The sequence below is a fragment of the Glandiceps talaboti genome, chromosome 14, assembly GCF_964340395.1.
Source record: "Glandiceps talaboti chromosome 14, keGlaTala1.1, whole genome shotgun sequence".
Lineage (NCBI taxonomy): Eukaryota > Metazoa > Hemichordata > Enteropneusta > Spengelidae > Glandiceps > Glandiceps talaboti.
In genome coordinates, this window is record NC_135562.1 from 4,146,358 (window position 1) to 4,218,446 (window position 72,089).

At 33.7% G+C, this 72,089-nt stretch overlaps 1 long non-coding RNA gene across 1 annotated transcript; it reads left to right on the forward strand.

Annotated features, from left to right (window-relative positions):
- Positions 1 to 13,128: 13,128 nt before the first annotated feature.
- Positions 13,129 to 36,323, forward strand: LOC144445839 (uncharacterized). Its single transcript, XR_013481929.1, has 4 exons — positions 13,129 to 13,145; positions 23,096 to 23,124; positions 23,352 to 23,464; positions 36,241 to 36,323. It is a non-coding gene; the product is annotated as an uncharacterized LOC144445839 (long non-coding RNA).
- Positions 36,324 to 72,089: the final 35,766 nt, after the last annotated feature.

The following is a 72,089-nucleotide window of genomic DNA, read 5'->3' on the forward strand; positions in this document are numbered from 1 at the left end:
ATCACGCAACCAGGAGTACAGCAAAAACCGTGTTTACCGAACCGTGCCAGATGTTGTTTGCTATTCTATACCAAGGATAGAAACAAACGCCTTTCTTTGCTGCAAAGATGCAGGTGGCTCTATTCAAATGAGTTTATTGATTAGCCGATAGGTCGACGTTCGCCCTCTTACGTATATATTGTGTATCACCTTTGTTTCGGCTCAAAGTGCCTATCATATTGGTTGTCATGTATTCAAGCTAATGTGAATTAAGTTAATGCACTGTATTGAATTCACACAGAGAACAGACAGACCTTTGAATAACTCCACTCGTTCTATTTGTCGTTACTAGTGATATAGATATACCCGATGAAAATGAATAATTTGACCCTTGATGTGTGTTATCGAAACGATTTTTTTTTAGTTATTTTATTTAAATTTTCAAAGTGTGCTAGATGGTCTTTCGAACAATATGATAATGCACAGATGAGGGAAACGCTTTTAGCCTTGTAATGCTCTAATGGGGCCATTTTATCAACGCCTAAAACGTCGATGTGACGTCACTGTAGCCTTGTTTGATGATAGTGACCAAACACTCGCATGTATCAATGAATGAATACTGGTACATGTCTGCAACATAACCATGCGTATTATGTACTACTGCAGCTGTTACCCATGCTTTCATGTGTATTGCTAGGATTAACTATTAACTGTGACTTGTTTACTGCAACTGTTGTAGCTTCTATTGCTAGTATTAACTAGCTGCTACCCCACTTTTCATAACCGTGCCATGTACAAGTGCAGCTATTACTCCCAAAATTATGTCTATTGCTAGATTTAACTAATTATAACAGTTTCTTGTTTACTAATCCAACAGCAACCCCCAAGTCCATGTCTGTTGCTAGTAATAATTTGATATAACAGATATAATCATATTGCCTTGTTTTACAGGTGTAGTTTTGTTCCAACGACCATGTTTATATCTAGTATGAACTAAATATAACCATGCATTGTTTACTTCATCTGTTGCAGCTACGCCATGCCTATTCATAGTACTAAGTGTATATAACAGTGCCTATTAACAAGTACAGCTATTAACCCCATGATTATGTCTATACCTAGTATGAAATAAAACTGTAACCTATAAACTAGAACTAGAACTTTACCTTGTTTACTGCATCTATTGTAGCTTCGTTCGTGACTATTCAAAGCGTTAACTAGAAAGAACCGTGCTCTGCTTGCCAGTCAGCACCTACCCCACTTTCATGTTTATTGATATTATTAACTAATATGAGGAATCCTTGTCTACAAGTCCAGTTGTCACCTACAAGTCCATTTCCATTGCTAGTTAATTAACTAGATGTAAGCGTGCTTTGTTTACTAGACTAGCTGTTACCCACTCATCTATGACTGTTTGTAGTATTAATTCGATTGAACTTGTCACTTGTCAACGTCTATGATTGAACCATGCCTTCTCTACTTGACTTCGAACGGTTGTCCACACGTTAATATACCTGGAATCTAGCTAGGCTTCAATAGATACATTTGTATATTTATTGATGAGTACTTTTACTGACCTATTTGACTTTCCAACGATGAAGCTATATCAATAACGCTGCAAGTATATATTACAGTAACAGCTGATAAGTTTTTGTATCATGCTATAAATACAAAGCTAGAGAAACAGAGACCAAGGGTCAAAATTACGTGGATTCTCTTTTCACATATTACATCAGGATATATAAATCAAAAACAGCTGCTATACTGCCTAGAAATGTCATTAATTTTGGATTGAAGTTATCTAGCGACATTATTAATAAAACGTTATGTTTCGCGATTGGCAGGCAAACAGACAGCTGAGGAGACAGCCACTCACAAAGACACGCAAGCACGCACGCAGGCACGCAGGCACGCACGCATGCACGCGGTAGGTCGGCAGCCGTGTGCGCTGGCTCGAAGGCTTAAGTTTAATAGTTTCTCTCATTCCGTATTAACCATGTTTTCAACGACATAGGACATAAATTGAGAGGAATGAAGTGGTATCTGGTAAATGGCTTGTTAGAACAACTAGCAAAACAAGTTTTTCTCCGTTCTAGACAGACATATATGTTACAGTGTGTCAAATAATAAAAAGGGAGTAATTATTCATGTAGAAATGATGACTATGGTAAATTGTAAGTCCACATGTATTGTAGGTCTAAGCTATTAAAGTGCTTCTCATTGAAAAAAAAAGCAGTCCTATTTTTATTTGATGTGACAGTTAGTCCGACAACCAAAAGAGGGCGCCAATTGTAGTGGTTGGAGTGAGGTCATGTAATGTACTTACAGAAGTATCATACTACTATTCACGTCAGACTATCGTGAACGTATATATATTTATAATGTCTTCTGTCAGTTTATTTGTCGAAACTACAGACTTTTTTATGTACAACTCCTAAACAGTTAGCCAAATATACACTTAGCGGCATGTGTTATTGTTTAACAGTAGCAAAGTACACATAGTTTTAATTAGTAAAGATATGTAAATGCTATACTAAGTTCAACTGACTAATTCCCATAAATTCAGCAACCCCCCCCCCCCATTTCCTCTGAAACTAGAACGGGTAAGGGTGGTTCATGTCATAAATACCGCAAATAATGACCGCCCCCATTTAGTCGTTATAATTTTTGTGCGAAGTAAGAAAATTTCATCTGCCAGGTCTACATCCCCAATTTCGATTCTCATCAAATGCCAAAATAATTCTTTTCGTATGTAGTTGTATATGACGTGTCAAGGAGTTTGCATCGAGTGTGAACGCGAGATCTACATCTTTGTTTGAGAATTCACATTATGTATTCAATCTGCTACGTTGGTTATATATAAATAGTATACAGCCGGTTTACAGATTCTTTTCACACAGTTTAGATGGAAATTTTAGTACTTGAAAGTTTTGTGGTCGTATCTATATTGATTATATTCGATGGAAAAATAAAATCGATAGGTGAGTACATATTTGTTCTAGTTTCCACCATCTCTCTGCCTGCCTGCCTGCCTGAAGTCTGTCTGTCTGTCTGTCTGTCTGTCTGTTTGTCTGTCTGTATGGGCGTCTGTATGGGCGTCTGTATGGGCGTCTGTCTGTCTGTCTGTCTGTCTGTCTGTCTCTCTCTCTCTCTCTCTGTCTCTCTCTCTCTCTCTCTCTCTCTCTCTCTCTCTCTCTCTCTCTCTCTCTCTCTCTCTCTCTCTCTCTCTCTCTCTCTCTCTCTCTCTCTCTCTCTCTCTCTCTCTCTCTCTCTCTCTCTCTCTCATTTGAATAGAGCCACCTGCATCTTTGCAGCAAAGAAAGGCGTTTGTTTCTATCCTTGGTATAGAATAGCAAACAACATCTGGCACGGTTCGGTAAACACGGTTTTGCTGTACTCCTGGTTGCGTGATACTTCAACTTCAAGGTAGGACGTAAAATTGCATTGAATGTATACGTCACACATTTTATGTTAACGTTTGCCTGATTTTTACCTTGCATACATGACGAGAGAGAGAGAGAGAGAGAGAGAGAGAGAGAGAGAGAGAGAGAGAGAGAGAGAGAGAGAGAGAGAGAGAGAGAGTGTGTGTGTGTGTGTGTGTGTGTGTGTGTGTGTGTGTGTGTGTGGTTGTACCAAACAGCGACGGCGAAAGTTAACGTGAAATGCGCTGTATCAGGGCACATACTCTCGCTGACAGACTTGTGACTATCGTCTTGAAGTACAAGTGCGCCCCGAGCGGTCAGATGTTTAGTGGACACTGTTACCTAATATTGATAAGTTGTAGTCACTGGAGATTTATCGCCTGTGTTGTAAGCATCTCGGCTTAAGTAACATGACGCGAACTGGTCATGTGCGATTTATAAAAGTCCTTTAAGTTTGTTTAACGTCAAATATTCAATGATGTGACTGTTGCTTGAGTTGTCTACAACGTCGACCACACCAGGACGTGTTTCCTTGTCTCACGAGATGTGACCGACGAGCGACTCTTCGCGAAAGAGACATTTGGCATGTACCATTATATAAGACGGGTATGCGCGGCTTATTTTTTGTACTCTTAGGGTGATGTGAGTGGTATAAAAGGGACACCCTGTACTTGTGCAGAGTCTGGAAGACGAAATGAATATAAGTAAAATGATTATAGTTCTATTATATGAATATGATATATTAGAAAGAAACAATGGTTCAATTATTACGTTAAATTATATTAATGATGTAAAAATGGTGCAGGCCAACTTGTGACGCAATGTTATCATTGGTGGAATTTTAAATATTTCTAAGAGTATATATCAAGGTGGGACAGCAGAGAGGTACATCAAGACACACTAATAGCCGGGATAATGGAAGGGAAAAAGAAACAACCAAAACGTTTTACACTTATTGTGCTCTTGGTCATGACGACTCCTTCTGGTAAGAAATGATCCTAAGCCAAGTGATTTAAACCTTTATTGAATACATGTATACCAGTCTATCATTCTTATATTTGCAGTATGTTGTATTGGAATGCATTTATTGTGTTGACTTGTGTTGACTACTTTTATTTTCACGGATGTGTCGGATATCAAATTGTACAGTACAGCACAGCACAGCACAGCATAGCACGGTACAATAGAGTGCAATGATTAAAAGTGCAGTATGGTACGGCACGGTATGGTACAGTACAGTATAGTGCAGTATAGTGCATTACAGTACAGTGCAGTACAGTACAGTACAATATGGTACAGTCCAGTATGGTACAGTACAATACAGTACAGTTACAATACAGCACTGCTCAATTCCCAAGTACAATACAGTACAGTACAGCGCAGTACAGTGCAGAGCAATGCAATGCAGTACAGTGCAGCACAGTATAACATAGCACAGTACAGTACAACAGGTACAAGATGTACCATGGTGCAGACATTGCAAATGACTCTGAGTTGATTAGAGTACAAAATTATACTTGTAAGAATGGGCGATCTCACTCATACTTTTAGTTTCGGCATGTTGAGAGAGAAGCTATTGAAATATCGTAATTATATACAATAAAAGGATTTAAGAAAAAAACCAACAGCATCAACTAGATCTTGAGTAGTATACAGGAAGTAAAAATGTATATATATTTATGAGATTCGGATTTATTTATAGCCATGGAGTATAGTTATTGTGCGGATTGAAGATTGTTTTTGAATTCATACATTAAAAGGGCTGATGCTGATGATAGTGATTTTGATTAACACTTTCACATCTGCATACTTGAAGTGAACTGGCCTGTAAGTTGAACCTCGGTCAATATAATATCAAAATCGGACAACTTGTTTCTTTTACGATCTCCCTTTATTATAGGTGACGATGCCAAACTTGTAGTTCACGATTTCAAGATGTCACACGAAAATGCCACTCTCTCATGTGAGAAACATGGAATGGTATTAGTGAAAGACACTGATCAACAAAAACATCAAGAGATAAGAGCAGTCATGATAGCCATTGGCTGTAGAATCAGCTGGATAGAAGCAGAGGTGCAATTTCAAGCTGGGAGTAACGGGCCTTACGATGTGTATACCACAGAGGGACAAGAACTGACTTTTCATCCTTTCGCAGACGGACAACCAATTCTTGATGATAGGAAATTGTGTCTCTCGTTAAGGCAAGTATTTTCAAAATGAAATAACATGACCCGTATCAACACCTTATTATCTTATGCACGAGTAGATGTGCTGTACATTTATATATTATAATAGACTGTACCTCTATATTGAGTACTAACATACACATTTAGCGAGTTAACACGTTACCTTTTGCTCCCGCTGTTTGAACAGACCAGAAACTACACATGATGCACTTCAAGATAGCAAGACCGCAACCTTTGCTACATGTAACCCCAATAAAATAAACCAACTAGACACAAACATGCGGGAGTCAATGTTTGATGTCTTATTTTATGCCTAGGTGGTGACACGTTACTTGACATAAAGCTCAAAAACTCTTCGAAATTGGAGTTTAACATCATTATATTGCTTATTCTCACGGCATACTGGATTGTAACAAAAATAAACATTGAAGGCAAACAACAGATAGTCTGTTCTCAACTTCACCTTCCCCAACAGTGTCCTCTTTATACCAATACAACCGTCAGGACCTTGTACTTACTTAACCTCTGCCTTGGTTTCATATTATGTAATAGGTGTTGATTGCATTCAACGAGAGAGAGAAAATAGCATGGGAACAGGACCAATTTCTGGAGATTGATTATCTGGATATTCAAAGAAAGAAGAAACAACAAATTAGTGGAATGGAAACTGAACCTGGTGAAGCGAACAGTCCTCGTCAGGTATGGCTATTATTTCCTTATATCATTTGTTGTCATGTATCATGCATGAGTGAACAAGACTGATTCCTTGCAGTCGAAAGTTCTCAGCTTATCAGGAGTATATGTTATGTGTACTGGTTAAAATTTTAGTACTACTTTACCATCATTTGTATTTATTGAAAAGAAATTGGGGAGTCGAATTATGCATACATAATTAAGATTACAACTGTTACATTCTGTTATAATACAGTGCATTGCATATTACACTTCACTGGCTCAGTTAGATATAACAGCTCAGGAACCAATATGAAACTGTAAATTCTACACTGTAAGATAGCCAGATCGAAATTTCGTGCTACATTTAGTCTGAATGAAACTAGACGCTGCAAGTGGTAGCAGACAGACAGGCGTCAACTTCATGTTTTTATGTCCGTATTTGATGTCTGCATGGTGGTAAGTTAGTTCCATCCATGTAGAAAAAATGTAGCAATAAACTGTATTCAATATTGTTATCTTAAAATGTAGCATGTGCAGTTTCTTAATGATTCCTGCGAGGTTGTATCAAACAGGGCCAGTGAACAGTAAGCTGCAACGTGCTGCAACTACAACTGCAAAATGTGCTTTATCTTTATAGGCCAGTCAACAAGATGTTACTGCATCACACCAGGAAGCGGACACTGAAGTTATTGTGACAGAATTTTAAGTTGTAAATTTCAAGCCCGATCTCGTCGACGGGAGTGTTCTTGGAAGTGTTTTTGAGCGCCAATAATTTATATGGGAAAATATAGACATCAAAGATACCTGCACATTGTCAAAGGAAGTGAAGTTTAGATTTGAAGCAGATATTGTTCAACTTCTTTGTATGGATATCAAACATTAATATGTAAAGTCAATGTAGTATTCAACAAGCTATGCAAAAAATCGCGTTTGTAGCTATTGATATACGATTATACATGTTTGCAGTATTTATTGCATCGTTTCATGTTTACTTCGTGTCTACAGCGCGTTGTGGGTTACAGCTGTTCACTGAGCCTGTTTGATAAGACCATGAAGACACCAATTACGAAGTAAACTGTATTCCTTTGATCTTGTAATCTTAAAGTGTAGAATGTGCAGTTTCTTATTGGTGTCGGCCTGATTTTATCAAACAGGGCCAGTGAACAGTAACATGTATTTCGCAGTAAGTGTTTTTACACTTATTTGTCACTTAGGATGTAAAAGATAGAAGCAAGTCATTTAAGCAGAACTTTCAGATTATTGGTGTTCAATGACGTCACAGATAGCAAAAGCTAATTTTAATAATTATAGGCAGTATCTTGTCAACACTTGCAATTTGTCATCATTGGAAATAGTCAGAAAGATCCAGTTTTTCACCCACTTGCGTAACCACGCGCTACCAAAGCTAGCCTCTCTCTCACAGCTCCGGCAACGTCGCTAGCAGAAAGTTGCTGGTTTGTATGTACCGATATCTACCGCGTACTATATATCTAATATCGTTGTACTGTATGCCCTCGTCGACTATATAGGACAAACTATTGGTAGACGTGTTATTGCGACGCCCCGCCCGAGGAGCAGTAAGCGTTGCATGCAATAACACGTCAACGAACTGTTAGACTTATGTAGTCGATGAGGGCGCACACTTCAAGGATATTAGATAGAGTACAAGTGTGTGGTAGATGTCTGTACATACAGAACAGCAACTTACTGCTAGCGACGCTCTCAATGCTGTGAGAGAGTCTATACCCAAGCGTATTATGTAAGTGGAAACGACTACTGAATCTTTCAAAAAGTGTGAACACAGAGTTTCATGAGATTATCTAATTAATTGAGTGAGGTAAATATGCCAAACGACTACAAGAAATGATGAAATCATCGTTTTAATTGATATGCACCCGTTTTAATGAATACTATCTCTTGTTTTATTATTATTCGATAACTCCTTGAGTCATTATTTTCTTAAATATTTCTTAGCATTACAATTCGAGTTTAAAATTTTCGGATATTCTTTGATGTTACAGTCTGTAATGCTGTTGCACGTGTCTATTTATCCAAGTTCAACAAGTAACAAGATGTTAATTTATTTAAAGTTTGTTGAGCACGTTTCCGTGTGATGTAATAAAGACAGTACGAGTACAAGTATGCGATGGTTTGATTTATGTATGATTTTGTGAAAGCCATTTGTGATAAAGAAAAAAATGGTCAGTATCGAATAATCTATTTTTGCATGATAATGAAGCCTTCAACAGGTTTAAATATAATTCCTATCATAGGAGTGAACAAAAGTATGCACTTCTACTTTTACACGCTGATGGCGCCCTTTAGATTTCACTGGTATTCAAGTGAGCACATGTGCGTCCTATCAATCAATCAATCAATCAATCAATCAATCAATCAATCAATCAATCAATCAATCAATCAATCAATCAATCAATCAAATTTCTATAGCACCAATCTCCAGAGCAATGTTTTGTTCAGTAGCGCTGAATGGCTAAAGCACACCATAGGCTTTGGTGAACAAATAAGTCTTCATATCGATGTTGGCGAGGGTACATGTGAAACTGTCATCAGCCTTTCCTATTTTGATGGACATTGGTAGAATATTCCGAATTGTCCGTTGAGAGGGAATATATGAGCAATTTTCGGTTGATTGTTATGACCAAATTACCGGTAAACCGTTGCTACTTTCTGTGTTCTGTGATTCGGCGTTGATGGCGTAATTCTACTTAAAAGTATAGCATACAAATGCGGCAAACGAAAGTACACAATTAAGTGCATGAACTCTCTAAATGTAACGGGTGCAAGAGAGAAAACATTTACGGCATTAAACTACGTCAAAGATTACTTACTTTTCAGCAACATTTGCGTCATGTAGGACATTGCAACTAACTGCAGGTCATTGCAGGTCATTGCAGGTCATTGTTCGTAGCTAGCTAGTCTTCTATATCAAATGAATACCATTCAGATGATCGCAGATGACGTAAAACTACGGAACATTTATTTCCCTATCAATTTCATGTAGATATGGTAAATTAAACATCCTCAACAGTACCAACTGACGTCATCTGTTTCAGTGCTGACGTCTCACATCACACAAGGCTTCTCAGTCAAGTGCAGATGATAATGCGATGTTGTGACTATGATGAAGTGCTTTAGTCACACTAGTTCAACGTTTTGTCATTGGTGGCATCCGGTTCAAAGCCGCATGGCTGATTTGTTTCGTCGTAGATAACCGTTGGAGTATATTCCCAGGCGTTTGAAGAAAATTCTTCTTTGCTACATACATAAATTACGTTTGAAAGTTGTCTTCTATGTAATAATCTCCTGTCCTTAAGCTTGTTTTTCATTTTCCTACGTCACAAAGTACTCGTGAATATGCAGCTATTTTGAGTCTAATGAGCATATTTCGGGAAGTTTTAGAAATAGTTTTCACACACCCTTTAATGAATAGTGATGGCATCTAATTCCTTGATTACTGTACGTAGATATTGCATGTGAACTTACTGAGCAAAACCGAACGATAAACAAAAGAATCTAAGGTTCTTATCGCTGGGGCAAATTAGTTCGTGGAACCGGAGAAACATGCTTGATTACTTTGCCTTTAACAGAGGCGTCCCTAATTATCAATTCTAGGGTATTATAGAAAACGAATTGCCCCAAATATTCATGTCATATTCATCAATGTCTTAGCTTCCTTGGAAAGAAGTACTGGCTATTTAAGGAGATACCGAGGATAAAAAAGGTTAATGAATTATTAAATTATAAATAAAGTAAATAAATTAATAAATCATAAATGACTTGCATTCGCCACTACCTTATATAAGATTACTATGCCTTCACTACATGAATGTAAAGGGGCTACATAATAGAAACAGTTCCAGCAGTACAAAAGGAAACAGTGGAGATTCCCTGCCTTTTAGTAAGTTAAACGCGTTTGCCTAGCACTGCTTTACACGACACGACCACTTCGATCACTTCAATGTCTGAGCAGCAATCTTCGTATAACAACACATAACTGGAAAAATAAACATGAAGACAAGACTCTAAATTATGTAAGTATCATGAAACTTTAATTTCTGTAATTGAGTGTTTCAGATTAGTTTAGTTTCAGGACTCTTTGTAATGAAACTAGCTGTAGGTTTAACGAGAAGATAATAACAGTCCGTCTGAGAGCGATAAACCCCGAGAGACTCAAACAGGGGTAAGATTCTCCCTTAATTTTTTATCACCTACAATGCATTTGCAGTGTTTGTTTTTTCATCTTTATACGTTCTCCAACTCTCCCTCCTCTCAAGTACTTTCATTGTCCTTTCATTTCTATTTTGCTGAAAAGGCGATCCCGCGAACCTCAGAAACGTTACAGTTAACATTATAGCTAAATACAGAAATGAAAGTATTGTGTCGAATTGTTCAATATTGATGTTACATGTGACATGAGTTGAGCTTCTAGGAACATTGCTAACGTCGAGAACGCTAAATATTGTTGATTGAAATTTCTGATATTGCATCGTACAGCGATTACGCTTCATTGAAGTCGTTATTGATGCGTCGCTTGCGTCAAAGAAGTGATGTCGTGGTTTGCAGATGTTTTGCTAAACTCATGGTGTAATATTAGCTGAGAGTCTACAGCTTGTGACTATGAGTACTTTACACGACTACTTACGCAAAGTGGACTTAGTCTACTTATTATCAGCGAAATCTTAATATGTTTTGACCTTTACAATTGTAATGCCGTGATCAATGAAGTCCAGCACACAGCTAATCCAGGACCTGATTAAAAAGACCCATTTACTTTGATTTATCAGATAAAGTACTTACCAAATCCGATCTTCAGGTCAATATTCAATATATTAATATTTTCCATCAACTTGTCAGCTTCATTATATATTACAGTTTATTAATTCTGCAGAGCTGCTAGTGGAGAAAGAGAGAGAGGGAGAGAGGGAGAGCGAGAGCGAGAGAGAGAGAGAGAGAGAGAGAGAGAGAGAGAGAGAGAGAGAGAGAGAGAGAGAGAGAGAGAGAGAGAGAGCGAGAGAGAGAGAGGGGGGAGACAGACAGCCATACAGACAGAGAGACGGAGACAAACTCAGAGACAGAGACAGAGACAGAGACAGAGACAGAGACAGAAATGGATCGAGAGACAGACAAACGATGATATTCAAAAATGTGTATTCAAAACGTTATCAGCGGCAGTTCTATAATTTAATATGTCCACAAAATGTTTTCACACTATCCTGTACATTGGTGAGATTTGTCTGAATAAAATAGCCAATGTCCGGGTATACCATTCAGAGCGAATTATAGGGGGGGGGGTAAAGGTAAATATTGGCAGAGGGTAAACACTCCATGGTATTGGATATGGTATAATTTAAAAATCTAATGGGAGACGATAATGTACCAGGTATATAGAAAGGGAAGATTTCGAAATCACTTAACAAAGATATAAAATCATTCTACATATAGTCAGTGCAATGCATACTTCAGTTACCAACTAGCATGTCTTCCATATTCAACAGTTCTATCAGCCTCGGTTAATACCGTAAGTCTGTTTTTACATTATCTACTTTGTTTGAAGTCGTCTAAATAAGAATTCGCATCAACACATGAACTGCATTAAAGTCTTGTAGTTATCTAGATTAGGTGAAATATCTCGTCTCGTCCATGTTTCGTTTTTATTGCGTATCGATCGGACAGCTAATGAACCTTGTCCTGTTCTCCTTAACGAATGCTAAAATATATTATTGCCTTAAATGGAGACAGCATGAATCTTAAACTAACATTGTTCGTTTTAACAAAAGTGTAAGATCTATACACCCGAACAATGTCTTCTTGTTTCCTTGACTTTCCATGTCTCTATTAGTGTAATCAATGAGATGTTAGTAGTAAGGGCCTTTTTTTTATAATTGGCTGGGGGTTTGTAGTTTTGGAGGACGGGGGCGCGGGGACATTTTAAAAGCATCGTTTAATCATGAAGTTGTGAGTCATTTTAGTAAAGAAGATCTGTCTTGGGAAACGGGTGACTGTAAAAATAACAACATGCTTTGAAAGGCAACTACGACATCAGTTCGTATTGTCGATTTAGTGTGTCGTAAAATGGCTGGAGCTATTACTATTGCTAAAGATTTCTCACCAGAGAAGGAAAATACCCTTTGCCCTCCTAAATATATATATATATATATATATATATATATATATATATATATATATATATATATATATATATATATATATATAGGAAGTCAGTGGTAAGATTTGTCCGTAGTACAGTGCTCGGTACGTCTGCACGCAGAGCGGAGTATATGTTGAGGGTAGAAGAAAATCAAGTCGGGTTTTTATATATATATAACTGTGTTTATTAGGATACAATACCTATGGATGACAATATGGTTTGAAATTATTCTCATAATTATTGGCAATATTGCTATGATTACTGATGGTTTTGGGAAACAGCAATAGGATATACATAATGTAACAGTAGTTTTTACTGATGATTAAAAAAAATCTTTTTTTTTTATTAACAAGATTTCCACTTCCCAAAATTTGCTCTGGTTAAAACTGTGGAAGGATTGTGGTATCACTATAAAGCATTTGAATATAACATATAATTCATTTATTATGCATTTTGACAAGGTCAAGGTTTTCATGTCAATTTGCATACATGCGGAGTCATACATTTGGAGATACACGTACTACATATGCAATAGTGTATAAGGGTTGTGTGTACACTCCTACTCTACCTTTAACCACATACCCTAAGCTCTAAAATAGAAATACGGACATAAGCTAAGGTCTTAGCTAAACTATGACGTAATACGGACAAAGGCTAAGGTCTTAGCTACATGTATATACTTGAGGGTATGTCTAAAATGACGACTTACACCCGGTAAGACAAACTTCCACATTATTTAGTATAGATGAGGGCCTATAGGCCTAATCCGTAAAACGTAAGACGCAAACCTCAAATTAGTTATTGAAATTGGTAAGTTCATGTTAATCGTGTGTATTAGCCTATTAACATTTTAATCGATTATGTTAATTTGATTGATCAGATAATGTGTTAATCGGCTTTTGATCTAATGATATAACGGTAAAAGCGCGCCCATTTAGTAAGGATGATTAAAATGTGCTGAAGGCCTGCATAGGATTAGGTTTTACTTGTGAAAATACAGTATCGTTTTTAGAGCTATTGAAAGAAATGCTCCCGAGAACGAAAGATTCATCTATACTAATGCAATCGCCTTGGCTCAACAATACTTGTAGGATAACACGAGTGAGAACCTGGGATTGAAACCCTAGCCTTTAAATGAAGCCTAGCACATTGACACGTGATATTGATTATCATTTACAGCATTGCATATTTCATTTCTGTGTGAACGTTTTCATACTGAGCAATGATTTACGGTTGACGTGTAACATGATTACATGTACTAAGATGAAATGATCGATACTATTTGAGTTCGACCTACGAATTCTTGCAACTTTTGCTGGCGCCATCGATTTGCACGACTCAATTTTGTGTCGTCAGAAAAGATGTGAACTGACATTTTCATTTGAAAACAAAGATTTATAAACTTTCCACGTCATATCTAATTTCATGTGCGCGGGCACATCTGATATATCGTATGGCTGGTGACGGATGATATGTAAATATACGTCACAGAAATCGGGAGATGTGTCTCATCTTGGAAACACTCGAAGTATATATATATGACATCATACGCTACATATGTCATTTTGTTGGAAATTGTCATCTCACTGCGGAAATGAGATGAACGTTACCACACGTCTCCATCGTTAGCTATTTATATCATCAAGTACCTAATGTTGTATATGCAGTAGTAGTATCGTCTTCATGTGATTTATTAGTATGGACGTTGAGGGTTCCTCTTTTATCGATATGAGATATAATTTAATAACGGTAACGTGATTCACTCACAAGTGTATGTTTGTTTGTAAGTGTTTAATCAAGAAAGTGGCCGGTACTCGTTGCAGATCGGATACTCCAGTGAATGGGTAGGTAGTCCTCATTTTCGCGCTCTAGACTTTTTGCCAGTTTTTAAAAAATTATGTTGTTGATTTTAATTGATCTGATGTTATGTATTTCTCACTCTGCTGTTAGTAGTTTTGAGTATGTATACGCATTTTTGTTATGGCTTTATTTTGCTCTAAAATTATTTCACAAAAAATGCAAATACAACAGCAGCAATTGCGGTTTCAGCTTACTATGACAGCCACAACTATCGTTCAATGTGGCATATTTCACAAATGGGCGATAGCGGTGCCTTCGCTGTGCATACATGTGAATATATTTTTTTACTCACCTCGAGTAAACACTATCACTAACACTCAAAAATATACAATGTTAGATTATGGAAGTTATCAGTGACGCCTCCCTACTGTGAGTACAATGAAACTTACGTCCATTCAATAGCTTATATCAACGAATCACAAAAATAGTTTTAGTTTGTGTCTACCTTGGGAAGCGGAAACATAGATTGTAACTGTCGTACGTATAATAATTTGGGAAAGTGGCTAAATTATATTAATATATAATTATTACCTCAATATTCATCATTCCCTAGAAGACATAAAAATACTGTGATTATTATTATTATTACTATTTTCACCTGTTACCATTAAAACTGAAATGCCTTCGGGGTTATTTTTCCGTGCAGTCTGTGAGGAAACTATAGTCATCAATTTCACTAGGCAGGATGTTTGTCTACCTACACTCATTGAAGTCTATCTAATTATCGAGTACAGCGAAGCCATTTTTGTCTGAGTATAAATTCTGTCTTTGATTAATTAAGCAATTTTTCTTAGATATTAATTTTCCTTACGTGAAAGCTACCTGTATCGATGCTATGTGTTCACCTTGTAAAGTATACCATGGTGAAAGTACATGTAATATAAATTCCCCGTCTGATTAATGATGAGAGACAAATGCATTGTTTGTACTTATGTACATCGTGTATAGAAACTAATAAGGTAGAAGCACGGGTTCATTACACTTTGCCATTCTCCGAGTTTCGACAAGGGTAATTACAGGCTGAAGATTCTATGTGTTTGTGGTTGTTATATGCTATATGCCCATCTATTCTCTACTTCATGTTGCCTTTCCAGTCTTTGCTTATACTTGAATGTTTAATTTAACTTAAAGATCAATTGTCGTCCAATGCGCATGTCTTGATCAAATGCAAATTAGTTTGTTCAAAAACAAGATGCGCGCGTCGAGATCACTATGTCAGCGCCTACCTGTAAAAAGTTCTCACCACCATGTCCATTTTGTTTATTAGAGCAGAGTTCAACTTGGGAGAATGTCCTTTCGTTTATCATACATTTTTGCCCATAAACAAATATTTGCTTTTACAGTAGCGTCCAGCTAGATTTTCGTAACATGGGACTACGATGAGCGTGCATGTGAATTGGACGATTGCTGGACCTTGACGCTTTTTAACACACACTAATTTACTTGTTTTATATGACCAGAAACGAGGTAAAACTTGTCAGTTGTATATATTGTGTATTTTTAGCAGGTGACGTAATCTTTAGTATTTATATCAATAGTATATCGCATACAGCCATCGGTTTTCTATTTAATTCTACCCTAGTCTTCTTTCGACAAAGCATAAAAAATTGAGGAAAGTTCAACAAAATATGTAATAGTATATACAATTTATAATAACGTGAAATGAATTTATAAATCATGCATTTTCTTTAATTAGTTTTAAATGACTGACAGGTAATAACAAACCTCGGTTCATAGGTCGATTGATCAAAGCTTGGACAATGTAACATATATGTTGTTTAATTGATAAGTCTATATCTTGACTCTGTGCCAACTGAGTGTATATAATGCATAAACTTTGAATATTTCATGTATTATTTGTACAGGTGTTGAAATGTACAGAACTCAAATTACTGGAATGTAATCTGATCGTCCTATTTCTTTCGTAAATCAATAGTACGGGAAAATATTCTCAAAGTGTGGTCCATGATGAAAACCCTGAACTCTGACGTTATAAATTACTGAGTACGAATTACTTACGGAGCGTTGCTCTATTTCTTTACGTGAATAATTGATACGAATTGAGTAAATTACTGTAAAGTGGAACATTACCGTAGTAGCCAATGAACGTAACATTAGTATTTTATGAGATCTGGATATATACAACATAGTTTGTGCCATTCCAGCATAGATGGTCAACATACATGACTACAAAGTTTGGTCACCGCCTTTCTTCCAACACATGTTGGATCTAAAGGGTTGCTAGATATCTGTGTCAGGTAGTATTACAGTAAAAATCAACACGAGATGAACTCTAACGTATGTCGATGAATAGGTCTTATTATTTTTGAAAGTTAAATGATATCATTGACTTAATATACAAAACAGTGATTTGTGTTGCACTAACAAGGATACATTTCGTAAAAGTAATATATTTTGTCGAGTAGGCCAATATTTAGGCATTGATATCTTTGCTAGAGCGGTTTATGCAGCGTTGAACATTATTGCACTACTTTATTCTGGATAAGAATGTGTCATTGAATTATTTAGATTACGTGATGACTGTATGTTACACGGCTCCCAAAAGATATGCAAACTGATACTCTCGGGGAAATGTTCACAAACAATTATTTCGATCATACAAGATAAATGTGTTCCATTAGATTTATTATCGAGAGAGAGAGAAAGCAAGAGAGAGCAGGCAGGCAAAAAGACAGACAGACAGACAGACAGACAGACAGACAGGCGGACATACATACATACATACATACATACATACATACATACATACATACATACATACAGAATTACAGCAGAAAGACCCGCAGACATAGTGTGTAGAAAACATAATGAACTGCAGAAAACGATAAAATCAGGACAGGCAACAACTATAATGTAAATCATTAATTCTAGATCACTGCATGTAAACACACAAAATGTTATTTTAAGAATTGTGATACAAGAAGTATACTTTAGTTTTAATGGATGACATTGAGACGAAATTTTATTAATCAATTAATATTTTATTGTGTGCACTTCACAGAGTCTCATATTACAAATGGAATGTTTAAGAACGCTTGTCTGCATAATATGTACCCATTACCTGAATAATTGTATCATAGATACTAAACATGCAATCAATACGAACAACTTAGGCAAAAAAAAAGAGAATTTTTCCTGGTCATGAAATTTTTGAAAGTTACGACTCAAATTTTCTTTTATTTTTTGCACTTGTCAAACCTGTCACTCAATCTACGATTTATTGCAGTTACCGGTCTTTTTATTTAGTACTTTAGCGCAAGTGTGTATGTGGGGCAGATGTCATTTGCTTGTTCACGATTGGCTCTGCAGTTGTCTTCACTGAACCAGCAATTCATGTAAGGAGAGTTATTTTGTTTTTTCCCACGAAACGACACGGAGGTATTTGAGTGATGAGTTTTTGTTTTTGTTGGTTTGTTTTGATTGTTTGAGTTTTTGGGGGTGGTGGGAGGGGTTTACGGGCTAAATGTATTTGATATGTAAAGTACATTCAGAAGGTAAAGTTGTAAAGAGAAAAAAGCTGTTCATAGTTTTTGACTCTAGATTATTAATGCTTTTATTTAGTAATCTATTAACGGCAAAATACTTCATTTAGCCATGGCTACATTATATTAAGAGAGACTTGTTTTTAACAAGTTACATATAAGTAACGTTTAGAGAAGACATCTTACAGGGACACAAGCTGACTCCATAAGTTTGTTTGTTTTAGAGAGTATACTTCTGTGTATCCGCAGTATTATACTTAACTAAAACATACCTAATGATCACTAGCTGAAACCTAGTATTAAGATATAACTCGTAAATGATCCGAATGATAAAATTTATTATATGTATAAAAATGTCGAAGAAATTCCTACTATGTACAATGACAATGTACGGGTTGTTGTTGTTGTTGTTGTTGTTGTTGTTGTTGTTGCTGTTGTTGTTGTTGTTGTTGTTGCTGCTGTTGTTGTTGTTGTTGTTGTTGTTGTAATGCAATAGAAAGCAATGACGTTAACATTATACTAGAATAACTTTGTCAAGGTTTTATGAAACATTTTCACTTGAGTAATAGCGAATAAATTTAGCTGGTCCAACTTTAAGCTATTGATATCTTGAAAATTGCTTTTTATAAATGTACATGTGTTGGATGAAATCTAAAACTACAAACGCTCACAAGTGAATTATAATTTCAAATCAGGCAATAGTATGAAAAATGTATGACACTGTTATACAATGTACCAAACAGGATTTATATTTTCAATTTGAATTATCTCTTGCTTCTCATATATAGTGGATAATAGACATCAGAATAAAATGTGATTGTAATATGTAGACGTTGTCTTTTTTTATCTAGAAAAATTTTCAGATATTTAATCATTAATATGCAACTATTTCACATTGACGCAATTCACTTAATTCGATCTTATTTAAAAATTAAATCGAGAGCTGCATGTTAATTGTGCAATTTGTAGCATACTAAACAATTTCAAATTTTAATTATTTCCTTTAAAAAAAATCCCTAGAGCCTGAGTCTACATCGGTGCAGTTAAATAATGTATACTTAAGGGCCCTTGATAGTCGTCATTTTCGATTTAGGTAATTCCACTCGAAGTTAAAAAGTAAAATTTTCCAGGATTAATTTCGACTCAGGGAACAGAGGCATCACTCTCATTTGCAGTGATATTTTGTGAGGATTGACTATATCATAAAACTTTGACATAAAAAAAATTATATGGAGATTTACAATCACAGGAATACCGTATGGGTGAGGAAAATGCACATACTTGCATAAGCAAAATATTAATTTGCATATGAGAAATCGATTTAGGGCAATACCTAATATTTGCATATTTTGATATTAATTTGCATATCGGAAACACAGCATTGAAGGAATCGATTTCCTGGCGAACGAAATGAGGATTTATATATTACGGGAATACATCATGGATTAAGATAATGCATATATTTGCATAATTAAGTATTGATTTGCATATCTGAAATAAACTATAAAAAGAATCGATACCCTGAATAACAAAATGCGTCGGTTGAAAGAGAGAATCGACGTGTAATTTTAATTCTCTCCATTTTGCATCCATGGAGACCGTCCTGAGCATCAATCAAAAAATTTGTATTAGTGTTAAATGGCAACAATTCGACCTGTGTTACAACTACCAGTACTAATAAGACAACAAACATTGCTATTCGAGATTGTTCTGTATAATCTGCAGAGCTATTAACTCCGTTGCCGAAGAGACGTAAATTTAAATTTGACGTCGTAGTTTGGTGTATCTACCGATCCTTCAACCCATACATCAAGTCCATTTACTCGTCAAACACTGTCGGTAAACTAATTTCTTTAATTACTCTCAGAAACATCAATTGCATGAGTTAGAATTAGATACAATAAGATTTATTTTATATGTATGATGAGAAATTACTGAGATCACTGATCTTTCAAACTAACACAACAGTACAGGAATTAAATTTACATCCGACTGTACCTTTATTGCTTAAGAAATCGCATATATTTATTTGTTTGGCCTCAGGATTTCATAGTTAAGAATCTACTTCTTTGATTTGACATTCCTGATCCCTAAGAATTATGTGTCCTGAACTAGGAAGGAAATCCTTAATGCGGGAGACTTATGTCATAATTATTTTGGAGTTAGTTAAGCCATTGCTTAAGGTGATCTATTTAAAGGATAGGACAACTTACGATTTATGCACCATCTTTCCACGTATGCATCGGTTTCTGTCATCGCGCATTATTTAAGTTAAACGAGCAAGTCGTTAAAGTCCACAATGTCTTCTATAGTCTTTTCAACCGCTTACTGAAATTTCTCTATCAAGACCTCCGAAATCCTGATGTCCTCTTCATCTCTTAATGCCATACCTTCAAATGTGACTGATTGTGATTTAAGACAATTTGGTTTGATTGGATTTAGTTAATAGGATTTGTTCAAATGTCAATATCTCGTGTCAAATTCTGAAGTAGTTTAATAAGACTAGATGACCCCTTGTTACAACTTTAAAAACACAGATGAATGCATCTAAATTTGGTACATAAATCTTTAGAATGAAGACTTAAGGTAACTACCTCCAGACTTCTAGCATTAGGGCGCATATTCCTTCTGTCTTATGCATCATAATTAATATAAATTTGATAAATCTACAATAATAAATTAATCTGTATGTTATGTTGTCGGGTTGTGTCATTAGGTATTGCAATTATCTGTATGGTATTACGTCATATGTCTAAGTAACCGTCACCATCATAACTGTTAGCACGTGTGATAAACGACGTCGACACTTTTTCGCTGTAAATCATTCTCCTAATTTTGATGTTAAGTTTACAATCACAAGGACAATCCTAAAAGTATGTTGTTTTACAGTAGTAATTCATCTATAAATGTACGTGCAACAGCAAAGAATCATAGATGACGCCCTTGAAATATCCAATTACTTAACCATTCTGCTAATAGAACTTGAATATCACGGGATCATATTGTTGACTTGAGGTAAAAAGACGGTCCAAACAAAACTAATTTCAATATTAAAGTAAAAGGGAAATTTACCACGGTCATTTGTAAAATTAAAAAACTTCGAAGTATCCACTTAATCAATTAGCAACGTGATTTGTTGTCCCTATTCGACAAACTTGCCTTTTAGTGAACGTGACAGTGAATACATATTATAGTGTTATCCTTTGAATGACGTTCCTTTATATCAAATCAAATTATGATTTTAACATTTGACGGTATTTCTTTTCCAGTGTAAAAATTAATCTAGATTCCTAGAATGGCTTTAAGTGTGCATTTCTATATACTTTATGTAGTAAGGGAAATTTAAGGCAATTTCTAATGAAATAATTTGCGCAAATTGACCTTTTTACAAAGTGGGAGTTTTAATATGCTGAGTGTCGTGAAAATCGATTTTTTTATGACCTGAACCGAAAGACCAATACCAAAATAAAAACTTATTCTCAATTTTCTTTTTTATTTTCTTTTTGTCAGCAACGAAACTGAATATAAAGCTACGAGTAGTGTGAAGATTTGTCGTAATATTCAAATAGAAACAATCATTCGATTTATACATGCGCGCATCGGGGTCCCGCGCTACGGAAATCTAGCCGGCTTGTAAGGACGTCAAATATAACTTTGTTTCGGAACATAAATTTACAGACTTTTTCCTATGCACTCTAGCGACATGCAAAAAAGACAAAATAAGCATCAAGAGCTTACATATTACACGATGTGATGTTTGTCGACAACAACAATACGGACATGCGCAGAATTCAAATTTTTATTTCTTGTACTCACTGAATATTATTCCCCCATCTGGCTGCTTTCGATATCACAATCTGAAATCATTATTTCAATTATGAAATTAGGTTTTGGGGGGTTTTTTAGAAGAAAACTTTAGAAATATCTTACAAATGAATTGCGTATATTTGGAATTTAATGTACATATTTTCTTGGTTTTTTAATGTATCTAAATATATTTTTGAATATTGTGTATATATCTTGTGATTATATTCTACACATTAGAAAAAAAATTAACTCAGGCAAGAAAACTACCTAAAATTCAAAATTCACAGCTGTATCACGTGCCCGTCATGTGTCTAAATCATCTTATTCCATCCTGTGCAGGTCCCAGAACGAGATAGTGCGTGTTGTCATTCGTATGGATGGAATGTTTTTGATGTTTACATGTTCACATCATTCCCTCGCAGGCCATTACTTCACGTTTTTTTTCTCCGTCTCTCGGGGCCTTGTCGGTTTTCATTAATCTACAGGTATAACACTGAGATCACTTTCCCATTAATCTTGATTTTTTTCAGTGGCGTCGTCATCAATTGCCGACTTGTCGTTCTTGCACTCTCCGATCAATTACTAACATCTCGTCTGTATTGTGTATGCAAACATTAGTGATCCCAAACACTTCATGGTAGACTTTTTTATTCATACTTGTGAAAAGCACGAACACGTCAGCTTACTGGTGAATCAACAATATAAGTGGTTTTTAAACTCACAAATGACAAACAGTTTATCATCTCATTTGACCTACGATTATATCAAGGTGGTTTTACAACAGACCCTGTCAAAGCCAATCTGCCTATGAAATCCTTCCCTATATAATCGTTTCGACATTTCATGGTCGTTTCACAAAAGCGATATTTACACCCACTAGGTAGGGTAAATTCATTTGTGTTTTTTGTTAGTACTCAGATCTCCGCTTTTTAATTCAAGACAATGTACTGGGCAAGCACTGTCCCAGTCTATTGTAAATCTTGGCTTTTGAAAATAACAGCGGAATGATCTTTTGGTGTTTACAATGCATGTGTATTGTATGTGTTTGCTTGATGCTGAACTTAGAAATGTGTATAGTGATAGACAGATAGTTTTTTGCTCAAAACACATAAAAGAGATGAACAGTCATGTTGTCACACTGTTATGTATTTAGGTTATAGAGCAGTAAAAAGTACGTTGTGTGGACACGTCCCCAGTGTGCGTGTCAACAGTTCACATTCGTGTTAGAAGTCTCAACAATTGATCAGTGAGTTCAGAGGCATGGAAAGTATAGTTAACATGGACGTCTGGTCGAGTCTCTGACCTCTAAACCGTCAAGGCATTTGTATGAATTAATTAGTGTCTATTACTTCACTGCAGTGAATCAGACTTCATGTTGAGAACAGTGGTCGACACAGCGTCGACAACATCGTGAGGGAATCTCGAGTTGACGACATCATTGGAAAGTCCTGACTCATACATACCGACTGCTTACACGAGTCAAGTATACAAAAGGGTGGAGACGATATTGCGTTGTCAGTCGAGTGAGTATTAAAGTTATTCATTATGTATTTTACACGGACTATACAAACAACTACCACAATATAGATTATCACCGATATAAAAGGCAAACATGTAGCTAACTGATAGCTAATCTATCAGGAACTTTACGACAGATATTTTATGTTGTATTCCTAACAAAAGATGTCATATGTGATTATAAATATAGAAATTTTCAATTTATGGTTGAACGCATTTTATTATGCTGCAGCTGGACATCATTACCCAGACAATAATTATCCGGACTGTCAGAATTGTAAATTTATAGTTCACAACAGACTGCCCTTCGTGACATTTGCTTCAGGATTGTTGACGAGGAGACAGGTAGGTAATTTCGTTCTTCATTATTAACGTATCAGGTTAACTGAACATGTTGAAAGCGTCCCATTTAGTGAAAGCTAAACACTGTGACTGTCCAATTCAACGACAAATGCCGGCAGAGCGTCTACACCTTTGTATCTGAACGTTCTTGCTTTCATAAAATAAACAAAAGACGTATCAATTTTAATATAACCATTTTGTAAAATAGAGGACGTTTCGGGTTTCCGTACGAAGACTTTTCGGAGACTATTTATAAAGCCATTTTGGAGCAGTCCATGGTACGCATCAACAAATACACAGACCGTGCGATGCATAATTAAACACAGTATGTTATTGTTAAAGTACATTTATCGTCATGCACATTAAATTATGAATAATAAACCATATTCTATTATCAGTCGATGTTACATTTTAATATATTACTTGTATATATCAACACAATACTTCCCGAACTAGAACAATGTGTGTCTATATAGCGCATTGTCCGACTACAGTGCCGAACAAAAGAAACTGTGTGTCATCAGTGTACCTCAGTGCCCGCGTACAATTTCTACCTGGCAATGATAATGGTTGCCGTACATGTCTATCTAAACGTCCGACTGCTCTATCGGCAAATGATGTAAAATACTTTGATTATTTTCAACATTTCATGTCTGTATCAAACCATGGTCCAAGTGAAAATTCCAATATCCATGTGTGTTGAAAATAAAAAATGAATATCTAATGGAGCATTTCTAAAAAATATATTTATTTATATTTTCACTTTTTATCAGGTCGCTTGGGACAAATGTTGTTCTTTATTTTGTTTTTCATAGTCAAAGTTTCCCAGTGCACATGTATCTCTCTTCCATATCATTGTTTAATAAAGCTCAGAATATAACGTCACAGTTCGGCGCTCCTGTATTTTTATCATGCAATACAATAAGCCTCGTTACTTTATTGACCGTAAAATAGTGAGTGTATATCTTAACGACGAAGGTTTTACGACATGATAAAAATGAATTATACCTTTTTTGCTGAATGAAATTCACAACATTGTAACAGATGTGTATATTCCGCCAAGCTTGTCGTCTGCTCGTTTGTTACGCACGACATATCCATTCGTCAAATTATGAAAACTGTTGTTCAATTTGCCAACTTTAAAAGGTCGTATACGAAAGTATGTATGACAGAAAAGATTTCTTATAAATTTTCAAGCGGGAGAAACCATTATATTTATGACAGAATATTAGAAATGTACCTTTTAAAATGATAGCGACAAAGAATGGATCAGTCTTCTTTATCCTATTAACCAACGTTGATTAGATCGTATCTTGTACCTAGGCGCCACGTGGGAAGTCGTCATAGACACATCACCATCATCAGGTGGTTCCAGCTAACTACTAAATGTACCCAGGCACTCACCTCATGTCCCGTGGGAAAACTCCGTGATCTACTTGTATGTATATTTGAGGAGTTACTTGAGAGGTGCCATGGTTTTGCCTTCAGTATGTCTACAACATACACATATATATGCTAGCCCTCTCAGTAAAAAGTTCCATGCTGAGATAGCACCTTCCGTACTGCTATAAGACAAACGAACTCACGAAATTGGGCATACAGAGAGACAGACAGACAGGCAGGAACGTAGGCAGACACGTACGTACATACATATATACATACATACATAAATACATACATACATACATACATACATACATACATACATAGACAACCAGACAGACAGACAGACAAACAGACAGGACAGACAGACAGACAGAGAGAGAGACAGACAGACTGACATACACGTGTGCGTACACAAAACAGCGACATACAACTACATCGACACACTAGTTTGTATACAATAGTTGATAAATATATTGTATTACTACAGCTGTTACTATAGCAATATCAATTTCAAGACAAGTAATTGAAGCATATGAAATATGAGTATGTCTTGACTTCAAGGCTTTCCAATCATCATGAATATGAATATTCCCATTTTAGTTACGATCATTTTAAAAGTCAAAGTAATTTCTTACGAGACATATGACACCAGACTATTTGTCAATGCCATGGAAAAGCTTCCCACTTATGATTTTTTAAAACATATTTCACACAAGTGGGAATCATTCCGGTTAAACCCTCGACGAAAATATCCCAACAGATTCTCCCACTTGTCAAAAAGTGATGGATATTTTCGATTCTGATGCACAGATGGGAAATGGGAAATGTAATAGTCATGTCAGTAGAGTTCGTTTTATTCCGAAGTCCCACAAGCAGCTGGCAGTCACCTAGCGTTGTGTTGTACCACTTAGCGAATTTCAGCCGTATCATGTTTCTGTACTTTCTGTTGATCCCTGCTGATATGGTGATCGCATGTACCACTTCTGTAAATGATTTGCTCGTCGGCAAAACGTCGTACTTTTGAGCTGATTTGGCTTGGTTTTACAACGATTATATTATATGTAGTCGCAAACAAAAATACAACACTTGCCTGCACTATATACATGATAATTGTGAAATTATCTTTCGATGTTGGATGAAGTTACAGTGTCCGTTCCCATCGACATGGCGGCTATTTATAAAGTAAACAGATGTATGAATGAATGAATGAATAAATGAATGAATGAATGAATGAATGAATGAATGAATGAATGAATGAACAAATATATATCTCCAATGAATAAACACGAGATTATTGAACTTACATCTGGGGTACTTGAGTATAGGCGAAAGAGAAATGACTCTTTACAAGGTACACTAAGAACACCAATGATGTGTCTACTACTCTATCTAGCGACGTCCACAAATTAAGCTGAAATATAATTCATGTTCTTCATACAAAAACCAAATTGTCTGAGATGTATTGTAATCGAAATACAATATACTCAAGGGGATAATGATATTGCCGCCAATCCGTTTTTGTCTACATGCATCGTCTTTCTCAGTTAGTAAGCTTAATGTAAGACGTTTTACTCTAAACAGTCGTAGTCCTTATCTCCCTCTCTCCCTCCCTCTCTCTCTCTCTCTCTCTCTCTCTCTCTCTCTCTCTCTCTCTCTCTCTCTCTCTCTCTCTCTCTCTCTCTCTCTCTCTCTCTCTCTCCTCCTTCTCTCTCTCTCTCACTTTCACTCACACACACACCCTCTCTCTCTCTCTCTCTCTCTCTCTCTCTCTCTCTCTCTCTCTCTCTCTCTCTCTCTCTCTCTCTCTCTCTCTCTCTCTCTCTCTCTCTCTCTTCCCGACTCACGTTCACTTGCGTTCATTCGATTCGCATTCATCCCTTAAATATCAAACATAACATATAGACGAAGAACTGAATCAACCAACATATAAATACTTAATGTTGGAACCATTAGACTACTCTCACGTACAGTCTTAATGATCCTATAAATATCTTTGCATTAACATTCGAAAATGGAGAGGTCTGGTGAGATAAAGGAGGATTTCTTATCTTCAGGATGTCTCCATCAATCCTCTCATGAAGTCATCGCTACGAATCATTGCGTACACAACAGCGTGACATCCATCGACTTCGTATACCTCCAGTCCTTAGGGATTCTATATACATTGAAAATGTATTGAGATATATCTTATGATAAAATGCAATATTACAGATTGTACTTGGATGTGTGTTAGGGATACTACCGAAGGGTGTCTAGCAAGAATGTTTCGTTTCTGTTAGTTAGATGCGTTCTGGATTTTGCGTTGCAAATTACAGTGCAAACGGGGTTCACTTTGATGTTTCACTCATGGGACACAATGTGTTTTGCATAAGGATATGCCCATTTCAACGCAAGCCTAACGATAAGAGACACATCATGTACAAAGTTAAAGCAAGATTCTTGACCCAGCCACATTGAAAAGTGATATCATTGATATTCAATTACAGTACAGTACAGGCTTCTGCTGAAATTATTATAGACTTGCTGATTTTAATAACTTCAATTATTTACCTTCCTACTAAATTAATAAACAATGCCATTGCCTGTCTGCTTCTTAGTTGTACTTGTTTTTCACAATTTAAGTTGTGAAAGTGTGCTAACCACATCACATCTCATGAGTGAAATGTCAAAGTAACTCCGTTTGTGCTGTAATATAAGTCAGAAATTCCATAGACTACACGAAAGTAGGGGCTATTGAAATTCCAATGTAATCTATTTATCAAAACAACGGAACCAAATTCAAAAATCGCAAAAAGAAGAATACATAATGACAATCAAGTGTGAAAAGTAAGCATCCATATGGTATACAGTACATAAAACTAATTTCTTTATTATACTCAAAATGTAATAGTAGGGCTTTCAACTCCAATAATAAACAAATATTGCATAATTATGTAAATCTCTTTATGTAGGTATTAAACATGTACATGTACATACAATTAATATTCAGTTAATCAACAATCCATATCACCAATACTTATCAAAAGCAACCAAACAGTAAACTATATTATGTCAGTCAATAGGTCATAGGGCAATAGGTCAATAGGTCACAGGGCAATAGGTCATAGGGCACTATTAGGCAACCAAACATTTAAGGTACAATGCACCTCGAGGACCAATTTTCCTGAAGAAAACAGTCTTTCCAAATGTCGCCATTTTTTAAATTGATACAATAAATTTGGGAGCGGGGGGGGGGGCATTCCAACGTCTTGTTTTCAAGGAAATCCTATAAAGTTAAAGTTAAAGAAGTCTGTGGCCATATTGGATTCTTAAAAGGTAATTAACCGATCAGTCAAGCAATTTAGCTACCATCCTGTCAACTAGCAAAGTAAGCAATTTGACATCAAATTGCACACACAGTCACCCAAAAAATAATTATTTTAGTGTATACATCGAAAAAGAGAGTGCTTGTTCAGTTCATGGCAAACTGCATGTATAAGCCAATTACCTATTGGTACACCAGGAAGATTGAAAAGTCAGTGTTTATTCATGCCTTGAAAATTATATTACTCGATAGATTAACTTTGGCATATCTTCATATGTACGCTTAATCTTGTGGGCAACACAACGATATGCATGTCAAGAAAATATTACATGCCCCCTGGGGACACATCAACACTCTGAAGCCTGGATTCCTGTACCATAACCTTTCATATGTTATTGAAAGAGGAAGATCATTACCATAAATCAATACCTTGAGATATACAAATGAAATCATGCTCAGCCTGTTTACCCCCCAAAATTATGTTAGAATCCATCAACTATTATACAAATAAGTATATAGAATATGATGTCGTATTACTATTTATCATATAAATGCGTAATGAAAAATAAACATTAGTTTCATATCTTTCCAAAACTAGAAACGTGACACCCGTAAGACCAACACGTCTTGCTGGTAATTGCTGACAAGATGTTTTCACCGCAGGACAATAATCCGACACTAGATGTAGCTTTCCATGCCAACAAGATGTTCTATTTAATTAGGCACACATAACATTTCAACATTCGTACATATTTCTATATCACTGTCCAGGCCACTGCTTAACATGACATATTGAACACTACAACACACTCTAATTGATGCTACATTTTTGAAATTGTGATGAACCCTGAGGAATTTCTGAATTTCAGAATATTGATGCCTTCAAACTCGAGTAGGGCTGACGTGTATGTGGAATATGTATCTGAAGAATTTAATATCGGATATGATTGAAATAGAAAATGACGTGTTGTGTCATATAGGGTTTTATACCTTTCTGTGGCGCACTTATCATATCGCACTAGTGTTCTACGTGTCAACCATACACCATACAGAACGATAAATAAACTCATTTTGTCCAGTGTTAAACTATTCAAACTAAAATAAATGTTAAATTAATTTAACGTCAATTTTCAAGCTGGCAATTAAATAGAAAAAAAAATGAAAGACCAGCTTATAAAAAATAGTAGTTAAAGTGTAACCTAGTACCTGTATGACCTACACGAGTAGCGAAAGATGCTAGGTCGTAGGAGAGCATCCATTGTTTATAAAACGTGCATCTAAAGAAAACTTACTCTATTCTTCAAGCAAATCTTACAGTTATTGGCTCCTGACACAGTTTGCATACGCATGTGAACGAAATTAACTTAATCACATGATTATATACAAAATGTATAGGCCCACAAATGGACATTGTATCACTTAAAAGGTGACTACTATCTTTAAACAAATTGTTTAGTGGTTTGTTCAAAAGCTCACAATGGTCTAGTGAGTAGGGTAATAACTGAAGCCTTTTAAACAAGAAATCAACCAAGATCAGGAATCTGTCCCCCTTTTGAAGTCTAGTATGTTCATGATCAGTAATAACTCAATGTAAAGGAGCGAAGCCGTTCCCCTGTCCACAAGTATGGTCATTAATTGTAATGTATGGACAAGCTTGTCACTGTTGACTTAAATTGTATTTTCAGAAGGGTCAGCAATAGCTTTAAAGGATTAGATCAACCCCTGGGAAATGTTGCTTCACTAACTTATTTAAATGGAAATATCCCTATCTACTAATTACTAGGTGATGCATTCTGTGTCAATTGACACACAGTTGACCTGCTGACTGTCATGATTGCCCATATTGTATGATTAGTATTAGGTCAGATAATCTATTGATTTTATTGAAAGCTTGATCCCCTATCTGACATATCATATAATAACACAATAATGTCATCTTTAGAACTCGACATTGTCAGATTAACCATTGGCTTTTAGAATTACCTGAGGTGAGTGGGTGAATGATCACTTTAGCAGGTTATAATGTTGTAAATTGTGTATGACTTAATATATTATCTTAGCAGCAAAAGTTCGTATACCAAACGGTACGTTTGCATGGCGTGGCAAGTCAGTGACTCGATTTTGACAGTTTTCACTCGACGTCGATCCCGTCCCCTCGTCCACGTGTGTGTAGGGGGTGGGGTGAGGTGGGGTGGGGTGGGGTGGCAAGAGACTGACCAGTCGATATAGAGTCACGTACACTGCAGTCATTCAAGTAGGGCTAAGTAACAGTAAAGTTACACTTCCAAAAATTAATGAGACAATTAAGTTCTGCAATAACTATGATCTGCTGGTTAGGATTTCTACCTACAGGCATGTTTACTGTTTCGCCACAAATACTTAGACCACACTTGATGTTGCGAAATGTTTTTCATAATTGTGGTCAGTTGACGGCAGGAATTTGTATCTGTTACTGATTCGATGAAATACAATCAAGAACATATAGATCTATATTGATGTCTGTTTTGTATATGAGTAATTTGGATAGGACGTATGGACTGTTGTGAATAAACATGAAAAAGAAAAGAAATTAGGCAATCTTTTCCTGTTCATCCTAGAGGTTCATTCTGTTCAAAGGTTTATAGTTTGGAAACATTAAACACTGTTTTAGCAGTATGCCATGAGTTAATTTACTCTGCACTACTCTGCTATGCTCTGCTCTGCTCCACTCTTCTCTTCTCTGCTCTCCACTGCTCTTTCTGCTCTGTTCCACTCTGTTCTTCTCTTCTCTTCTCTTCTCTTCTCTTCTCTGCTCTGCTCTGTTCTGTTCCACTCTGCTCTTCTCTTCTCTGCTCTTCTCTGCTCTACTCATCATCTCTGCTCTACTCATCTCTTCTCCGCTTTCCACTGCTCTGCTCCACTCTTCTCTACTCTTCTTTTCTCTGCTCTCCACTGCTCTTCTCTGCTCTGTTCCACTCTGCTCTTCTCTTCTCTACTCTACTCTGCTCTGCTCTGCTCTACTCTACTCTACTCTTCTCTACTGTTCTCTGCTCTTCTCTTCTCTGCTCCAGTCTACTCTATAGCCTACTCTTCTCTATGATCCGACTGCGGCGTTCAATTCTACTCTCAACATTCACCTTTCAATAGCGCCAATGATCAAACCACGATCCCTATATAGAATTAGGTACATGATATTACACCATAAGCTCATTTGTTTACCATATTCTATATTAATCATTGTCATTACTGCAATCGTCTTCATTTCCTTTAAAAGCAGGAAGCAGTTTATGTTCCCTACTCAAAACAATCCCCATACCATTGTAAATGCGTTGATGTTTTACGACTAGTGTTATCTTTTGTAGATATCTCATTCATGTAACGTTAACGTTGTTGTCAAGGGATGACACGTATGATTCCTCCATAAAGTCACAAATTAACACAGTACTGATAAAATATTTATATCTAAGGTTCGGTTCAAACTGATGGGAACTGATAAACGCTCTTTTTTATGTCTCGCATACGTTTTATCAAATTATTGAGTTTCTCTGACATTTGGCAATTCTCTTGGTTTCTTTAGAATGAGCGTCTGATTATTAAATTATTTACATTGGTTCATAACTCGTGCGCAGCTCAAATGATCGTTGATAGACGCAAATGGACATTTATACGACCCTGATTACAACACATTTCTCTCCGTACAGTTTTAAATTTTCATGAATTTTTATTTTGAACGTTTAGTGTGCATCTCATGAATCCCAATTAAACTCAGTGTGTGTTTACGTTGCTAAAGGAAGTATGATTCTAAGTCGTTCATAATCCCACAAATGTAAGCGAAGATGTCTTCTCAGATCTCATGCATGTTAACAATTTCACTCGTCGTCGCGTCGTGATGCCCAGTAAAGGGCCAGTTTAACTTTTATTTCGACAAGCCACGCAACACGCTCGACGTTGACATGTCGACCAACGTGAATTCATGTGTTTTCTATTCGTACAAATTCTGAATTCAGTCACACCAGTTGTTACCTCTTTCGCTGTTGTGGACCATGGGTGTATTACTATTAGCGAGGGACATGTTGTATGGTTTTTCTCTACTCCCGTTTGCCCCTGACATTAAACGTCTCTTCTCAAATAATGGTAGTTTGTCGACATAGTACAGCCATGGTTCTACTTCCATGGTACAGCAAATAGCCTACACGGCGGAGAACCACCGCCGGTTTCAGTATGAGTAAACGGCAAATAACTAATTTCTTTTCTCCGGCTAGTAAGCCAGGTAGGAGTGATGGAAATGGTGAACAACCCGCTAATGAAAAAAATAATATCGCAACGAGACCGCAGGCAAATTCTGCCTTCCGAAATACTTTCCACGCAAGGCCTTTCGTTGTTATGGCGGCAAATTTGCACTTCCGTATGTGATCTGTGCACTGTGTGCATGTCTGTAGTACTGTACATGTAACAATATCAGTATTTATCAAATCTCGTATCGTCTTTACTTTAATTTATTTGAACTGAACAATCTTCAGAGGAATAAGTGTGGCGTAGACATTCACTGGTAAAAAAGTCAAAAATGATTCACGCAATAGTCAACTTCCAAACACTTACGGCACTCTGGTGCCGTAAGTGGTGAAATGACCCAATATATGTTATCAATTTCACATCGCACATCAGTCGTCTGCTATGAAATATTTCAGTAAACCAAACGAAAAAAAAATCCTACCGAACACTAATTGTACGTAATTACGTGATGTTGAGAACTAGCTGCATTTATTTGCAGATTAATTACGTGACACCATCTGACTTGCACATGTAAAACGGGACGGGTTCCCCCAGTCACCCCATTACTTTTCCGAGTACATTCACATTCAGTCTCAGTAAAAAACTTCAAGATGGAAATATCGTAAAATTAAAACCCGAGGACAAGTACCTAAAACGTAGACATCAATAGCAACTTTTACACAAACCATATATTCACAGATACATGTACCTCCAATGCTCACAGCGTTTGAACTTATATGGCTGTGATGCTCATATGTCGGCCAAAATGTACCGTTAAAACTTATAATCGGGAGTTAATACAAAGGAAATCCACAAAATCTGAAGAGAATATTTACGCAAATTACTGTGCTATCTCGGCAACAACTTCTTTGATAGCAGTTTCCGTAAATACGGTGGCGAAGACATCGTGTGCTAAACATAAGGTATCTTTTCAGATCGTAACGAAAACGTATCTCACACGTGTTAAATTTTGGGCAATATGTGGTGGTTGAATAGCAAATTAACGAGTCTTGTTCTCCTAATAATATTTCGCGTAAGTTTGGCTCTGCAATTCGACAGGAAAACCTAAAAGTAGCAACATTTTGAAACGGCGTTTTCACTGTGACCTCGGCCATTTGCGTTACCGTTGGAGAAATTGTAGCGATTGCTTCCAGTCAAACATCGGAACGGAAAAAGGTACAAAAACAGAGGAAAGAACCCCAAAATCACAGTACACGCTACAGTTATTGCAGTTAGTATAAGACATAGTTTGAGTGAACCACATAAACGTTACATGGGAGGATGATTCATTGAAGGGATGATGTGGTGTGGTACATCAATAATAATAACAATATTTATGATTCGTTGCCGACTTCAATGTTTTTTTTAATACATTGGTGGTTCTGAATAAAGATTAGCAAGCTTACCAAAGTGTGATAGTAAAGATGAGTATATAAATACAAACGTGTTTATGCCAACTTATAACCAGTACATGAAATGGTTTCTTCCGGACAAAGTTTTATGACTTCACCCATGGTGCTACACACCACTATCCTAATAAACAAGAAAGGCCTAAGTACGCGGCGACATCAGTTTACAATACATGTATGAACATGTGGCTCGGTAATTGTCGATCGAACTCTCAATATTGCGCACTAATTAGCTGGCAACATGGTAATTTGCTGACCGGGGAAATTAGTGCGATGACTGCAATACACCGATTGAGGGCGCTTACACCGGCGTAAAGCGTTCACACCTACAACTGAGTACAAGCTAATCCTTTCCTCCGGAGGATCTCCGGAGCTGAATCAACCAAAACCTCCGCAGTAAAATAATCCACAGATTCTCCGGAGTCGACCATTCACACACGCAAATTACCTCTGGAGTTAATTTAAGTCACTGATTCTCCGGAGGATAGGTCCTAGTGTGAACGGAGTATTAACTGCAGCTGGAATACTTAGTTTGTCAGGCTTCAACTCATACCATCATTATGTGGTATGGTATATTGACAGTCTCTGAAGATATAATTGCAATTACAGTGAAATCACGTGTCCTTCTTTTTAAGGAGAAACCAATGAGGTACACCAAGGCGAAATGTAGATACCTGCTATACAAACCTGAATTACAATATCCATATACCCGTTTCTTTAACCATAGCATTCAACTTTTCTCGTTATAAATCTATGATATACATGTACATGGAAAGAAAAATGATTGAAATCAATCGTACTAAGAAAAAACAACTTTGTAATATGGACAATGACATTTAAAGTTCATTAGCTGACCAGTACGCATGTCCAGACGAGCAGCTAACAAACATGACGTCACGTCACATCACGTCACGTAACGTCACGTCACAATCACTATGTATGTTGTCACCCGTCGCAAGTCCCGACCACTACACCAGCTTATTTGTATTATGCCATAGTTCTGTTATAGGTAAAGTCTCTCGTAACTCATGTATTACAAATTCCTGCTCGGAAACAAATTTTTGTTTGAGTGTCTCTAATTACGAGGTAGCTTTTTGTCAGTAGTAGGGGCCGTGATGTGACTGTGTCATTTAGAAGACTGTTGTGCTTAAGGAGAGAGAGAGAGACAGAGAGAGAGAGAGAGAGAGAGAGAGAGAGAGAGAGAGAGAGAGAGAGAGAGAGAGAGAGAGAGAGAGAGAGAGAGAGAGAGAGAGATGAATGGTAAATGTACTTCCTCATTCGCCATTATCTCTGAAGATATTATCATTCTAACATGAGCATGATTGTTCGACTATCTTTTCATATCTGTTTCTAATTTCTGGTTTCCTTCATTACTTCTTTGTAACATTACACAGACCAGCTGCAACATCATATAAACGGATATGAGACAATTTTATATATCCCAGTATAGAATATTTTCTTTACATGTATGTCCCGGATACGCGAGATTCATTGTGAGAGTAAAACAAAAAACTTTGATGTCATTGATTATACCATTCTAACTACTCTTCTTTACTCGATAAATGAGACCAAAGTGCTTTATGAGTAGATTTGTGCCACAGCGTACGTCATATGCTACATTCCGGTTCGCATTAATTAAAAAAATATGAAAGTTTCTTTATTGTTATGACTCACTAGATAATAGTGTTGCCAAATCATCATAGTAGAGTTCTTTGAAATGCTCTTTCTCTTCTTATTTTCTAGTTTTAACATGCTGCCATCGTTTGCCATTTGACCACGCGTTCTTCGCTTTTATATCATGACTGTGGACTTAGTAAATTTATGAATGGGTTTTACTTCAATAAATTTGTTCAATTTTATTGCAGTTAAGGAGTATTCAAAAAATTGTTTCTTTTCATATCATATAATTGACTCCAAATATAGTTCATTTTTTTAAGTAGGGCCCTCGAACAATCTGATTAAAATCCGATGTAGATGTCGGCTAATCGTTCATTGTTATTTTACCTTCGTTATTTTGCCTGAATTGACCTTCTTTGTACATGTTTACATTTTTAGCCTGATCAACTCCTCTCGTAGAGGAGGCGATCAGGCTAAAAACGTAAACATGTACTACGAAGGTCAATTCAAGCCAAATAACGAAGGTAAGATAGCAATGCATGACTAGCCAACATCAACATCGGATTTTAATCAGATTGGGCCCTCGAAATGGTCATTTAACTTTGTATCTTTTTCACTTCCTAAATTATAACCTCGTCTTTCTTTTATATGTACTCCATATATTCAGTGTAATATATCATTTCATGTTTAATTTATGTCTCACTTAGTAGTGAACGTTTCCAAATACTGTGAACATACAAGAGATGAAAACCTGGCTATTATTTTGAATACCTTGTACGAATAACAATTCTGTTTTTTTTCATCAATTGTAGGTCTCAAGATATTATACGGACAATAATTCTTGTGACAATACAGAGAAAATATAGACAAGAGAAACTTCACCAAGTGTTCGTAGTGGTGCTTGATTGAATGGGACAACCAAGTCAGGATATGTATATAGAAAGATATCAAGACATTTTGTGACTGTTGAATCCATCGTGGACTTAATTGACAATATCCTAAGAAGATAAGGGAAGTTTCACAACGCACTGTCTCCAAATAGAGCTCGGACACTAATATGAATATGGAACAATATCTGTTCCACACTGCACAATAGTGTATTCAACCATTAAGAATGTTTCATAACTTTATTTGGAAAATACAACTTACTGGATAGCTTTGCATTCACTATTCGTCTATCTGAGTTTTGAAGACTTTGTGTGAGCATTTCGATCCTCAAAGGACTATATTTGGATAAAGGTAACTTCCAAGGCATTAACAAGTTCGTTCGAATTTCAAGACAAAAGGGATATTTGACAAGGATAATTTCTACAATCATGACGTCACAAGTGTATCATAAATGGATCTGTGTTATACAATGTGTACTGGTATTGGTTACAGATACTTCTTGTCAGCCAAATGATCACGTCCACGTTATTCTTGCAGACTTAGCTTACTGTCCGTACTTTGATAACCGTTTACCAGAAAGTCGCGATGATCTGGTGAACTGTTCCTGGTATAGTGATTATTCATGCTGTACCCAAAATGAGATTGACGTTCTATTTGATATCACAGCGCCCTCAGACCCCGACGGCGAATGCAGGACTTGGTTAAACTACTTGATGTGTTGGGTATGTTCTCCACGACAACACTTGTTTTTCAACCACTACACACTAGCTGTATGTGAAGACTTCTGTCATAATATGTTTAACGCCTGTAAAAACGCATTACTAGATGAGGTACCGATAGGTCAACTAAATACCAACGGAATAGATTTCTGTCGAGACAGAAAATTTGAAGTTCTTCCTTCGGATTCTGGTAACTGTTTCACCTTCGACCCTGCCCTAGAAATGAACACCGCTGGTGTACAGTGTAACTCACAAATACAATATGTATTATTATTTTCCAGTTTAATAGTTGTCAAGATTTATATATATTGGTTTGACTTCGAATAATACTACATTTACAATCATCATAAATTGAGCCATATTTTATTAATTATTATCGCATACATTGATATTATTATCACAAGCAATAATTCCATACACTTTCCAACACAACAAGGAAGCGGTATTGCTGAGAGAGTGAGATACATACATACATACATACATACATACATACATACATACATACATACATACATACATACATACATACATACACACACACAGACAGACAGACAGACAGACAGACAGACAGACAGACAGACAGACAGAGACAGACGGGGTTACACGTTCAAATAATATAAATGTTTTCAATGTATACACAGTCGTCAGAAGCAAGTTAAAATATTTCTATACATCTCACATTGTAATGATTATATGTAATGTGATAGGATTTTCTTTTACCTTTTAAATAAAGTGTCCAACAAAATCAACATGCGAGCTGGATTGACGTATGTACAGTCACTTAATGACATGTTCATCAACCATTTACAGGTAAGTGAGAAAGTCAGAGAAACTGAAATTCCAAAAAAGCTGCAAACCTTCACTGAGAGTATAGTTTACCATGGCTATCACGGGAGCAGCATCGCACATGGTAATTCTATAAGTTGGTAAACTTATAGTATTATTGAAAACTCTACATGTTTGGGTTCAATGTCAAATTGTGTTTGTTTGTTTGTTTGTTTGTTTGTTTGTTTGTTTGTTTGTGTGTGTGCATGTGTGTGTGTGTTTGTTTGTTTGTACATGACCAAGACAACTTTCCGTAATACAAAATAAAGTAAGTTTTATAACTTCCTTATTTCCTTGTTGTGAAGGTATATAAACATTCTACATCCATAGTGAAATAGTAACAAGCATTATTAATAAATGTTGATTAACAAAGATCACATTAAATTAAATCGTTATAGATATATGCTGACATGCGCCCTCAAGAGTTCCAATCTTCATTTATTTTCATGGCAGGTGGCGAGTGGTATTCAGTGATTGTCATATTGAGGGTTCGCTACGGAATTATGACGTAATTGTACGATATTTTGGGGTTAGTGCTTCAACAACCTACCACACAACGCAATTTATTTAGGAAATTAATTGTGGTTCAGATTTATTCTTACTTGCCTTAGGAATTCAATTCACTGCTGTCCACTCCCCATATGCGTTTGTAACCGATTGCACAGACGATATACTAACAGTATTAAATTTACTTCGTGTGGCCACTTCTGAGTAACCCTGGTGCTCAAATTTGATTTATGACTGCGGTCTGCGGCCATTTAGGATTGATACATGATTACCGTAATATATGGCTTGATATACAGACCACTAGTATTCTTATAGTGGTCTGACCTTGATATGAGACCATTTACTGCTCTTTTCGCTAAAGGTTAGTTTACGTAGCAAACAGTAGACATCGTAAATCACGTCAACGTGTTTAGTGACGGCCCTTGTTCCCCTACAATGTATTGCAAGAATCGACTGAAGCGAAATAAGCTGACGTCATCTATATTAGAGTAGAACTTACTGACAGATATATCACTCGTTAAACTTCATTTCAGTTTGGCTAACCGACCAAATGTTCTACTCTCCGCGTCTATACGTTATCAGTTTACAGACACTGACCAAATGTTTTACTCTTCACACCTATATGTTATCAGTTAACACACATCGTCCAAATGTTCTACTCTTCACATCTATATGTTATCAGTTTACAGACATGGTACTTTTCCTCCAATTCATGCAATGATACATCAGACACTAGTCACTACATTCCAAAATGAATATCTGCAAAAATATATGCTAGGCTGATCAACTGATCAACCAAAGAATGGCTGGTGGAAACATACTTTAGTACCAATATAAATATTTACATGGTTGTGTGACACGATAATGCATGACGCCCTCATGCGTTCTGGCGATATTTACAGCATTTTCGTGCATTATCAGTGTAGTCAGAATAATAGCTCTCTTTATGTAATGGTTTGGGATCATATTGCAATATCATGGCTCCAAGTTACAAGCATATCTGAATCATACACACTTTCAATTAAATTAAATTACACACCATGAATGCATTGCTGTACTATCTCTTTATTTCAACAATCAATATATTCACCAAGATTACAGGAAAAACCAACAACAGTGAATGAACAGGGTAACATAATGATGTTAGAATAACTAAATATCATCAATTAAAAACCTATATTTCAGAATGCAGTAGGCACTTCTACAGAGTTACATATTGGTCGCAATCTTACATAACAGTTATCAATATACAATTCAGTCGAAAAAAGTAATGAATATTTCAATAATAGCGCCAATGGCTGATCCATGCTTGGTGTAGGTATGTATTTGTTGAATGATTATCCAGTTGCTCGTCCAGCCCTGTTGTTATCTTTTCATACACGTGATTATTTGAATGTTGCTATTGGCGTGGTCTTGTTGATGATCATATGTTCTTCATTTGTCTATGAATCCACGTTATCTTTGCGATATACACAATTATTTGGCTGTTACTAGGCATATCGGCATACATTTTCTGAATGTTTAATCACGTGCCTATCAGATAATGTTATTTTAGCAAATTTATTGACATTTGGTTGTTGCTATGGGCGTGGTCACAGCTAGGGCGAAATGTGTCGAAACATTTAAACAACATTTGTAGAATAACATGTCTAGAGACGTCTCACCAAACTTCAGCCCCGTGGACCAAGTACTTTTCTAGATATAAGTTTTTGACCAAAATTCATATTTTTACACCTAATTTGCATGTCATTGATAACATCATTACATGCTAAATAGTTCTTCATTTACACATATCAAAATGTATCCCCATTTAAATTTCAGCTCAATCTGCTCAGTTTGGAATTACGGGGTTTTGATAAAAAAGACACATGTTTAGACCTAATTTGCATATTACCCATGAGCTACTAATGTCATTAACACATCGTAATCTACAGACCTCTAGAAACGTTCCCAACAAACAAGTTTCAGACCAATCTACCAAGTACTTAAGCTGCGTAAAACAATTGGTTACATAACAACCCTTTTATGCTGGCACTACAAAAAGATATTGTGAACTGAGTATATGCAAAAACTAAGACAATAGTAGAAATAAAGAGCCCCTGCATATAAATGAGACGTTTTGATAATCAAGATATCCTATTCTTATCTTCATACATTACACTAAATGACACTTTGAATATATAATTGCTGTACTTTCTACTGTATACAGCTATCAAAATATGAATCCCAGAATTGTTTACAAAATATTTGTACATCAAGTTTAAAAACAACTTAAATCAGTTAGTATTGACATCAATAGGATTTATTTATTTAGGAACATCAATGATGTATAAAGGGTAAAATGTTGTTTCTTGTATCATCATTTGTCGAACTGTAGTATTATATTTCAACTTTGTCATTCGATACACTACATTGCATCGTACATGTTATGATATACGTTGTCCAATTTGTACTCACAAAAATAAACTATATATATGGAGGGAGAAGTTCTTCATGATGTCATATTTGTAAGCAGGTGAAAGCATGGATTTGGTCCGGAAATTATGAATGTGATCACATATTCATTTAAATGAGTAAATGATTTATAAAACTGTATTATCTCCACTTGGCTACTGTATTACATAATTTCTCTCTTCTCCATTGATTTCCTAATACTAGATCTTTTAAGTAATAGGGTTTCTTCTTCGGTATGATGTGATATCTTCACTTCGGCCAATCTTATGGTAATTTTCGCCTTGGTAAGTCTCCAAACACCTAGGGGAATATGAAAACACAATTATTTATATCGTGACTGAATTTACATGTATATTTTTAATAGCTTTTGGGGATGGAGTAGGATGAGGTTGGTGTCTGGGGTATTTCATTTTTTTCAAAAACAATTTTTACTTAATAATTATTTTAAATTATTTTCGTAGTACATTACATTACATTACATTACATTACATTACATTACATTACATTACATTACATTACAAAGAGATTACCTCTTCGAAAGTGGGATTTGCCTCTAGTCCTCCAAACGCTTTTGTTAGGTCATCTACTTCAGATGGAAGCTGTAATTAAATGAAGGAGACAGATAAAAGTACCAAATCGATGAACTAACAGGATGAACTAACAATCGTGTATAATAAATTCACTGTCAACGTTTCTTGAAACATAACTAATTACTTATACCTCAACTTCAGCTCTACTACTTGCACCATACTGCAACAGTGTCTGTACAACAGCATTATTACCACGGCGAGAGGCTAGTTGAAACGCTGTCTGGTAATTCTTTGAAAAAAGTATGCAAACTCACAGATTTGTTAAATATCGGACGAATCACATTCCATGGCCTTCATATATAATGATAATAGAAGCGATGAAAAAAATAATTATCCATTTTCTTCATCTTTTTATAATACTTTTCAATGTATACTTCTATTACATTGCCTCATTCCATATTACATGTGACAAAAGCAACGTGAGGACTTAACGTATATTGTTGTGTTAGGGCAGTAAAAAATATGCTCATTACCTTAGGTAGGTCAATTTCTTTTGCAAGATTGGACAAGGATGTATGAAAATCTAATATATATATATATATATATATATATATATATATATATATATATATATATATATATATATATATATATATATATATATATATATATATATATATATTGATTACGATTACATAGTACTTTGCTTGGACATTTTGATATCACCATTTGTATGCCAAGTGATTACTATCTGCTGTACAGTTACGAAACAATTTACGGTCAACAAATTTTAGTACATCCTCTCCGTCACCCTTCCCCGCACCCTAGCACTCTCAACAAATTTCAAGGTCCATCAATCGGAACTGCAGAATTATCGTAGCTATCACCTTCGTAACCTACAGTAAACTGGAGGGATGTGCACTTCACATAAGGAGTTATCTCATTATGAACTATAGCTTATACTTCGAGATACTTAGGCAGCAGATTTTCCCCTTCAATTTTGATTTTGGAGAAATGCATTGTCACCATGATGGTTACTGGCTGGGAGTGGGCAATGCCAAAGATGGAAACACTTTGGAAAAAACGATGCAGAAGACAATTTAAAGGCATAAACTATCAACCCATAGACAGAATTTAAAGTCTTACAATTTAAATTAAATAACCAAATTTTGCTATCCACTACATATTATCAGTCTATGATGTGTATTTTGTTGTGGCAAAGCCCCAATAACTTTTGCAAATATACACTTGATAATTGACTGCTCCAGAAATTTAACGTCATTCCAAAAGTAATGACTGAGGAGCAAACTGGTTCATGTTTACCTTTCAGACTATCAGAATTTTCATAGCCCACTACTTTGTCTCAGCCTCTCACTCCCTTAAAAAATTCTTCTCATTTTCTTAGTACACGTTGGATGATAAAATAGCCTTGTTGTCTGTCAATCCACTCATGAATACATTACCAAAGCCAATAAATAACTGTATATAGATATGGTATTATTTGGAATTGACTCAAATACATACGTTTACATGTATTGTGGAAAGAATACAAAGAAATACCAATAATTAATTTGGAAACAGAGTATGTGTCGTGGTTCAGCAGATATTATACTGATGCTTCCAGCCTAAAAAGGGTGCATGCCCATGACCAAGAAAATGAGGTAGCCTAAATATGTGGGGTAGGTCAGGCTATATGAACAAATTTACTTTATTTTTTTATTTGACCTATGCGTAATATACAAATAGGACCAAAATTTGTTTTGAATATTTTGAGCTCTTCATTTTAGTGACAAAAAACATGAATATGACACGAGACTCTGCCTTCGTCAAAATCTTTACCCGTACCATGCGAGAACAAATTCTGGTCAGTTTGCTATTTCATTCGTAGGTGCAAAAATTTGGAATGATATTCCTATTCAAATCAGATCGAAAAATTCCCAACATATTTTTAGGAAATCTCTGAAACAATATTTAGTAGAGCAGTACAGGTGATTAAATTGTAAACTTACAGATGTATTGACTTTTCGTTTATTGTATTAGACTTTTTCATGTACTAAAAATGTTTTTGAGTGTGTACATGTATATGTATATGTATATGTATATGTATATGTATATGTGATATATATTTTTTTCTCCCAGTTATGTTTTCAGTCATCTTAATGACTGAACCCTCTTATTGTTTTCATTCGCAATATACAATGTGGGGGATCAGGCTAGACTAGCTGTAAGCTATTTCTTGACTCCCCATTTACCCTTCTCTCTTTAGATTTTTGTTACCATTATTTTGTAATCATTTTATACGATTGGGTAAATAAACCACTTATATCCAAAAAGTATACTATTATGAATACCTTTGTAGTAGCTTCAATATTTGCACCATTCTGCAACAACATCTGTACAACAGCATCATGACCATTGATAGAGGCTATGTGAATTGCTGTCAAGTTATCCTATCAATAGAACACAACAAATTACTGATTTTATCAGGTTTTGAAAATGAAAATGTCTTAGTCTTAATTTCTTAGTGACATATTAACTTAGAATAATCATTTACAAATCGAGCGTTCTCTTGAAACAGTCTTTAATATCTACATTCCCCACAATTTTTATCACTGCAATTATATTTTTTAATATCAGGTATATTTGATTCAAGCTGAATGAGGTGCCTTTTGATCTTAAAATGATTTTCACAATGTTAAAAAAATAGGATATTAGAATACAAAACTTTAAAGGCAAATTTAAGAAATCAGTATATTTGGTCTCGATGTGTTTTTCTCTATTTCATTTACGAAGTTCCACAGTATGTCAGGCGTTACAATTTCTTACTCTTAAAAATCACATATTAAATTCTCGCAAATGTTCAACTTAGGATAATCAAGCCTAAATCACAAAGTCAAGCTTCCTTTTGAATATAATTTCTATCTCCCATAGTTATTTAAATCAAAAGCAAAGTGTGGGGTTAGGTAGGTTCAATTCGACTAAAGTGAGTCTTCATTTGTAAATGATTTTGACAATGTTAACAACATATAATAGTAAAATAAAAATAAAGTTAAACAGCAAATCTAAAGAATCAGTAAATTGGTCAGCCAAATATTGGTACTATTCAGCAACAATGTCTGACAACATCATAACCATTTGGGGTAGGTGAATTGCTGTACAATTATTCTGTTGTAAAAGTATAGAAACTTACTGATTATGTCAGGCTTTTGAAATAAAAACTTCTTACCTTTAAGATCTCATACGATATTCAATCAAAAGTTGTAAAGTTGAAAAATAAAACAGCCAAATATTCAGTAAATTAATCACAATATATGTTTTTTTCACTTTTGCCATAACTCACCTATATACTACAACCATTCTAAATTACAAATTCATTACATTGCTTACTAGATACCTATTGATACATAACTTGTAAGTACTGATTGTGTTTTGTATGAAAGTAGATTATTGTTTATGTTGTAGATGTAGATGTATTAGCATAAATTTACACTGCCAATTAGTATTCTTTCCTGTGTTGACACTTATCAACTCTCAATCATGAAATATTACATCAAATATTAAAAGTACTTTGCCAGCAGCTTCAATATTTGAACCATTCTGCAACAATATCTGTACAACAGCGTGATGACCATTTTGAGAGGCTATGTGAATTGCTGCCCAGTTATCCTTTCAATAGAGCACAACAACTTACTGATTATATCAGGTTTTGAAATTAAAATTATCTTAGTCTTAATTGCTATATGACATATTAACTTAGAATAACCATTCACAAAATTGAGTGTTCTCTTGAAACAGTCTATAATATATCTAATAATTAAAACTAATTCACAAAGTCAAGCTACCTTTTCAATAGAGTTTCTATCTCCCATAGTTGCTTAAATCAAAAGTAAAGTCTTAGGTTAGATAGGTTGAATCCAACTAAAGTGGGTCTTCATTTGTAAATGATTTTGACGATGTTAACAACATAGAATAGTAAAACAAATACAAAATTAAACTGCGAATCTATAACAACACTATTCAGCAACAACATAACCATTTTGGGTAGGTCAAGTGCTGTACAATTATTCTGTTATAAAATCATAGAAACTTACTGATTATATCAGACTTTTAAAATGGAAAATTCTTACTCTTTATATCCCATATGATATTCTATCCAAAGTTGTAAAGTTGAAAAAGAAAACAGCCAAATAATCAGTAAATTAATCACAATATATGATTTTTCCTTTTTCCTCAACTCACCTATGTTAGTACAACCATTTAAATTACAATTTAATCACATTTCTTAATAGATAACTATATACATGACTGGTGAGTACGGATTTTTTATTTGTATGAAAGTAGATTGCTGTAGATGTATTAGCATAAATTTACACTGCCAATAAGTATTCTTTCCTGTGTTGACACTAATCAACTCTCAATCATCAAACTCTACTTTTCATATAACATCACAATGTGTGGCATCTAAAGACAATTTAGCTTTCATGACTACATGGGTGTAAGAACTACCTTTCTGCAACAATGCCTGTACAACAGCATCATGACCATTTTATGACACTGCCAATAAGTAGTCTTTCCTGTGTTGACACTTATCAACCCTCATTCATTAAATATTATATCAAATATTACGACTACCTCTTCAGCAGCTTCAATATTTGCACCATTCTGCAACAATACCTGTACAACAGCATCATGACCATTTTGAGAGGCAAAGTGAATTGCTGTCCAATTTCTCTGTTAATAGACCATAACAACTTCCTCATTATATCAGGTTTTGAAAATAAAAATGACTTAGTCTTGGTCTTAACTGATATGTGACATATTAACTTAGAATAATCATTCACAAAATTGAGCGTTCTTTTGTAACATTCTTTAACATTTCTTCCACTTTATTTATAATGTTAGAAAAAAAACTTAGAGGTGATTTTGGTTCAAGCTGACTGAGGTGACTTTTCATTTGAAAATGATTTTAACAATGGTGAAAAAATAGGATATTAGAATACAAAACCTTATATGCAAATTGAACAAATCAGCACATTTGTTCTCGGTGTGTTTTTCTCTTTCTAATTTACAAACTTCCACAGTATATCAGGCTTCACAATTTCAAGCTTCCTTTTAATTAGAGTTTCTCTCCCCAATAGGTAATTAAATCAAAAGCAAAGTCTGAGGTTAGGTAGGTTGAATCAGACTAAAGTGAGTCTTCATTTGTAAATGATTTTGACAATATCAACAACATAGAATAGTAAAAATAAAAATAAAATTGAACTGTGAATCTAAAACATCACTATTCAGCAACAATGTCTGACAACAACATAACCATTTTGGGTAGGTCAAATGCTGTACAATTATTCTTTTATAAAAGCATAGCAACTTACTGATTATATCCGACTTTTCAAATGAAAAATTCTTACTCTTAATATTCCGTATGATATTCTATCAAAAGTTGTAAAGTTGAAAATGAAAACAGAATTGAATTTTCAACCCAAATAATCAATAAATTAATCACAATATATGATTTTTCCTTTTTCCTCACCTCACCTATGTAACTACAACCATCTAAATTACAAATGTATTACATTGCTTACTAGATAACTATTTATACATAACTTGTGAGTACGGATTGTTTTTTGTATGAAAGTAGATTATTGTGTATGTTGTAAATGTATCAGCTTAAATTTACAGTGCCATTAAGTATTCTTTCCTGTGTTAATATAAATCTTGGCACTATTCAGCAACAATGTTTAACAAGAATATAAACATTTAGGGTAGGTGAATTGCTGTACATTTAATGTGTTATAAAAGCATATAAACTTATTTATACATAACTTGTGAGTACTGATTTTTTTTGTATGAGAGTTGATTATTGTGCATGTTGTAGATGTATCAGCTGAAATTTACACTGCCAATAAGTATTCTTTCATGTGTTGACACTTATCAACCCTCATTCATTAAATATTATATCAAATATTAAAACTACCTTTTCAGCAGCTTCAATATTTGCACCATTCTGCAACAATGTCTGTACAACAGCATCATGACCATTGTAAGAGGATATGTGAATTGCTGTCCAGTTATTCTATTAATAGAGAGCATAACAACTTACTGGTTGTATCAGGTTTTGAAATTGTTTAATATCTACATTCCCTACCATTTCTATCACTTGTTTTATACTTTAAATAAAATAAACAACAAACTCAAAGGTGTATTTGGCTGAAACTGACTAAGGTGAGTTTTGATTCTGAAATGACTTTGACAATGTGAAAAAAATGGATTATTAGAACAAACACAAAAATTAACTGCAAATACAAACAATCAGTGAATTGGTCAGGACATTTATCTTTCTGTTTTTCCATATCTCACCTAGGCAACAACAACCACCTAAATGACGAATTCAATGTATTGATTATTAGATAACTATTCATACATAACATGTTTGTTTATTGGGCGAAAGTAGAATATTCTGTATGTTGTACATTTATTTGGATAAATTTACACTACCAATATGTATTCTTTCTTCTGTTCATACTTATCAACTCTCCATCATGAGATATCAAATCAAATATTAAAAGTACCTTGTCAGCAGCTTCAATATTTGCACCTTTCTGCAACAATGTCTGTACAACAGCATCATGACCATTTAGAGAGGCTAGGTGAATTGCTGTCCTGTTGTCCTGTTATAAAAACAGAATCTTACTGATTTTATCATGCTTCACAATTTCGTGATCTTAATATGTCATATTAAATTCTGTCAAAAGTTGTTAACTCACAATAACCATTCACAAAGTCAAGCTTGCCTTTGAGAAAGATTTTCAGCCCTCCATTACCCAAAAAGTGCATCACATCATTTTCATTTACATGGTTAATTAAATCGTAGGCAAAGTCTGAGGTTAGGTAGGTTGACTCCGACTAAAGTGAGTCTTCATTTGTAAATGATTTTGACAATGTTAACAACATCGAATAGTAAAAAGGAAAACAAAATTAAACTGCGAATCTAAAACACCAGTAAATTGGTCAGCCAAATCTTGGCACTATTCAGCAACAATGTTTAACAACAACATAGCCATTTAGGGTAGGGGAATTACTGTACATTTATTCTGTTATAAAAGCATAGAAACTTACTAATTATATCAGACTTTTAAAATGAAAGATTCTTACTTTTAATATCTCCTATGCTATTCTATCAAAAGTTGTAAAGTTGAAAAAGAAAACAGAATTGAATTTTCAACCCCCAAAAATCAGTAAATTAATCACAATATATGATTTTTCCTTTTTCCTCACCTCACCTATGTAACTACAACCATCTAAATTACAAACGCATTACATTGCTTACTAGATAACTATCTATACATAACTCATGAGTACTGATTGTTTATTATATGAAAGTAGATTATTGTGTATGTTGTAGATGTATTAGCAAACATTTACACTGCCAATAAGTAGTCTTTCCAGTGTTGACACTTATCAACTCTCAATCATGAAATGATAAATCAATATTAAAAGTACCTTTGTAGGAGCTTCAATATTTGCACCATTCTGCAACAATGTCTGTACAACATCATCATGACCATTTTGAGAGGCAAAGTGAATTGCTGTCCAGTTATCCTTTCAATAGAGCACAACAACTTACTGATTATATCAGGTTTTGAAAATGAAAATGTCCTAGCCTTCATTTTCAAAAGTCTGTTAAAGTTTAATTTATTCATAAAATCAAACGGTTTCTTCACAAATTGTTTAATATCTACATTCCCCACCATTTCTATCACTTCATTTATACTTTTAATAAAATAAACAACAAACTCAAAGGTGAATTTGGCTGAAGCTAACTGAGGTGAGTTTTGATTTTAAAACGGTTTTGATAATGTTAAGAATATGGAATATTAGAACAAAGAAAAAACTGCCAATACAAACAATCAGTAAATTGATCAGGATATTTATCTTTCTGTTTTACCATATCTCACCTAGGTAACAACAAACATCTAAATGACGAATTCATTGTATTGCTTACTAGATAACTATTAATACATAAATGTTTGTTTATTGGACGAAAGTAGAATATTGTGCATGTTGTACATTTATTTAGATAAATTTACACTACCAATATGTATTCTTTCTTCTGTTCATACTTATCAACTCTCCATCATGAGATATCAAATCAAATATTAAAACTACCTCTTCAGCAGCTTCAAAATTTGCACCATTCTGCAACAATGTCTGTACAACATCATCATGACCTTTGTAAGAGGCTATGTGAATTGCTGTCCAGTTATCCTGTTAATAGAGGGCATAACAACTTACTGATTATATCAGGTTTTGAAATTGTTTAATATCTACATTCCCTACCATTTCTATCACTTGTTTTATACTTTAAATAAAATAAACAACAAACTCAAAGGTGTATTTGGCTGAAACTGACTAAGGTGAGTTTTGATTCTGAAATGACTTTGACAATGTGAAAAAAATGGATTATTAGAACAAACACAAAAATTAACTGCAAATACAAACAATCAGTGAATTGGTCAGGACATTTATCTTTCTGTTTTTCCATATCTCACCTAGGCAACAACAACCACCTAAATGACGAATTCAATGTATTGATTATTAGATAACTATTCATACATAACATGTTTGTTTATTGGGCGAAAGTAGAATATTCTGTATGTTGTACATTTATTTGGATAAATTTACACTACCAATATGTATTCTTTCTTCTGTTCATACTTATCAACTCTCCATCATGAAATATCAAATCAAATATTAAAAGTACCTTGTCAGCAGCTTCAATATTTGCACCTTTCTGCAACAATGTCTGTACAACAGCATCATGACCATTTTCAGAGGCTAGGTGAATTGCTGTCATGTTGTCCTGTTATAAAAATAGAATCTTACTGATTTTATCAAGCTTCACAATTTCTTAATCTTATTACGTTATATTAAATTCTGTCAAAAGTTGTTAACTCACAATAACCATTCACAAAGTCAAGTTTATCTTTGAGAAGGATTTTCAGCTCTCCATTACCAAAAAAATGCATCACATCATTTTCATTTACATGGTTAATTAAATCGAAGGCAAAGTCTGAGGTTAGGTCGGTTGAATCAGACTAAAGTGAGTATTCATTTGTAAATGATTTTGACAATGTTAACAACATAGAATAGTAAAATAGAAATAAAATTAAACTGCGAATCTAAAACACCAGTAAATTGGTCAGCTAAATATTGGCACTATTCAGCAACAATGTTTAACAACAACATAACCATTTAGGGTAGGTGAATTGCTGTACATTTATTCTGGTATAAAAGCAGAGAAACTTACTAATTATATCAGACTTTTAAAATGAAAAATTCTTACTTTCAATATCTCATATGCTATTCTATCTAAAAATGTAAAGTTGAAAAAGAAAACAGTATTGAATTTTCAACCCAAATAATCAGTAAAATTATTCACAATATATGATTTTTCCTTTTTCCTCACCCCACCTATGTAACTGCAACCATCTAAATTACAAATTCATTACATTGTTTACTAGATAACTATCTATACATAACTCATCAGTAAGGATTGTTTATTGTATGAAAGTAGATTATTGTGCATGTTGTAGATGTATTAGCAAACATTTACACAGCCAATAAGTATTCTTTCCTGTGTTGACATTTATCAACTCTCAATTATGAAATGATATATGAATATTAAAAGTACCTTTGTAGGAGCTTCAATATTTGCACCATTCTGCAACAATATCTGTACAACAGCGTGATGACCATTTAGAGAGGCAAAGTGAATTGCTTTCCAGTTATCCTTTCAATAGAGAACACAACAACTTACTGATTATATAAGGTTTTTGGAAATGAAAATGTCGTAGCCTTCATTTTCTAAAGTCTGTTAAATTTTAATTTATTCATAAAATCAAACGGTATCTTCACAAATTATTTAATATCTACATTCCCCACCATTTCTATCACTTTATTTATACTTTTAATAAAATTAACAACAAACTGAAATGTGAATTTGGCTGAAGCTGACTGTAATAAGTTTTGATTTTAAAACGATTTTGAGAATGTCAAGAAAATGTAATATTAGAACAAACAAATTAACTGCCAATACAAACAATCAGTAAATTGGTCAGGATATTTATCTTTCTGTTTTTCCATATCTCACCTAGGTAACAAAAACCATCTAAACGACGAATTCACTGTATTGCTTACTGGATAACTATTCATACGTAACATGTTTGTTTATCGGACGAAAGTAAAATATTGTGTATGTTGTACAATTATTTGGGTAAATTTTCACTACCAATATGTATTCTTTCTTCTGTTCATACTTATCAACTCTCCATCATGAGATATCAAATCAAATTTTAAAAATACCTCTGCAGCAGCTTTAATATTTGCACCTTTCTGCAACAATGTCTGTACAACAGCGTCATGACCATTTTCAGAGGCTAGGTGAATTGCTGTCATGTTGTCCTGTTATAAAAATAGAATCTTACTGATTTTATCAAGCTTCACAATTTCTTAATCTTATTACGTTATATTAAATTCTGTCAAAAGTTGTTAACTCACAATAACCATTCACAAAGTCAAGTTTATCTTTGAGAAGGATTTTCAGCTCTCCATTACCAAAAAAATGCATCACATCATTTTCATTTACATGGTTAATTAAATCGAAGGCAAAGTCTGAGGTTAGGTCGGTTGAATCAGACTAAAGTGAGTATTCATTTGTAGTAAATTGGTCAGCTAAATATTGGCACTATTCAGCAACAATGTTTAACAACAACATAACCATTTAGGGTAGGTGAATTGCTGTACATTTATTCTGGTATAAAAGCAGAGAAACTTACTAATTATATCAGACTTTTAAAATGAAAAATTCTTACTTTCAATATCTCATATGCTATTCTATCTAAAAATGTAAAGTTGAAAAAGAAAACAGAATTGAATTTTCAACCCAAATAATCAGTAAAATTATTCACAATATATGATTTTTCCTTTTTCCTCACCCCACCTATGTAACTGCAACCATCTAAATTACAAATTCATTACATTGTTTACTAGATAACTATCTATACATAACTCATCAGTAAGGATTGTTTATTGTATGAAAGTAGATTATTGTGCATGTTGTAGATGTATTAGCAAACATTTACACAGCCAATAAGTATTCTTTCCTGTGTTGACATTTATCAACTCTCAATTATGAAATGATATATGAATATTAAAAGTACCTTTGTAGGAGCTTCAATATTTGCACCATTCTGCAACAATACCTGTACAACAGCATCATGACCATTTAGAGAGGCAAAGTGAATTGCTTTCCAGTTATCCTTTCAATAGAGAGCACAACAACTTACTGGTTATATAAGGTTTTGAAAATGAAAATGTCTTAGCCTTCATTTTCTAAAGTCTGTTAAAGTTTAAGTTATTCATAAAATCAAACGGTTTCTTCAGAAATTGTTTAATATCTACATTCCCCGCCATTTCTATCACTTCATTTATAATTTTAATAAAATAAACAACAAACTCAAAGATTAATTGGCCTGAAGCTGACTGACGTGAGTTTTGATTTTAAAACGGTTTTGAGAATGTTAAGAAAATGGAATATTAGAACAAAGACAAAACTGCCCATACAAACAATCAGTAAATTGGTCAGGATATTTATCTTTCTGTTTTTCCATATCACACCTAGGTAACAACAAACATCTAAATAACTAATTCATTGTATTGCTTACTGGATAACTATTCATACATAACATGTTTGTTTATTGGACGAAAAAGTAAAATATTGTGTATGTTGTACATTTATTTGGATATATTTACACTACCAATATGTAGTCTCTCTTCTGTTCATACTTATCAACTCTCCATCATGAGATATCAACTCAAATATTAAAAGTACCTTTGTAGGAGTTTCAATATTTGCACCATTCTGCAACAATGTCTGCACAATAGCATCATGACCATTTTGAGAGGCTAGGTGAATTGCTGTCCTGTTGTCCTGTTATAAAAACAGAATCTTACAGACTATATCATGCTTCACTATTTCTTAATCTTAATATGTCATATTAAATTCTGTCAAAAGTTGTTAACTCACAATAACCATTCACAAAGTCAAGCTTGCCTTTGAGTAGGATTTTCAGCTCAAAATTACCCAAAAAATGCATCACATGATTTTCATTTACATGGTTAATTGAATCGAAGACAAAGTCTGAGGTTACGTAGGTGGAATCCGACTAAAGTGAGTCTTCATTTGTAAATGATTTTGACAATATTAACAACATAGAATAGAAAAAGAATCACAAAATTAAACTGCGAATCTCAAACACCAGTAAATTGGTCAGCTAAATATTGGCACTATTCAGCAACAATGTCTGACAGCAAAATAACCATTTAGGGTTGCGGAATTCCTGTACATTTATTCTGTTATAAAAGCATAGAAACTTCCGAATTATATCAGACTTTTAAAATGAAAGATTCTTACCTTTAATATCTCCTATGCTATTATATCAAAAGTTGTAAAATTGAAAAAGAAAACAGAATTGAATTTTCAACCCACAAAATCAGCAAATTAATCACAATATATGATTTGTCCTTTTTCCTCACCTCACCTATGTAACTACAACCATCTAAATTACAAACTCATTACGTTGCTTACTAGATAACTATCTATACATAACTTATGAGTACTGATTGTTTATTGTATGAAAGTACATTTTTTTGTATGACCAATTTACTATTAGCAAACATTTACACTGCCAATAAGCATTCTTTCCAGTGTTGACATTTATCAACTCTCAATCATGAAATGATAAATCAATATTAAAAGTACCTTTGTAGGAGCTTCAATATTTGCACCATTCTGCAACAATACCTGTACAACATCATCATGACCACTTTCAGAGGTAAAGTGAATTGCTGTCCTGTTATCCTTTCAATAGAGAGCACAACAACTTACTGATTATATCAGGTTTTGAAAATGAAAATGTCTTAGTCTTCATTTTCAAAAAAGTCAGTTAAAGTTTAATTTATTCATAAAATCAAACCATTTCTTCACAAATTCTTTAATATCTACATTCCCCATCATTTCTATCACTTCATTTATAGTTTTGATAAAATAAACTTCACAACAAACTGAAACGTGAATTTGGCTGAAGCAGACTGAGGTGAGTTTTGATTTTGAAATGACTTTGACAATGTTAAGAAAATGGATAATTAGAACAAAAAATTAACTGCGAATACAAACAATCAGTAAATTGGTCAGGATATTTATCTTTCTGTTTTTTTCCATATATCACCTAGGCAACAACAACCATCTAAATGACGAATTCATTGTATTGCTTACTAGATTACTATTCATACATAACATGTTTGTTTATTGGAAGAAAGTAGAATATTGTGTATGTTGTACATTTATTTGGATAAATTTACACTACTACTATGTATTCTCTCTTCTGTTCATACTTATCAACTCTCCATCATGAGATATTAAATCAAATATTAAAAGTACCTTGTCAGCAGCTTCAATATTTGCACCATTCTGCAACAATACCTGTACAACAGCATCATGACCATTTCGAGAGGCTAGGTGAAATGCTGTCCAGTTATACTTTCAATAGAGAGCACAACAACTTAATAATTATATCAGGTTTTGAAAATGAAAATGTCTCAGCCTTCATTTTCAAAAGTAAGTTAAAGTTTAATTTATTCATAAAATCAAATGTTTTTTTTTTTACAAATTGTTTAATATCTACATTCACCACCATTTCTATCACTTTATTTACTTTTAATAAAATAAACAACAAACTCAAAGTTGAGTTTGGCTGAAGCTGACTGAAGTGAGTTCTGATTTTATATGATTTTGAGAATGTTAAGAAAATGGAATATTAGAACAAAAAAATTAACTTCCAATACAAACAATCAGTAAATTGGTCAGGATATTTATCTTTCTGTTTTTCCATATCTCACCTAGGTAACAAAAACCATCTAAATGACGAATTCATTGTATTGCTTACTAGATAACTATTCATACATAACATGTTTGTTTATTGCAAGAAAGTAGAATATTCTGTATGTTGTACATTTATTTGGATAAATTTACACTACCAATATGTATTCTTTCTTCTGTTCATACTTATCAACTCTCCATCATGAGATATTAAATCAAATATTAAAAGTACCTTGTCAGCAGCTTCAATATTTGCACCTTTCTGCAGCAATGTCTGTACAACAGCATCATGACCATTTCGAGAGGCTAGGTGAATTGCTGTCCTGTTGTCCTGTTATAAAAACAGAATCTTACTGATTATATCATGCTTCACAATTTCTTAATCTTATTACGTTATATTAAATTCTGTCAAAAGTTGTTAACTCACAATAACCATTCACAAAGTCAACCTTGCCTTTGAGAAGGATTTTCAGCTCAAAATTGCCAAAAAAATGCATCACATCATTTTCATTTACATCGTTTATTAAATCGAAGGCAAAGTCCAATGTTAGCTCGGTTGAATCCGACTAAAGTGAGTCTTCATTTGTAAATGATTTTGACAATGTTAAAAATAGAATAGTAAAAGATAAAAAAAAATAAAACTGCCAATCTAAAAGACCAGTAAATTGGCCAGCCAAATATTGACACTATTCAGCAACAATGTTTAACAACAACATAACCATTTTGGGTAGGTGAATTGCTGTACATTTATTCTGTTATAAAAGCATAGAAACCTACTAATTATATCAGACTTTTAAAATGAAAGGTTCTTACTTTAGTATCTCCTATGCTATTCTATCAAAAGTTGTAAAGTTGAAAAAGAAAACAGAATTGAATTTTCAACCCAGATAATCAGTAAATTAATCACAATTTATAATTTTTCCTTTTTCCTCACCTCACCTATGTAACTACAACAATCTAAATTACAAATTCTTCACATTGCTTACTAGATAACTATTTATACATAACCTGTGAGCACTGATTGTTTTATGTATGAATGTAGATTATTGTGTATTTTGTAGATGTATTAGCCTAAATTTACACTGCCAATAAGTATTCTTTCCTGTGTTGACACTTATCAACCAACCCTTATTCATTAAATATTCTATCAAATATTAAAAGTACATTCATAGGAGCTTCAATATTAGCACCATTCTGCAACAATACATGTACAACATCATCATGACGATTTTGAGAGGCTAGGTGAATTGCTGTCCAGTTATCCTTTCAATAGAGAGCACAACAACTTACTGATTATATCAGGTTTTGAAAATGAAAATGTCTTAGCCTTCATTTCAAAAGTCAGTTAAAGTTTAATTTATTCATCAATTCAAACTGTTTCTTCACTAAATGTTTAATATCTACATTCCCCACCATTTCTATCACTTTATTTATACTTTTACTAAAATTAACAACAAACTCAAATGTGAATTTGGCTGAAGCTGACTGAGGTAAGTTTTGATTTTGAAATGACTTTGATAATGTTAACAAAGTGGATTATTACAACAACAAAAATTAACTGCGAATACAAACAATTAGTAAATTGGTCAGAATATTTATCTTTCTGTTTTTCCATATCTCACCTAGGTAACAAGAATCATCTAAATGACGAATTCATTGTATTGCTTACTATTGCTTACTAGATATCTATTCATACATAACATGTTTATTTATTGGACGAAAGCAAAATATTGTGTATGTTGTACATTTATTTGGATAAATTTACACTACCAATATGTCTTCTCTCTTCTGTTCATACTTATCAACTTTCCATCATGAGATATCAAATCAAATATTAAAAGTACCTTGTCAGCAGCTTCAATATTTGCACCATTCTGCAACAATACCTGTACAACAGCATCATGACCATTGTAAGAGGCTATGTGAATTGCTGTCTAGTTATCCTTTCAATAGAGAGCACAAAAACTTACTGATTATATCAGGTTTTGAAAATTAAAATGTCTTAGCCTTCATTTTCAATAGTCAGTTAAAGTTTAATTTATTCATAAAATCAAACTGTTTCTTCCTAAATGTTTAATATCTATATTTCCCACCATTTCTATCACTTTATTTATACTTTTAATAAAATAAACAACAAACTCAAAGGTGAATTTTGCTGAAGCTGACTGAAGTGAGTTCTGATTTTAAATGATTTTGAGAATGATAAGAAAATGGAATATTAGAACAAAAAAATTAACTGCCAATACAAACAATCAGTAAATTGGTCAGGATATTTATCTTTCTGTTTTTCCATATCTCACCTAGGTAACAAGAAACATCTAAATGACGAATTTATTGTATTGCTTACTAGATAACTATTCATACATAACATGCTTGTTTATTGGACGAAAGTAGAATATTGTGTATGTTTTACATTTTTTTGGATGTATTTACACTACCAATATGTATGCTTTCTTCTGTTCATACTAATCAACTCAACATCATCAGCTACCAAATCAAATATTAAAAGTACCTTGCCAGCAGCTTCAATATTTGCACCATTCTGCAACAATGACTGTACAACAGTATCATGACCATTTACAGAGGCTAGGTGGATTGCTGTCCAGTTATCCTTTCAATAGAGAGCACAACAACTTACTTATTATATCAGCTTTTAAAAATGAAAATGTCTTAGCCTTCATTTCCAAAGTCTGTTAAAGTTTAATTTATTCATAAAACCAAACGGTTTCTTTCACAAATTGTTTAATATCCACATTCACCACCATTTCTATCACTTCATTTATACTTTTAATAAAATAAACAACAAACTCAAAGGTAATTTGTCTGAAGCTGACTGAGGTGGGGTTTGATTTGAAAATGACTTTCAGAATGTTAAGAAAATGGATTATTAGAACAAACAAATTAACTGCCAATACAAACAATCAGTAAATTGGTCAGAATATTTATCTTTCTGTTTTTCCATATCTCACCTAGGTAACAAAAACCATCTAAATGACGAATTCATTGTATTGCTTACTAGATAACTATTCATACATAACATGTTTGTTTATTGCAAGAAAGTAGAATATTCTGTATGTTGTACATTTATTTGGATAAATTTACACTACCAATATGTATTCTTTCTTCTGTTCATACTTATCAACTCTCCATCATGAGATATTAAATCAAATATTAAAAGTACCTTGTCAGCAGCTTCAATATTTGCACCTTTCTGCAACAATGTCTGTACAACAGCATCAAGACCATTTAGAGAGGCTAGGTGAATTGCTGTCCTGTTGTCCTTTCAATAGAGAGCACAACAACTTACTGATTATATCAGGTTTTGAAAATGAAAATGTCTTAGTCTTCATTTTCAAAAAAGTCAGTTAAAGTTTAATTTATTCATAAAATCAAACCATTTCTTCACAAATTCTTTAATATCTACATTCCCCATCATTTCTATCACTTCATTTATAGTTTTGATAAAATAAACTTCACAACAAACTGAAACGTGAATTTGGCTGAAGCAGACTGAGGTGAGTTTTGATTTTGAAATGACTTTGACAATGTTAAGAAAATGGATAATTAGAACAAAAAATTAACTGCGAATACAAACAATCAGTAAATTGGTCAGGATATTTATCTTTCTGTTTTTTTCCATATATCACCTAGGCAACAACAACCATCTAAATGACGAATTCATTGTATTGCTTACTAGATTACTATTCATACATAACATGTTTGTTTATTGGAAGAAAGTAGAATATTGTGTATGTTGTACATTTATTTGGATAAATTTACACTACTACTATGTATTCTCTCTTCTGTTCATACTTATCAACTCTCCATCATGAGATATTAAATCAAATATTAAAAGTACCTTGTCAGCAGCTTCAATATTTGCACCTTTCTGCAACAATGTCTGTACAAGAGCATCAAGACCATTTAGAGAGGCCAGGTGAAATGCTGTCCAGTTATACTTTCAATAGAGAGCACAACAACTTAATAATTATATCAGGTTTTGAAAATGAAAATGTCTCAGCCTTCATTTTCAAAAGTAAGTTAAAGTTTAATTTATTCATAAAATCAAATGTTTTTTTTTTTACAAATTGTTTAATATCTACATTCACCACCATTTCTATCACTTTATTTACTTTTAATAAAATAAACAACAAACTCAAAGTTGAGTTTGGCTGAAGCTGACTGAAGTGAGTTCTGATTTTATATGATTTTGAGAATGTTAAGAAAATGGAATATTAGAACAAAAAAATTAACTTCCAATACAAACAATCAGTAAATTGGTCAGGATATTTATCTTTCTGTTTTTCCATATCTCACCTAGGTAACAAAAACCATCTAAATGACGAATTCATTGTATTGCTTACTAGATAACTATTCATACATAACATGTTTGTTTATTGCAAGAAAGTAGAATATTCTGTATGTTGTACATTTATTTGGATAAATTTACACTACCAATATGTATTCTTTCTTCTGTTCATACTTATCAACTCTCCATCATGAGATATTAAATCAAATATTAAAAGTACCTTGTCAGCAGCTTCAATATTTGCACCTTTCTGCAGCAATGTCTGTACAACAGCATCATGACCATTTCGAGAGGCTAGGTGAATTGCTGTCCTGTTGTCCTGTTATAAAAACAGAATCTTACTGATTATATCATGCTTCACAATTTCTTAATCTTATTACGTTATATTAAATTCTGTCAAAAGTTGTTAACTCACAATAACCATTCACAAAGTCAACCTTGCCTTTGAGAAGGATTTTCAGCTCAAAATTGCCAAAAAAATGCATCACATCATTTTCATTTACATCGTTTATTAAATCGAAGGCAAAGTCCAATGTTAGCTCGGTTGAATCCGACTAAAGTGAGTCTTCATTTGTAAATGATTTTGACAATGTTAAAAATAGAATAGTAAAAGATAAAAAAAAATAAAACTGCCAATCTAAAAGACCAGTAAATTGGCCAGCCAAATATTGACACTATTCAGCAACAATGTTTAACAACAACATAACCATTTTGGGTAGGTGAATTGCTGTACATTTATTCTGTTATAAAAGCATAGAAACCTACTAATTATATCAGACTTTTAAAATGAAAGGTTCTTACTTTAGTATCTCCTATGCTATTCTATCAAAAGTTGTAAAGTTGAAAAAGAAAACAGAATTGAATTTTCAACCCAGATAATCAGTAAATTAATCACAATTTATAATTTTTCCTTTTTCCTCACCTCACCTATGTAACTACAACAATCTAAATTACAAATTCTTCACATTGCTTACTAGATAACTATTTATACATAACCTGTGAGCACTGATTGTTTTATGTATGAATGTAGATTATTGTGTATTTTGTAGATGTATTAGCCTAAATTTACACTGCCAATAAGTATTCTTTCCTGTGTTGACACTTATCAACCAACCCTTATTCATTAAATATTCTATCAAATATTAAAAGTACATTCATAGGAGCTTCAATATTAGCACCATTCTGCAACAATACATGTACAACATCATCATGACGATTTTGAGAGGCTAGGTGAATTGCTGTCCAGTTATCCTTTCAATAGAGAGCACAACAACTTACTGATTATATCAGGTTTTGAAAATGAAAATGTCTTAGCCTTCATTTCAAAAGTCAGTTAAAGTTTAATTTATTCATCAATTCAAACTGTTTCTTCACTAAATGTTTAATATCTACATTCCCCACCATTTCTATCACTTTATTTATACTTTTACTAAAATTAACAACAAACTCAAATGTGAATTTGGCTGAAGCTGACTGAGGTAAGTTTTGATTTTGAAATGACTTTGATAATGTTAACAAAGTGGATTATTACAACAACAAAAATTAACTGCGAATACAAACAATTAGTAAATTGGTCAGAATATTTATCTTTCTGTTTTTCCATATCTCACCTAGGTAACAAGAATCATCTAAATGACGAATTCATTGTATTGCTTACTATTGCTTACTAGATATCTATTCATACATAACATGTTTATTTATTGGACGAAAGCAAAATATTGTGTATGTTGTACATTTATTTGGATAAATTTACACTACCAATATGTCTTCTCTCTTCTGTTCATACTTATCAACTTTCCATCATGAGATATCAAATCAAATATTAAAAGTACCTTGTCAGCAGCTTCAATATTTGCACCATTCTGCAACAATACCTGTACAACAGCATCATGACCATTTTCAGAGGCTAGGTGAATCGCCGTCCAGTTATCCTTTCAATAGAGAGCACAAAAACTTACTGATTATATCAGGTTTTGAAAATTAAAATGTCTTAGCCTTCATTTTCAATAGTCAGTTAAAGTTTAATTTATTCATAAAATCAAACTGTTTCTTCCTAAATGTTTAATATCTATATTTCCCACCATTTCTATCACTTTATTTATACTTTTAATAAAATAAACAACAAACTCAAAGGTGAATTTGGCTGAAGCTGACTGAGGTGAGTTTTGATTTTGAAATGATTTTTATAATGTTAAGAAAATGGGTTATTAGAACAAAAAAATTAACTACGAATACAAACAATCAATAAATTGGTCAGGATATTTATCTTTCTGTTTTTCCATACCTCACCTAGTTAACAAGAATCATCTAAATGACGAATTCATTGTATTGCTTACTATTGCTTACTAGATAACTATTCATACATAACATGTTTGTTTATTGGACGAAAGTAAAATATTGTGTATGTTGTACATTTATTTGGATAAATTTACACTGCCAATACGTATTATCTCTTTTGTTCATATTTATCAACTCTCCATCATGAGATATCAAATCAAATATTAAAAGTACCATGTCAGCAGCTTCAATATTTGCACCTTTCTGCAACAATGTCTGTACAACAGCATCATGACCATTTTCAGAGGCTAGGTGAATCGCCGTCCAGTTATCCTTTCAATAGAGAGCACAACAACTTATTGATTATAACAGGTTTTGAAAATGAAAATGTCAGCCTTCATTTTCAAAAGTCAGTTAAAGTTTAATTTATTCATAAAACCAAACGGTTTCTTCCTAAATGTTTAGTATCTACATTTCCCACCATTTCTATCACTTTATTTATACTTTTAATAAAATAAACAACAAACTCAAAGGTGAATTTTGCTGAAGCTGACTGAAGTGAGTTCTGATTTTAAATGATTTTGAGAATGATAAGAAAATGGAATATTAGAACAAAAAAACTAACTGCCAATACAAACAATCAGTAAATTGGTCAGGATATTTATCTTTCTGTTTTTCCATATCTCACCTAGGTAACAAGAAACATCTAAATGACGAATTTATTGTATTGCTTACTAGATAACTATTCATACATAACATGCTTGTTTATTGGACGAAAGTAGAATATTGTGTATGTTTTACATTTTTTTGGATGTATTTACACTACCAATATGTATGCTTTCTTCTGTTCATACTAATCAACTCAACATCATCAGCTACCAAATCAAATATTAAAAGTACCTTGCCAGCAGCTTCAATATTTGCACCATTCTGCAACAATGACTGTACAACAGTATCATGACCATTTACAGAGGCTAGGTGGATTGCTGTCCAGTTATCCTTTCAATAGAGAGCACAACAACTTACTTATTATATCAGCTTTTAAAAATGAAAATGTCTTAGCCTTCATTTCCAAAGTCTGTTAAAGTTTAATTTATTCATAAAACCAAACGGTTTCTTTCACAAATTGTTTAATATCCACATTCACCACCATTTCTATCACTTCATTTATACTTTTAATAAAATAAACAACAAACTCAAAGGTAATTTGTCTGAAGCTGACTGAGGTGGGGTTTGATTTGAAAATGACTTTCAGAATGTTAAGAAAATGGATTATTAGAACAAACAAATTAACTGCCAATACAAACAATCAGTAAATTGGTCAGAATATTTATCTTTCTGTTTTTCCATATCTCACCTAGGTAACAACATCCATCTAAATGACGAATTCATTGTATTGCTTACTAGATAACTATTCATACATAACATGTTTGTTTATTGGTCGAAAGTAGAATATTCTGTATGTTGTACATTTATTTGGATAGATTTACACTACCAATATGTATTCTTTCTTCTGTTCATACTTATCAACTCTCCATCATGAGATATCAAATCAAATATTAAAAGTACCTTGAGAGTAGCTTCAATATTTGCACCTTTCTGCAACAATATCTGTACAACAGCATCTTGACCATTTAGAGAGGCCAGGTGAATTGCTGTCCAGTTATCCTTTCAATAGAGAGCACAACAACTTACTCATTGTATCACGTTTTGAAAATGAAAATGTCTTAGCCTTCATTTCCAAAGTATGTTAAAGTTTAATTTTTTCATAAAAGCAAACGGTTTCTCCACAAATTGTTTAATATCTACATTCCCCACCATTTTTATCACTTCATTTATACTTTTAATGAAATAAACAACAAACCCAAAGGTGCTTTTGCCTAAAACTGACTGAAGTGAGATTTGATTTTAAGATGATTTTGAGAATATTAAGAAAATGGAATATTAGAACAAAGAAAAAACTGCCAATACAAACAATCAGTAAATTGGTAAGGATAATTATCTTTCTGTTTTTCCATATCTCACCTAGGTAACAAAAACCTTATAAATGACGAATTCATTGTATTGCTTACTAGATAACTATTCATACATAACATGTTACTTTATTGCAAGAAAGTAGAATATTGTGTATGTTGTACATTTATTTGGATAAACTTACACTACCAATATGTATTCTTTCTTCTGTTCATACTTATCAACTCTCCATCATGAGATATTAAATCAAATATTAAAAGTACCTCATAAGCAGCTTCAATATTTGCACCTTTCTGCAACAATGTCTGTACAACAGCATCATGACCATTTAGAGAGGCAATGTGAATTGCTCTCCTGTTGTCCTGTTATAAAAAACAGAATCTTACTGATTATATCATGCTTCACAATTTCTTAATCTTATTACGTTATATTAAATTCTGTCAAAAGTTGTTAACTCACAATAACCATTCACAAAGTCAAGTTTACCTTTTAGAGGGATATTCAGCTCTCCATTACCCCAAAAATGCATCACATCATTTTCATTTACATGGTTTATTAAATCGAAGGCAAAGTCCAAGGTTAGCTCGGTTGAATCAGACTAAAGTGAGTCTTCATTTGTAAATTATTTTGACAATGTTAAAAATAGAATAGTAAAAGATAAAGAAAATTAAACTGCGAATCTAAAACACCAGTGAAGTGGCCAGCCAAATATTGACAATATTCAGCAACAATGTTTAACAACAACATAACCATTTAGGGTAGGTAAATTGCAGTACATTTGTTCAGTTATAAAAGCATATAAACTTACGAATTATAGCAGACTTTTCAAATGAAAAATTCTTACTTTTAATATCCATATAATATTCTATCAAAAGTTGTAAAGTTGAAAAAGAAAACAGAATTGAATTTTCAATCTAAATAATCAGTAAATTAATCACAATATATGATATTTCCTTTTTCCTCACCTCACCTATGTAACTACAACCATCTAAATTACAAATTCATTACATTGCTTACTAGATAACTATTTATACATAACTTGTGAGTACTGATTGTTTTTTGTATGAATGTAGATTATTGTGTATACTGTAGATGTATTAGCCTAAATTTACACTGCCAATAAGTATTCTTTCCTGTGTTGACACTTATCAACCAACCCTCATTCATTGAATAGTATATCAAATATCAAAAGTACCTTTTCAGCAGCTTCAATATTTGCACCATTCTGCAACAATATCTGTACAATAGCATCATGACCATTTCGAGAGGCTAGGTGAATTGCCGTCCAGTTATCCTTTCAATAGAGCACAACAATTTACTGATTATATCAGGTTTTGAAAGTGAAAATGTCTTGGCCTTCATTTTCAAAAGTCAGTTAAAGTTTAATTTATTCATAAAACCAAACGGTTTCTTCACTAAATTTTTAATATCTACATTCCCCACCATTGCTATCACTTTATTTATACTTTTAATAAAATTAAGAACAAACTCAAAGATTAATTGGGCTGAAGCTGACTGAGGTAAGTTTTGATTTTAAAACGACTTTGAGAATGTCAAGAAAATGGAATATTAGAACAAAAAAATTAACAACCAATACAAACAATCAGTAAATTGGTCGGGATATTTATCTTTCTGTTTTTCCATATCTCACCTAGGTAACAAGAATCATCTAAATGACTAATTCATTGTGTTGCTTACTAGGTAACTATTCATACATAACATGTTTGTTTATTGGACGAAAGTAGAATATTCTGTATGTTGTACATTTATTTGGATATATTTACACTACCAATATGTATTCTTTCTTCTGTTCATACTTATCAACTCTACATCATGATATATCAAATCAAATATTAAAAGTACCTTTTGTCTAGCTTCAATATTTGCACCTTTTTGCAGCAATGTCTGTACAACAGCATCATGACCATTTAGAGAGGCTAGGTGAATTGCTCTCCTGTTGTCCTGTTATAAAAACAGAATCTTACTGATTATATCATGCGTCGCAATTTCATAATCTTAATACGTCATATTACATTCTCTTAAAAATTATTAACTCACAATAACCAACAAAGTCAAACGTGCCTTTGAGAAGGATGTGCAGCTCAAAATTACCAAAAAATGCATCACATCATTTTCATTTACATGGTTAATTAAATCGTAGGCAAAGTCTGGGGTTAGGTTGGTTGAATCCGACTAAAGTGAGTTTTCATTTGTAAATGATTTTGACAATGATAAAAATAGAAGAGTAAAAGATAAAGAAAATTGAACTGCCAATCTAAAACACCAGTAAATTGGCCAGCCAAATATTGGCACTATTCAGCAACAATGTTTAACAACAACATAACCATTTAGGGTAGGTGAATTGCTGTACGTTTATTCTGTTATAAAAGCATATAAACTTACGTATTATATTAGACTTTTGAAATGAAAATTTCTTACTCAAAAGTTGTAAAGTTGAAAAAGAAAACAGAATTGAATTTTCAACCCAAATAATCAGTAAATTAATCACTATATATGATATTTCCTTTTTCCTCACCTCACCTATGTAACTACAACCATCTAAATTACAAATTCATTACATTGCTTACTAGATAACTATTTATACATAACTTGTGAGTACTGATTGTTTTTTGTATGAATGTAGATTATTGTGTATTTTGTAGATGTATTAGCCTAAATTTACACTGCCAATAAGTATTCTTTCCTGTGTTGACACTTATCAACCAACCCTCATTCATTGAATAGTATATCAAATATCAAAAGTACCTTTTCAGCAGCTTCAATATTTGCACCATTCTGCAACAATATCTGTACAATAGCATCATGACCATTTCGAGAGGCTAGGTGAATTGCCGTCCAGTTATCCTTTCAATAGAGCACAACAATTTACTGATTATATCAGGTTTTGAAAGTGAAAATGTCTTGGCCTTCATTTTCAAAAGTCAGTTAAAGTTTAATTTATTCATAAAACCAAACGGTTTCTTCACTAAATTTTTAATATCTACATTCCCCACCATTGCTATCACTTTATTTATACTTTTAATAAAATTAAGAACAAACTCAAAGATTAATTGGGCTGAAGCTGACTGAGGTAAGTTTTGATTTTAAAACGACTTTGAGAATGTCAAGAAAATGGAATATTAGAACAAAAAAATTAACAACCAATACAAACAATCAGTAAATTGGTCGGGATATTTATCTTTCTGTTTTTCCATATCTCACCTAGGTAACAAGAATCATCTAAATGACTAATTCATTGTGTTGCTTACTAGGTAACTATTCATACATAACATGTTTGTTTATTGGACGAAAGTAGAATATTCTGTATGTTGTACATTTATTTGGATATATTTACACTACCAATATGTATTCTTTCTTCTGTTCATACTTATCAACTCTACATCATGATATATCAAATCAAATATTAAAAGTACCTTTTCAGCAGCTTCAATATTTGCACCTTTTTGCAGCAATGTCTGTACAACAGCATCATGACCATTTAGAGAGGCTAGGTGAATTGCTCTCCTGTTGTCCTGTTATAAAAACAGAATCTTACTGATTATATCATGCGTCGCAATTTCATAATCTTAATACGTCATATTACATTCTCTTAAAAATTATTAACTCACAATAACCAACAAAGTCAAACGTGCCTTTGAGAAGGATGTGCAGCTCAAAATTACCAAAAAATGCATCACATCATTTTCATTTACATGGTTAATTAAATCGTAGGCAAAGTCTGGGGTTAGGTTGGTTGAATCCGACTAAAGTGAGTTTTCATTTGTAAATGATTTTGACAATGTTAAAAATAGAAGAGTAAAAGATAAAGAAAATTGAACTGCCAATCTAAAACACCAGTAAATTGGCCAGCCAAATATTGGCACTATTCAGCAACAATGTTTAACAACAACATAACCATTTAGGGTAGGTGAATTGCTGTACGTTTATTCTGTTATAAAAGCATATAAACTTACGTATTATATTAGACTTTTGAAATGAAAATTTCTTACTCAAAAGTTGTAAAGTTGAAAAAGAAAACAGAATTGAATTTTCAACCCAAATAATCAGTAAATTAATCACTATATATGATATTTCCTTTTTCCTCACCTCACCTATGTAACTACAACCATCTAAATTACAAATTCATTACATTGCTTACTAGATAACTATTTATACATAACTTGTGAGTACTGATTGTTTTTTGTATGAATGTAGATTATTGTGTATTTTGTAGATGTATTAGCCTAAATTTACACTGCCAATAAGTATTCTTTCCTGTGTTGACACTTATCAACCAACCCTCATTCATTGAATAGTATATCAAATATCAAAAGTACCTTTTCAGCAGCTTCAATATTTGCACCATTCTGCAACAATATCTGTACAATAGCATCATGACCATTTCGAGAGGCTAGGTGAATTGCCGTCCAGTTATCCTTTCAATAGAGCACAACAATTTACTGATTATATCAGGTTTTGAAAGTGAAAATGTCTTGGCCTTCATTTTCAAAAGTCAGTTAAAGTTTAATTTATTCATAAAACCAAACGGTTTCTTCACTAAATGTTTAATATCTACATTCCCCACCATTGCTATCACTTTATTTATACTTTTAATAAAATTAAGAACAAACTCAAAGATTAATTGGGCTGAAGCTGACTGAGGTAAGTTTTGATTTTAAAACGACTTTGAGAATGTCAAGAAAATGGAATATTAGAACAAAAAAATTAACAACCAATACAAACAATCAGTAAATTGGTCGGGATATTTATCTTTCTGTTTTTCCATATCTCACCTAGGTAACAAGAATCATCTAAATGACTAATTCATTGTGTTGCTTACTAGGTAACTATTCATACATAACATGTTTGTTTATTGGACGAAAGTAGAATATTCTGTATGTTGTACATTTATTTGGATATATTTACACTACCAATATGTATTCTTTCTTCTGTTCATACTTATCAACTCTACATCATGATATATCAAATCAAATATTAAAAGTACCTTTTCAGCAGCTTCAATATTTGCACCATTCTGCAACAATATCTGTACAGCAGCATCATGACCATTTTCAGAGGCTAGGTGAATTGCTGTCCAGTTATCCTTTCAATAGAGCACAACAACTTACTGATTATATCATGTTTTGAAAATGAAAATGTCTTAGCCTTCATTTTCAAATGTCAGTTAAAGTTTAATTTATTCATAAAACCACACGGTTTCTTTACTAAATGTTTAATATCTACATTCCCCACCATTTCTATCACTTTATTTATACTTTTGATAAAATAAGCAACAAACCCAAAGGTGAATTTGGCTGAAGCTGACTAAGGTAAGTTTTGATTTTAAAACGATTTTGAGAATGTCAAGAAAATGGAATATTAGAACAAAAAAATTAACAACCAATACAAACAATCAGTAAATTGGTCAGGATATTTATCTTTCTGTTTTTCCATATCTCACCTAGGTAACACGAATCATCTAAATGACTAATTTATTGTATTGCTTACTAGATAACTATTCATACATAACATATTTGTTTATTGGACAAAAGTAGAATATTCTATATGTTGTACTTTATTTGGATAAATGTACACTACCAATATGTATTCTTTCTTCTGTTCATACTTATCAACTCTCTGTCATGAGATATCAAATATTAAAAGTACCTTGTCAGCAGCTTCAATATTTGCACCTTTCTGCAACAATGTCTGTATAACAGCATCATGACCATTTTCAGAGGCTGGGTGAATTGCTGTCCTGTTGTCCTGTTATAAAAACAGAATCTTACTGATTTTATCATGATTCACAATTTCGTAATCTTAATATGTCATATTAAATTCTGTCAAAAGTTGTTAACTCACAATAACCATTCACAAAGTCAAGCTTGCCTTTCAGAAGGATTTCCAGCCCTCCATTACCCAAAAAATGCATCACATCATTTTCATTTACATGGTTAATTAAATCGAAGGCAGAGTCTGAGGTTTGGTCGGTTGAATCAGACTAAAGTGAGTCTTCATTTGCAAATGATTTTGACAATGTTAACAACACAGAATAGTAAAGGAAAAACAAAATTAAACTGTGAATCTAAAACACCAGTAAATTGATCAGCCAAATATTGACACTATTCAGCAACAATGTTTAACAACAACATAACGATTTAGGGTAAGTGAATTGCTGTACATTTATTTTGTTATAAAAGCATAGAAACTTGCTGATTATAACAGACTTCTAAAAAGGAAAAAAAATACTCTTTATATCTCCTGTGATATTCTATCAAAAGTTGTAAAGTTGAAAAAGAAAAAAATAATTGAATTTTTTTCAACCCAAATAATCAGTAAATGAATCACAATATATGATATTTCCTTTTTCCTCACCTAACCTATGTAAATACAACCATCTAAATTACAAATTCATTACATTGCTTACCAGATAACTACTGATTGTTTATTTATGAAAGTAGAATATTGTGTATGCTGTAGATGTATTTGCAAACATTTACACTGCCAACAAGTATTCTTTCCGGTGTTGATACTTATCAACTCTCAATCATCAAACTCTACTTTTAATATAACAGCACAGTGTGTGGCATCTAAAGACAACTTAGCTTCCGTGACTACATGGGTGTAAAAACTACTTTAATGAGATGGCATTCATCACAAACAGTTCCACGAAGTCTCCATGCATTGATTCTTGGTGCCATCAGTATCTGTCTTCCTATATTTACCAATTAATACACGACCTATGCACCACCAGGAGGAATTATTTGGTCAAGAAATTGTGAAGTATAAGAGTCCAGTCTATGCAAAATTATGCGTTTTGTATCTTTCATAAGGATACTTATCTCCTTTTTACCTTTGCTTTAGAATAAGATTTAGACGTGTACCTGCTTCACCACTAACTGTTTGCAGGTACGCAGTTTTCCTTCAAGAACGTTCAAACTATCAAGCATTGCAGGTTACTTAGGGAGCCTTCAGTATTTACAAGGGGGCAGAGGAAATCACATATGGTCTGTTAAATAAAACATGACCCTCCCCCCCCCCATTCTCCATTTATAAAAAAGTGACCCTTCCCCTTGTCCCATTTTGTAAAACATGACCCTCCCCATGGCAGTTGCATGTACTGAACGTTAATCAATATTTTCATTATATGTATACATACAATTAAATGATTTTGACTCTGTATTACAAAGCAATATTTCTACATATAAGGTGACAAACAGTAAAAGACTGGTTAGTTACATTTCTCTTCTAATAATACACAATCTAGTTAGTATCTAAAACGTGCTTTCCATGTTGCGCATACTCTGCCTGATCTTGGTACTTGTAAAAGTTCCCTGATACCATGGTCGTCATCATCACGTTCACTTTCAGTATTGCCATTATCAGTGTCACTCTAATCTGACTCACTGGTACTACTGTTCTTGCTCTCTATGACATTCAAAAATAGATGATCGTCATCATCATAATCGATATCACCATCACCACCACCATCATCATCATCATCATCATCATCATCATCATCATAAGGCGAGATGGTACACTCAACAAAATGTTTTTATAAAACAATTTTCTTACAATACATACATATATATTTTTATTTTTTTTATTTTGGCAAGTAAAATAAATGTTAAGTGCTAATCTCATTTTTACATCTCAAAACACACTAAACCAATTTACAATAACTCTTCAATTTGGTCACAAAACTACGGATTGTAAATTTCGACCCTCCCCAAACATTGTAATGCAAAATATGACCCTCCCTCAAGAACAGGTTTGTAAAATGTGACCCCCCCCCCTCCACACACACACACATGCACACCCAAATCAGATATATAATTTTGATGACAATTCTATCACGATTAAAACAATGTTCGACCAACTGTATCTCTTATTAGCCTGTCAAGCTGTGTTAAAACTACCTACTAGCAGCACGTATCTCCATTGATCACAGTTAAATTTTTCACCAGTGGGGTTTTAAGTAGAGTAGATAGGGACGCTGTGTGATATCTAATCTGGTATAATAAACAAAGTTGTAAAGTTGTGTTGTATTCTAAGAGTAGTTGCTAATTTAACATCATATGTGGCAGTTGTTTTTTATCATCTACATGAAGTGAGTAAGTGTATGTGTATGTGGTGCCATATTATCCATGTAGTGACTAGCCAGCCTTAGTCTTATCAACAATTTGTTTACACTTAAACATCAGCAGGGAATGGAAGATTACACTGTGATCAATAGAAAACT